We start from the raw sequence: 72089 nt of genomic DNA on the forward strand, positions 1-72089 counted from the left end.
CCACTTGTTACTCACTGACACAAGCTGAAGAGAACTATCTCCTGCCTTGTGATGTATGCTATCTGTTACACCCGTGATTCACTGACCCACCCTGAAGAGGGCTATCTCCTGCGTATGATGTATGCCATCTGTTCCACTTGTGACTCACTGACCCACTCTGAAGAGAGCTATCTCCGACCTTATGATGTATGCCATCTGTCCCTCTTGTGACTCACTGACCCACCCTGAAGAGAGCTATCTCGTGCCTTATGATGTATGCCATCTGTCCCTCTTGTGACTCACTGACCCACCCTGAAGAAAGCTATCTCGTGCCTTATGATGTGTGCCCTCTGTTACACTTGTGACTCACTGACCCACCCTGAAGAGAGCTATCTCGTGCCTTATGATGTGTGCCCTCTGTTACACTTGTGACTCACTGGCCCACCCTGAAGAGAGCTATCTCCTACCTTATGACGTATGCCATCTGTCCCTCTTGTGACTCACTGACCCACCCTAAAGAGGGCTATCTCCTGTGTATGATGTATGCCATCTGTCCCTCTTGTGACTCACTGACCCACCCTGAACAGAGCTATCTCGTGCCTTATGATGTATGCCATCTGTTCCACTTGTGACTCACTGACCCATGCTGAAGACAGCTATCTCCTGCCTTAAGATGTTCCTCCCACAGTCCTTCCTATAGGGGCAAGGAGTCATGTTTGGCCCTGTGACACTCAACCCAGTTAGAGAAGTTAGTAGTAACATTATGCCATACTGTCTGTCCTAAAGAACCATGCTGCCACTCAGAAACACTACAGTCACTGCTGATTGTGTCACGCGGATGGACACGCAATATGCCCAGCCAAATAGGGCGAGTGTATGTATATGGCCCTGACTGAACCAAGAGAAAAAGTGAGCCCTACACATGTGTTAACAGAAGCAAGACCAAGGTGGGATTCTGAAGGCACATGTTCTGTTTAGTGCCAGGAAGAAGCCAGGAAGAAGCAAGCGCTAGCCCATGATTGCTGACATCATACTCTCGCAGGCACTAGCCTCAAGTCCTGGCTAGGCTGGGCACTGTGCTGGTCACTCCACATGCTGCTGTAGAACACAGCCCTGATGAGAACCTGGACACTCACCAGCCCCCCTCCTCGCCCCTCTCACCACCCTGCAGGATCTAAAAGAACTGTTCTTGGGGGTAGCTCTGTTCTCTCCCATGCTTTGCTTCGAAGGTGAGACATAGTTCAATAGATGGCTCGGCTCTGAAAGTTTACATTTTTGTTTTAGTTTCAAGACTGAATTTGTACTTTCCCAAAGTTTCTGTTTCTTCAGATATATAACCCCTTTGCTTAGGCTTTGTCAGATGACTTCTATAAGAGCCCTTTGTATGAACACATACATTTGTGTTCACTGCCCATGTGTTTTAGGCTCATGCTCACAGGGTCAGCGCGTCCTCTTCTTGCTTGGTTCTGTGATTCACAGACCATTTTTCTTTTTGTTTATAAACATTGTCAGACTTCACTTAGGAATACAAATCTAAGACCTCTAGGGGAATATTTAAGAGCCCCTAGCGCCTCCTTGCGCCACATTAACATCATTTGTTTTTACGCTAATGTGGCCCAACGAGGCCAAAATCACTGCACCACATTTACAAAGTGGTGCAATGCACACATTGTGCCACTTTATAACCCCTTGCGCCACATTATGCCTGCGCTAGCCATAATGTATGCAAGGGGGTGTTCCCCCGTTAGGGGGGGCTGAAAAAATGGTGCAAAGAAATCTAAAAGTTTTCTTTGCATCGTTTATTTTGGCATTTTTAACACCTGTCCAGAGCAGGCGTTAAAAGGGGGCACACCATTGTTTTCAATGGGCCCCTATGTACTGTTCAGGTTTGGCACCAACATTTTGGCGCTCACCCTGAACAGTACATCAATAGTGCACACATGGTGGTGGTAGGGCTGCGCAAGGGACTGCAAGAAAACTGGTGCTACATGTAATGTAGCACCACCTTTCTTAAAACTGGCCCCTAGATGCCAAAAACCCTCTTGTGCCTGATGTAAACATGGCGGCAAACCCACACTTTCTGCTTCCTCAGAAGCATTTGGAGGGCTTGTCTAGATGTGATTGTTAGTGGCCTCCCCTGTAACAGGTCATCAATTTTTTGGTTTGATGTACTTAGGTACCACTGATGAAAGCAGAAAGCAAGAGGTGCGGCCCCGGGCTGGTGCCTCGCCTCACCATATGACAGCACAGCATTGAAAGACAGCAAGCACCAGCTGCAGAGCGCAGTGTTCAGGCACAGCGCTGGCAAAAAAACAAAACTCCTGGGCTCTGTGCAAGATCCTAAAGTACCAAAATATTCAGAAATGACTGGAGAACCTGTGGATCTTTGCCAATAACTATATGTATGTGGTATTTGAACAACATGAACAGAGCTGAAAAGGCAGCAGTGCGCTGTTCAGGGTCAAAGGCAAAGACAGGGTCAGTGAGTGACAGGACAGGAAGCTGGTTTGTGGAAGGTTAATGCAGTGTGATGTAGTGTTTTTAAAGGCCTTCAACTCTCCAAAATTGTAGAACTGTAATGTTTGTCCCTCTTTGATAACAAATATTGAAGTTGATATTAATACACCTCATGCCTGCTGGGTGTAATATGGGCTTTATTACATTGTTGACTAGTTTTAGCTCTCAATCCAGTTCTGCACTTACAATTCGGCAGATAATGACGCTGCGGCTCCCTGGTGCGCCGTCAAAACTAGCCGGGGGCGCCGCACACAGTTTGGGAACCACTTAGCTATTTCCAGTTCGGACACAATAAAACTACAGCCAGTGGTTCCCAAGCTATTTCCAGTTCGGACACAATAAAAGTACAGCCAGTGGTTCCCAAACTGTGTGCGGCGCCAGTGGCTAGTTTTGATGGCGCACCAGGGAGCCAGTTTGGGAACCAATGGAGGAGCCATCCTGGCGGGAAGCAGACAGAAGCTTGTCTGGTATAGATCGGTGTCTGCTGCTGCGTAAATCTGGCTTTTTATCTTTGGGGTTTTCAATAGGATCAGGACATGGCTTCACCTTAATCTTCATTAACCCTTTCATTGCATGTGGACACGTGTGAGGACACCTACCTTCCAGGGATGGAAGTTCCCCAGGCTGGAGACAGAGGTGAACTCTCCCATCTGATACATGTTGTGCAGTGCGTGTGCTACCGCGTACACTGCTTTGAATACTTTGTACGTCACCCGGAAATTGTTCACATCGTAAAGTGAAACTCCCACTGTTTCCAGATACTTATTTTGACTGCAGTTTTTGGAAGTGCAATTAAATCTATTACTCCAGATATCTTCCAGAAATGGGTTTGAGGGGTATAGGGCAGGGGTAGCTGTGTAAAGAAACTCCTTCAGTCCTGGTATCTCCCCTCTAGGCATGGAGATCATCAAGGAGCCATTGAACACTGCCCAGTAAGGTTTAGTATCAGAGAAAATGTCCATGGATAGTGAGACAATCCAGACTTTGTTAGCCAGAGAGCTCCAGCCCTCGCTGTACATTAGTGATGCGAAGTACATCAGACTGCTGTAAACAATGACCACCGTTGAAGAGCTCCTCTGGATGGTCTTGGATATCTCTTCATAGCTCTCCCAGGGTATTCCAATGCATGTTAAAAGATATTCCAAGCAGATCCCCTCCTTGTTGAGCTTCTCTCTGAGAACTTTGCTGGCTCTCTGGCTGCTGTCTTCCACCGAGGCAATGAGTCCCACCCACCTCCATCCGAAGTGCAGCAGTAACTGGACGATGGCATCCTGCTCGTAGCGTTCATCTGGGACCACCCGGTAAAATGATGGAAACTGAAGCTGGTCGCTGAGCACTGGGTCCATTGCACCATAGCTTATCTATAGAGGAGAGAGCACACGTAGGTTTTCATTCAGTTAGAACACAGTACGCTAGAGGCAGAAAAGGGAGCCATGTGTTATACCTCACCTCTTAATTCTGCATTCAAACTCTCCTCACACACTGTGACTCTTACCTGAACTATCGTTGTCTTGGAATCACAAAAGTATTCTCTTTGTAAGAACTTATAGTCACATTGCAACCCTGAGCAAATGTTGATAAAATGTCCATCCTTCCAAGACTTTTCCTAATCTTTTAATATTGATTCCTTTATGCTGTCCCTATGAACTGGAAGAGTACTTATCTATTGTTTTCACTCTCTGGACCAGATCACATAAAATATATCTAACTCATCCTGGACCAGCTGCTGCACACCCTTAGGTGAAAAGGTAGGTGCTGACACCAATTAGTGTATTCAGGCATTTTACATCAAATGATAACACTGGCTATTTAACAAGCAAATCATGAATAATTGTCCTATACCAATGCTTGGAACTGGAACTCTTGGCATAATGTAACTACATTTACTACTGATTAGTGGTTTTGTGTAGGAGGGGCTGGGTGAAGGTCCTGGGCCTTGTGGTCCTGACTCACTGTCCAGGGAAGAGAGGAGCTCTCTCTTACTCCAGGAATCTTGGAATAGGTGAGTCTCCAGGAAGAGGAGATGGTGAGTTTGGTTCTGATTTTAGTTGGTGGTGACCTCTGTCCTGATATTGCACATCCAGAAAAACAGCATTTTTGATTCAAGGACATTTTGGAATTTGCAGTTTGCAAACACAGATATTTGCAGGGTGTTACGGGAACAAGAAATTTTGCATGATCCATGTAAGTGTTGCTTCCTTAAATTTCCCTCAATATCTAGTTTTGAAAAATGTCCAGTTTCTGCAGGTTTTTCTGGGTTCTCATGAATGACAGTAAGTGAAAAATATTAATCACCCAAAGCACTGTATTGCACAGCAAATGAGAAAACAAACAAAGAAAGGTTATCAAGTGAAACAAGACTGTTCTGGTGGTGGATTTTTAAGAATAGATTAATAACCAAAAATCATCAAGGTAAAGAAGAATTTATCTGATTTTCATCAGTAAATGTTCTCAGAGACCCCAAAAGAGTGTGCAAATTCACAGCAACCCTCCTAGCAGCCAATGGCTACTCAGCAGAGCAGCAGTAAAGAGGATTTCAATCCTAGCAGTCAGGAGACAGCCAGGACCCCAGGCAGATCCATCTTACACGCCAAGTGCCAGAAGTAGGACTCCTCACTTCTAGAACCCTCTTATGGTATAGGCAGGAGATGGACAGAATTCAAGCATGGGAGGAAGGGCCCTCCAGTAAACACACAGCTGCGGGATGAGGGCTTTTGGGTCTTACTTAAGAGAGCATGGCCCATTTACCACCAGAAAATAATTTACAGGACTAGAGACTACAAAGGTACACCTAATCAACACGCTGCAGAACATCTGTTCATTACTGATGCTTACACTTCTGGACTACGCAGTCATCAGGTTGAGTATCTGAAGCCTCCTAGAAGGTAATTCTTAAAGATTGAGGCCCAAATTTAAGAAAAGTTAGAGCCGCCTTTGTGCCATTTATTTAATGCAAAAGCAGCGTTAGGCCAGCACCATATTTATAAAGTGCTAGTGCCTCTTTCCTGTATCTAGCATCATTTTTCAGGAGCACCACTACACCTTGCGTTGTTTATCGACAATGATTTTCAAAGTAAGCGTTCCTTCTTAAAAAAATGATGCTAGCGCCATATTTACAAACCAACGGAAAAAAGACGCATGCCTAGGATCACCCTGAAAAAATGGCGCTAACTCCCATTAGCTTCAAAATTTTAATACCTGGTCAGATGTTAAAATTACGCTCAACAACAACTACATAAGGAAAACACACAGAAGGAACTCTGGCAAACAGCTGGACAACATGGACCTGTTACTGCTACAGCTCTGCACCGGGAGACGACAACAGCGACAAAGCCAAGTGGTACCAGGTCCACCGCAGCACCCTCAACCACCACCACTGCAGCCACAAAGGCAGCGCAGAAGGAGGGAGAGAATATTTCACCAATGCACATCAATCCTTGGCCTCTGGGAAAAAGAGGCCATCCGACTCTAAAGTCACAAGTGGGAGTCCATTGTTCGGCTGGTCCACCACATTGCCCACAACATCACGGCAAGAGTGGAAAGTCCTACAACCATACCACCCATGACCAAGCTCCAGATGCTGGCCTCTGGATCATTTCAGACCACAACCATCCTTTTCTGCCTTCCTCCCTACAGTCCTAGAAGCCATCATCCTCCTTACACCCTACCACATCCTGTTCCCCAACACCCAGCAACTGCAGCAGGAGACCAAGCAACGATTTTATCAAATTGCTGGTTTCCCACATGTGCTGGGTGCAAAGGACTTGCCCCCCTGCTGCTAGGGAACACCTTTATAGGAACAGGAAGCAAACACACTGAATGAATGTGCAGGCCATAGCAGATATTCACCTACATCTTTGCTAAATATCCAGGCAGCGTCCATGATGCCTACATCTTCCGACACTCAATAATAAATCAACATCTCCAGGATGGACGATATGGCAATGGCCTACTCATAGGTAAGCCAGCATACACTGCATAACACAGAGAACACACTAAACATGTGGGGCAAGCAATACATACACCACACAACACACACATGGACAGGAAAGCACAGTTGTTTGGATAACAACACATATGCCACATGCATCACTCCACTGCATTCAATGCACATAACCCTCACAGATGGCCACATGTAATAGTCCCTAGCACCACCAGACTGTCGCTTTTAATGAGGCTCTGGTGGAGCAATGCCCTCTCTCCATTCAAAAGGTGGAGTGAAGCCACTACATGTTTTCCATGTAGTATGGAAAATGCGGATCCTTCACACATATCATTTTGCGTGGAATTCGTCAACAATGGGTTTTGCATTGGCCATGCCACCATCAAACAACTTGCATATTGGCACTGCCCCACTTTTACCACAATGTAGAAACCTGAGGCTGCAGCTATAAATAATGGCACCCTAGTGAAGGCATAACCATTTACCTATCAAGGTAAATACCTGATGCTCTCATTCTGTAGACTTTTCCCATGTGTCATGCAGACTGCACTGCGCTATATTTACCAACGTCCTCGCAAAAAATCCAGGCAGCGTCCATGATGCCTACCTCTTCAGAAACTCAATAATAAATCAACGTCTCCAGGATAGACAATATGGCAATGGCCTACTCACAGGTTGAAATAGGACATCGCCACCATTGATAGATAATGTGTAGGAATAGACACCTCACAGCACAGCAACAATCAAACCCGCACATCCGTCATCTCTCTAACTTGCTATAAGGGTGCCTTCACTGAAATGTGGCAGCTGAACTACGGCTAGCGCACTGGTAGAGATCAGAAACACACAATATCAAGGAGACATGGCACTATTTTGGCCTATACTGCGCAGAAATGCTCCTCATGCCCTGTCCTGTCTCACAGGAGTCTGTAAACTTGTCACATACAAGGCAATACATATCTAACAACTATGCCACGCTGGGCATATTCACTACATATACATATGCATGCTAACCAGGAAATTGTTACAACTCTTTGTGCAAGGGAGGGCTTACATGTCCAAGGGGGTGGGATTCACATGTAACACACAGGGCGTGTCAAATTGCGCACAACATACAAAATGTACACTACAAACTTAGCCAACATGATTCGTCTGCAGGTCTAAAGTAATGGGACTAAGTGGATAACATAGACATTCTACATGGGTGAACTGTCATGCCAGAAAATATCCTATATTCACCATGCACCTGAGGCACAACCCACAACTGGAAAGTGCACCAGCACACACAATTACAACCATGCATGCAAACAGGAACATACACAATGCCAGATGCAAGTCAGAGTCACAAACTCCATTAAACAAAACAGTGCTTGTCCATTTAGCAATAAACACAAATGCACGTCTGACATTGTTTCTCCCATTCCATTGCAGCAGACCAAGGTTACGACATCCAGCCATGGGTCATGACCCCATATTCAAACCCACATACAGATGCTGGGTGCTCTTACAATGAAGCACAAAAGAGGACCAGGAATGTGGTAGAGAGGACATTTGGTATGTTGAAATCGAGGTTCAGGCATGTAGGTCTAACGGGAGGAAGTTTATTATATACACCATCCCTTGTGTGCAAAATAATACTAGTATGAGCAATTTTGCACAACATCTGTGTACGCACCAATGTCCCTTGGGATGAGCAGGTAGCGGTCCCCAGGGAGGCAGATGAGGACAATGATGCACAACAGGAGCAACAAAACTCTACTGCTGGAGCATGCAGAAGGGACAATATTGTGCACAACGTCTTCACATATAGACTGTACTACAATTATCAATGAGCAAAGTTTTATCAATAAACAACTTGAACCCAGATTTATCATGGAGTACTTCTTTTCACCTTCACAAAGAACTGGGGAAGGACAGCTGAGACACTTCTATACTTAAATTTGACATCCAATATGTGTAGTTGACTCAGACACTACACAAGTTCTGTGGCAGTGTTCAGTGATGTGTGGGGGTCAGTCAACTCATCTTGCAGACACAGGAAATATAATTACATATATTGCTTAGCCTGTAGAAGAAACAATGTTCATTATCAAAGTGACAAGTATGACTGAGTATGATGTGCATGAATGAAGGGACAGTGAGGATCAGGAAGATGTGTACCAAGGGAGATCTGCAGAAAATGTGCCAGCAACGTTGACCTGGAAGCATACATCACACAATCTGCCTTCAATGTGTGTGAACGATCACACATTGTCAAATACTGAACGTACTAAACAACAATGTTGCTGTGTAACACCGGACACATATTCACACACATTGTGTAGGACAGTACATATCCCGTCACATTGCCAACAACTATAACTGTGTACTAGGCCAGCACAAACGAGTGTGACAGAAGCAAGTGGCAAATGACATTATCTGTACCCTGGGTCTACAGATATGACCCGGTTTGACTATCTACCAACGACATAACAATGCATCAGTGGAACAAATCTCACATCAGTAGACGTAGTCATGCCAATCCCTAGTAAATGATGAGACAAGTCCAACACAAACAACCTGTAAGTTTCTAGTACATAATACGGCAATGCTAACATCAATAACCTAAAAATCACCTAAAAAATAGTTGGCCATGGGACTACAATTGTGAAGTTGGATTTCTGCAGTTGACTGTGCACGGCAGTGATAAATTTTAACTTGAGGAAGTCACCCCTCCCCCACTTACCCATAGGGGGCTATATACACTCTCTACACATTCAGGGACCTGCCGTATGTGCACAGTGAACTGTGCTAAGGGGACCACAGTCAACTTGTGCGCACACTAGAAACAATCGGGTTGTGTGGGCTTACAAAGTGCCACTGGAGCACTGATGATTAGCCTGCCATCACTTTCTGAGAACAGCCCTGCTATACAGATTGTATGCAAAAAGGGAAATCTGGCAAACCAAAACGGTGATTAATTGTTCAGTCAAAGAGTACGTGGTAACCAAATTCTCACGAAAATGTATCCCACATGTCCCACCTAGGTGGTCCAGGCTTGGTGTAGCCTGGACAAATGAGAACATTCACCATATACATGGTAATGGAGAGTTGATAAACCCACATTATATCCAAATGTAAGATTCCAAGCTTGTGACTTGTAATGATTTGTCATGTAGAATTAGCACATTGGATCGAGATGGTGAATCCAAAGATATTTATTAATGCCCATTTGGCCAGAAGGTAGAAAGCATTTGAGCAGAAAGCCGAGTCCAAAGTAATTTATTGATGCCCATTTGGACAGAAGGTTGTAAACATTGGAACAGAGAGCCGAAACGTGTTTCGTCCCTATGGTAGGTCCACCTGGGACTTTTTCAAGGCTGCAAAATATATATAATGATGAGATCAGAATTAAAAGAGGCTATTTAAAGAGCAGGCAGGTTTAATTGTGCATGCTCTGAGGTGTAATGTGGATAGCAAAAGTACCATGATGTACCCAGTGAATCCAGTGCAATTGTAAGAGAGGAAGGAAATAATAAAGAGCACCACCTGTGGAAGAAAGTAAAGGAGAAATCCTAGGAGAGCAGTTGTGACCGGATTTCCAATCAATATTATCGGTGAGTCACACACGTTGAGATATACAATCGATTAGTAATTCTCTTTGTTGGTTGTAGGTGAGTCATGCACGTATGAATGTGCAGCTAGTTAGTAGGACAGATGCTGGCAAAGAGTAGTTAGTAACATTGTTTCTGATAGGCGCCGGCTAATATATTATTGTTATGGCACCAGGAGGTGAAGGAGAAAAAGACAACTCGTACCTAGTAATCGTCATCAGAGTGAGTCCATTATTTGGAACACGTATTAGCCGGTCAGTATATTTAGTCTGTATGAAAATTATTGTATATGATGTAATATAAGTAATGGTTCTCTCAGACTCATCATTATACAAAGAAATATGTCATTCTAAGGTAATGAACATAGTCATATACTTGTTTATTCATGGAAACAAAATATTACAGATCTTGTAATATAACGTGAATAGCAAACAAAGCTGTTGTATAGATGAATCGTGTTTACGTATTGTATGGGGATTTCAGAAGTATCAAGTTGTAATCTGCTCATGCAAGGTAATTTAAAGCAAGTCAAGTTGTCCCAAGAGAGAATACTCGTGAATAATAAATCCTTCACAGCAAATCCATTAATCCATTGTTGGAAAATAGGTTATTGGTAAGGGCAGGTAAGTACCTATACTTAGCAATAGGCCACTAACCTCCACTTAGGTCCAGTTAGGTCTCAGTAAATCATACCCAGCTCAACCCTTGGCAGCTTGGCAACGAGAGTCAAGACTTAACTTAGGAAACAAATCGTAAAGTATTCACATATCACAAAACAGTAATTAAATAAAACACATGAAACAGTTTAAAAATCCAAAACCAATTTATGGAAATAGGGAATATTTGTAGCTTTACAATGACACCAAAATGAATATAATCGGACAAGGGGAACCGGAGATATGAGTTTTTAAAGAATTAATGCTTTCTACCGCTTAGAAACAAATAGCGCCAATCTGGTCGCACCTCGACCGGGGCAAAGTCAAAGTTTAAGGCCGACCGCAATGGAGCCCGGCTCAGCTACAGCCCGCGGGAGGCCTCGGTCAAAAGTTTACCTTAGGACTTAGTCGTTTTTCTGAAGATTTTCTTCACCAGGAGCAAGGCACCAGTCCAATCTGAACTCCTGGAACACTTCCTCGGATCCGTGTCGCGTCAGCCCTCGGTGGAGATTTTTATCTGTGAACGTAGTCGTTTTTTCGAGGTGAAAATCCTTTGACCAGGGGCAAACCTGAACCTTGATCCGACGTCCTTGGAGCCCTCTACAGATACACTGCCTGGGAGGTCCCGGTCAAAATCTTAAGTTTGGACTTCATCACTTTTTTGGAGATTTTCTTCAACGGGACGAACCTGCAAGTCAGGCCGGGTGGCAGTTGAGGCAAGCCGGCTAGAGATGCCGCTGCGGGTCGGTCCCTTTACGGAGCTTTTTTCAAAAAGTTCTCCAAACTTCTCCAAACTTCTGGATCTTCTTCCAGATGTACCTTTAAAGTTCTTTTGAGGTCCACAGCTCACCCCAAGGTTCCAGAAGCTCAGAGATGCTCCTTGAGGGTACAGACTACAACTCCCAGAATGCACCTGGCACAAACTACTTTTTGGCCACTGGACAGTGGTCAGCTGGTTGGTTTCTTCAGGAGTTGGTGCAGGAGACTCTGGTTAGCAAGTTTTCACCTGTAGCAAACAGGGAATCCCTCTTTGAACCAGTTGAAGCCAGGCAAAGTCCTTCTTGTGGTGAAGCCCAAGTATGCAGCTGGTGCAGTCCTCCAAAGAGCAGTGTCCTGGTGCAGCCCAGGGGTCCAGCAGGGCAGTCCTTTTTCTTCATAGTTCTTCCTGGTAGGGATCTGAGGTGTGGGTGCAGGTCTGCCAGTTGTATCCTTGCTCCTGGGTGAAAAACAGGGGGGTCTTGGTTCTCCAATCAGGGGCAGGGTCCTTCCCCCTGTGATGACCACTTCCTGGGAAGTGTGGCAAAAATCAATCCCAGGGAGCAACATTCCTCAAAAATCCATCATGGCTGAAAGTGATTTTTGGAGGTTACATCTGGCTGAGCCCACCCACTGGTATGGCTAAAAATCATAAACACACCCCTATCCTGCCCTCTCCTAATCTAATCAAGGGGGCACCTAATTGTCTGGGTTTGCAGGATGTGAGGGTGTTGCTGGGTTGCTCCAAATGTCCTTACCTGCCTTTGAAGATCAGTTTGGCAGCCCTCCCCCTTCCTACTTCCCCATCTGCTGAGGGGAGATCTTCTCCCCCAGCCACATCTCTTTGTGTTGAGCCAGGCCACTTCACACCTCACCCAGGCAGCTTGGCCAGGCTGCCAGAGGCTGGCCAATCAGAGCAAAATAGCAAAAACACTGCAGGGCTGAAGTTGGCAACTTTTCAGGCAAAGTTTAAAACTTCTTACCTGAACAAGTTATATTAATTCCAACAATTTGAAGTTGTAGGATTTATTATAACAATCAATTTGATACCAAACTTGTGGTATCTGTGAGAAGCTGGCGTGGCTTGTAGTGGGTACCAGAGGTACTTACACCTTGCACCAGGTCCAGTTATCCCCTTATTAGTGTATGTAGTAGTGTTCTAGCAGCTTAGGCTGATAGCGGTAGCTACAGCAGATTAGCTTAGGCTGAACTAGAAGACATATAAAGCTCCTACTATACCACTTATCACATGTACTATATCATAAGAAAAGACAATACTCAGTGTTACTAATAATAAAGGTACTTTATTTTTATGACAATATGCCAAAAGTTATCTTAGAAGATATCCTCCAACAGGAGGTAAGTAATGTAGGAAAGTACCATCTTGCCTGGCATGTTACCCCCATTTCACTGTATATATGTTGTTTTAGTTGTATGTGTCACTGGGACCCTGCCAGCCAGGGCCCCAGTGCTCATAAGTGTGCCCTGTATGTGTTACCTGTGTTATGACTAACTGTCTCACTGAGGCTCTGCTATCCAGAACCTCAGTGGTTATGCTCTCTCATTTCTTTACAAATTGTCACTAACAGGCTAGTGACCAATTTCACCAATTTACATTGGCATACTGGAACACCCTTATAATTCCCTAGTATATGGTACTGAGGTACCCAGGGTATTGGGGTTCCAGGAGATACCTATGGGCTGCAGCATTTATTTTGCCACCCATAGGGAGCTTCTGACAATTCTTACACAGGCCTGCCCTTGCAGCCTGAGTGAAATAACGCCCATGTTATTTCACAGCCATTTACCACTGCACTTAAGTAACTTATAACTCACCTATATGTCTAACCTTTACCTGGTAAAGGTTGGGTGCTAAGTTACTTAGTGTGTGGGCACCCTGGCACTAGCCAAGGTTCTCCCACATTGTTCAGGGCAAATTCCACGGACTTTGTGAGTGCGGGGACACCATTGCACGCGTGCACTATACATATGTCACGACATATGAATAGCGTCACAATGGTAACTCCGAACATGGCCATGTAACATGTCTAAGATAATGGAATTGTCACCCCAATGCCAATCTGGCATTGGGGAGACAATTCCATGATCCCCCGAGTCTCTAGCTCAGACCCGGGTGCTGCCAAACTACCTTTCCCAGGGTTTCACTGCAGCTGCTGCTGCTGCCAACCCCTCAGACAGGTTTCTGCCCTTCTGGGGTCCGGCCAGGCTTGGCCCAGGAAGGCAAAACAAAGGACTTCCTCAGAGAGAGGATGTTACACCCTCTCCCTTTGGAAAAAGGTGTCAGGGCTGGGGAGGATCAGCCTCCCCCAGCCTCTGGAAATGCTTTGATGGGCACAGATGGTGCCCATCTCTGCATAAGCCAGTCTACACCGGTTCAGGGATCCCCCAGCCCTGCTCTGACGTGAAACTGGACAAAGGAAAGGGGAGTGACCACTCATCTGACCTGTACCTCCTCTGGGAGGTGCCCAGAGCTCCTCCAGTGTGCTCCAGACCTCTGCCATCTTGGAAACAGAGGTGCTGCTGGCACACTGGACTGCTCTGAGTGGCCAGTGCCAGCAGGTGACGTCAGAGACTCCTTCTGATAGGCTCCTTCAGGTGTTGCTAGCCTATCCTCTTTCCTAAGTAGCCAAACCTCCTTTTCTGGCTATTTAGGGTCTCTGCTTTGGGGAATTCTTTAGATAATGAATGCAAGAGCTCATCAGAGTTCCTCTGCATCTCTCTCTTCACCTTCTGCCAAGGAATCGACTGCTGACCGCGCTGGAAGCCTGCAAAACTGCAACAAAGTAGCAAAGACGACTACTGCGACCTTATAACGCTGATCCTGCCGCCTTCTTGACTGTTTTCCTGGTGGTGCATGCTGTGGGGGTAGTCTGCCTCCTCTCTGCACTAGAAGCTCCGAAGAAATCTCCCTTTGGTCGACGGCATCTTCCCCCTGCAACCGTAGGCACCAAAGGACTACATCACCGGTCCTCTGGGTCTCCTCTCAGCACAACAAGCTGTTTTGCAGCTACTCCGGCTCCTGTGCACTCTTCCAGGATTTCCTTTGTGCACAGCCAAGCCTGGGTCCCCGGCACTCTAACCTGCAGTGCACGACCTCTTGAGTTGTCCTCCGGCGTCGTGGGACCCTCTTTCGTGACTTTGGGTGAGCTCCGGTTCACTCCACTTCGTAGTGCCTGTTCCGGCACTTCTGCGGGTGCTGCTTGCTTCTGAGTGGGCTCTTTGTCTTGCTTGATGCCCCCTCGGTCTCCTCACGCATTTGGCAACATTCTGGTCCGTCCTGCGCCACAGCACCATCCAAATACCCTAACCGCGACCCTTGCAGCTAGCAAGGCTTTTTTGCGGTCTTTCTGCACAGAAACACCTCTGCAAGCTTCTTCACGACGTGGGACATCTATCCTCCAAAGGGGAAGTTTCTAGCCCTCTTCGTTCTTGCAGAATCCACAGCTTCTACCATCCGGTGGTAGCTTCTTTGCACCAACAGCTGGCATTTCCTGGGCATCTGCCACTCCCGACTTGATCGTGACTCTTGGACTTGGTCCCCTTGTTCCACAGGTACTCTCATCTGGAAATCCATCGTTGTTGCATTGCTGGTGTTTGTCTTTCTGGCAGAATTCCCCTATCACAACTTCTGTGCTCTCTGGGAAACTTAGGTGCACTTTGCACCCACTTTTCAGGGTCTTGGGGTGGGCTATTTTCCTAACCCTCACTGTTTTCTTACAGTCCCAGCGACCCTCTACAAGGTCACATAGGTTTGGGGTCCATTCGTGGTTCGCATTCCACTTCTAGAGTATATGGTTTATGTTGCCCCTATCCCTATGTGCCCCCATTGCATTCTTTTGTGACTATACATTGTTTGCACTGTTTTCTATTGCTATTACTGCATATTTTGGTATTGTGTACATATATCTTGTGTATATTTGCTATTCTCATACTAAGGGTACTCACTTAGATACTTTGGCATATTGTCATAAAAATAAAGTACCTTTATTTATAGTATATCTGTGTATTGTGTTTTCTTATGATATTGTGCATATGACACTAGTGGTACTGTAGGAGCTTCACTCGTCTCCTAGTTCAGCCTAAGCTGCTCTGCTAAGATACCTTTTCTATCAGCCTAAGCTGCTAGACACCCCTCTACACTAATAAGGGATACCTGGGCCTGGTGCAAGGTGTAAGTACCCCTTGGTACTCACTACAAGCCTGTCCAGCCTCCGACAAGTAACAAGCATAAAATATACACAAATAGTGAAATCAGGTAAGTAAAACACTCAGAAAACAGTGCAATTACTATAGAATGCCATAGACTGTAATGGACATGAGGCAAACCAAACCATATACTCCAAAATGTGGAATGTGAATTAGGATTGTCCCAAAGGAAGGACTACTGTGTAGAGAATCCCTGGGAGCATAAGAAAACACCAATGGTGAAACAAATACCCCACCCCAGGACCCTGAAAAGTAGTGGTAAAGTAACACTACTTCCACAGGAGATACACAGAAGTCGAAGTAAAGGATATTGAAAGAACCACACCAAGCTGCCAGACACAGAAGATGGATTATGGAAACTGAAGACCTGCAAAAGAAGGGGCCAAGTCCAAAAGTCACTGAAGAGTCCAGGGGGGGGGGCAGGAGCCCACTAAACCCCGGATGAAGGTGCAAAATGGCTGCCTCCGGTTGGGACCAGATGAAGGTTTTGCACCAAGGAAGTGACCTAGGAGGCCCAAATTCATGCAGGGGTTGTCCCACGTCGTGCTGGAAGATGCAGTGAAGAAACTTTGCAAAATCACCGCAAACAAGCCTTGCTACATGCAAGAGTCGCGGTTAGAGAAAAAGGGTGCTGCCAAGGCCTAGGAAGGACCAGGATGTCGAAACTTGAGGTGAGTGGACAGAGGGGGACCTCAGCAAGGATGAAGGCCCAAAACGAACAAGGGAGCACCCACAGGAGCCTCTGAACACAGGTTCAAAGGAGCTGAACTCGACGGTCATCTCTGCACTGCTGTGAGAAGTCCCACGCCGCCAGAGATGAACTCACGAAGCTGTGTGTCGCAGAATGGAGTGCTGGGGACCTGAGCTCGGTTGTGCACAAAGGACTTTTGGAGGGGACTCACAGAAGTCCTGGAAGCTGCTGGACACTGGACACACGGTGGCACTGACTGGTGAGGGGAGGCAAAGCTGGACCTCTGGACAGTCGGGGTCACTTGGGTCCACCACTCGTGTTCCAGGGATGACACTCGTTGAAAGGAGAGAAGTCCCAGAGGGTCGGTGGTGCTGCTTTTGGTTGCCCAGGGTTTATGGAATTGGCCCCCCAGTACCAGATTCAGAATGGGTGCCAAATTACACAATCCCAGACACCTCAGACGACCATATTCGGTTCACCCATTGTGCAGCTACCTATAGGAGGTGACCTATGTGTCGTGCATTCGTTTAATGGCGCCCCCGCACTCACAAAGTCTGGGGAAAAGGCCCTGGACAATGTGGAGGCACCTATACTCTTGTATGGGTGCCCTCACACTTGGTAACTTTGCACCCAGCAAGAGTTGGACATATAGGTGGCTTATAAGCTACGTACGTGCAGTGAAAAATGGCTGTAAAATAGTGTAGACACTATTTTACCCAGGCTGCTGTGGCCGTTCTGTGAAAGGTTTGTCTGAGCTCCTTATGGGTGGCAAAAGCAATGCTGCAGCCCATAAGGTTCTCTTGGAACCCCATTACCCTGGGTACCTTAGTACCATATACAAGGGAATTATAAGGGAGTTCCAAAGTGCCAATTGGAATTGGTAAAGTTAGTCACTAGCCTGCAGTGACAATTTTAAAATTAAAGAGAGAGCATAAACACTGAGGTTCTGATTAGCAGAGCCTCAGTGACACAGTAAACACTACAGAATACACACACATAGGCCACAAACTATGAGCACTGGGGTCCTGGCTAGCAGGATCCCAGTGACACAGGAAAAACACACTGACACACACTCACAAACAGGCCAAAAGTGGGGGAAACAATGCTAGAACGAGGCTACCTTCTCACAGTATCTGTTACGTAAGGGGACTTTAAAAATTAAAATAAAGTCTCCCCATTCTAGCCTATGAAGGTCATTCGCTACAATGAGGGAAAAACGAATTTGGCTGTTTTTACATCACCAGGGCTTATAAAACTATTTTTATAAGGTCCCTGCTTATAGTTACATGGCACCCAGCCCTAGGGGCACATAGGGCACACCTTAGGGGTGACTTATATGTAAAAATAAGGTAGTTTAAGACTTTGGAACTACTTTTAATTCCAAAGTCGAATTTGCATGTAACTTTAATTTAAAAGCAGCCAACAAGGCATGCCTGCCTTTAAAATGACACTGGGCACCTCAGCAGTGCACCTATGGGGGCACCACCTATGCTGGGATCCCTAAACCTCCATGCCCTACCATATACTAGGGGCTTGTAGGTATGTTTACTGAGCCAATTATAATTAGCCTAATTTGAATACTGGTTTTACACAGAGCACAGGCCCTGGGACTGGTTAGCAGTACCCAGGGCACCATCAGAGTCAGGAAAACACCAGCAAAAAGTGAAAAATGGGGGCAAAAAGTCAGGGGGCCTCTGCGATCAGCCCTGTTTTCTCACATATTTATGTAGCCAGGGAAAGAGTTTGCAAGTTACTATACGATAGGTTGTATAATGGGCTAAATCCCACGCTGCAGTACGGCCCAGAGAAACAACAGTTTTTACAGAGCCGTTTCAGCGGCAGCCATATTGGAAGGCTGTTATGTATAAGGGATTGAGAGTTCGGGTCGTGATACAGCCAGTATAAGTGGCAATATGTTGCTCTTGATTAGAACAAATGCCCCAGTATTATAATCGGAGACTTTTGGAGTCCGATTTGCAAGACCAGGGGGCTTAGCATTGTGAATCCCTATTTCTAGGGGCCTTTTAAGAGATAGATGGTAATAATATAAGAAGTCTAAGGGCATCATTCCGACCCCAGCCGGCGGCGGTATCCGCCGGCCTGGCTGGGGCCGCCAGAATACCGCTGCGCGGTCAAAAGACCGCCGCGGGTATTCTGGGTTTCCTGCTGGGCTGGCGGGCGACCGCCAAAAGGCCGCCCGCCAGCCCAGCGGGAAACACCCTTCCATGATGATGCCGGCTCCGAATGGAGCCCGCGGAGTGGAAGGGGTGCGACGGGTGCAGTTGCACCCGTCGCGAATTTCAGTGTCTGCTATGCAGACACTGAAATTCAAAGTGGGGCCCTCTTACGGGGGCCCCTGCAGTGCCCATGCCATTGGCATGGGCACTGCAGGGGCCCCCAGGGGCCCCACGACACCCCATACCGCCATCCTCTTCCTGGCGGCCGAAACCACCAGGAACAGGATGGCGGTATGGGGGTCGGAATCCCCCCCAGGGCAGCGGAAAGTCGGCGGTACACCGCCGACTTTCCGTTTCTGGACGCGGCTGAACCGCCGCGGTCAGAATGCCCCAGGGAGCACCGCCAGCCTGTTGGCCGTGCTCCCGCGGTCGGAATGACCACCTAAGTGTTGAGGGCCCTGAGGTAAAGATTATAATTTTGATGTGAAAGTCAGAAGACACCATTCTTCGCACTGTAAAATGTAGGTATCGGTAGGTATGGGAGTCTGCCCATATTTAGATGATTATACCCCTGAAAGTTGGACCAGGTGTGATTTAAGCTACAGACGTTAATTGTGAATGAAAATATCTTGTAGTGGTAACTTTCCCTCCTGGGTTGTCCCAATTCAGTTATTTTAGATGCTGTGGATACCGACATGTCCCAGTGTGGGTTAGGGTAGTAATTCTAACATCCAGTGTAAACGTTGGGTTAGCAATACTGCGCACAAGTCTTATTAAAATGTCGATACCAACCTTTGTAAAATAAACAAACAAAAATGACGGTAAGATGTACATTAGAAGAGCCAATGTTAACAGGTCCATGTCTTTCAGTTCGTTAGTGGAGCCAGTAATGCCACTCTGCATCTTTATTGAGGCCATGTCGAACTGTGTCAAAGCGAATAATGAAAGTACTTTCACATTGTCGTAGTTTCAGTTCGAGGTCCTCCCCCGAGAGTGCTGTTGTAACCACAGAATTTAAAGGTTCTTGTAAGTGTTCAACCAATGGAAGTCTTGAGTCATCCTTTTGTATATTTCGATAGTGTTCCTGTATTCTCTGTTTTAATGCTGTAGTTGTGCTTCCTATATACGCCTTATTGCAAGGACAGGTGATAAGATAAATTATGTTAGTGCTCTCACAGTTGATGAAGTCACATATTGTAAAGTGTTGGTCATTAATTGTAATCTCTTTTGATTTTGATAGTCCCAATTTACAAATAGAGCCATTGTAATCTGGTGAATCTGGCTAGGGCGGAAAATCAGTTTTTAAAAATGATGCTAAAGGTTCCATTGAGTACCCCATCCTTGCCCATTCACTTGGACCTGAATCTTTTCTCAATCTCACAGATTGCTGCCCTAAGGCCCCTGCTGTTTTGGATTCGGCTGTGGACAACTGATGCCCTAACCCCTTTTCGGTGTGGCCTCCTAAATGTGGTGGGCCGTGATTCTAGTATTAAATCTAAATGGTGTGTTTTTGTTGAACAATCTTTTTCCCGTCTGGGGTTAGGTTCCTATTGGCATGATCCTATTTCTATTCCTAAAAATGCTGCACAGCTGTTAAAGGATGCTTATTGGCATAATGTTCAGGTTGGACAATTTGCTGGTTTTATTCCATTGTCTATGTCTGACAATTTTTTACTTGTTAAATGTCATTACGAATTTGAGCCCTTTTTGGATGCAAAGTTATCTCCATTTGCTCGTGCCCTCTTTATTAGGTTTATGATCGGGTCTCTCCCTCTGTGCTGCCTTACGTACAAATGGTCCAGTTCAACTAATAGATCTAAAGGTTGCCCGATGGGTTGTAAAAGTGATGAAACTGTTTCACACGTTTTCTTCCACTGTCAAGCATATCACAAACAAAGAGCACTTTGGCTCATCCCGCTCTTCAAACAATTAGGGGTTAGATCCTGTCTCCATGCTGAGAGAATTTTAAAATGCGACCCGTCCATCCAGATAGCTCTACCAGTGGCAAGTTTTCTCGAGTCTATCTGGCGGTTGAGATTAGCAAGTTTAAGGGACAAAATTGTGTAGTTATTGTTTAGTTTTATCTATGTATATTTATTTAACTTGGATGTATGATTGTAGTTTTTTTTGTATAGGACATAGACGTTGGTTTGGTTCCTTATGGATTGTTTATAGACCTATGGAACTGATCCCTTACTTTATGTCGTGAGAATTCTAAAACGAAAATCATCCACCCAGACAGTTTTTTTAATGGGGGGAAAAAGGGGAAAATGTTTGTATTATTACGACATCCGAGATCTGTAATTCTAAGGAGCAAGAGTGGGGAATTAATTTTCAGACTTATCTATCTATATTTATCAAATTGGATGTGTGATTGCTCCACAGTGTTCAGATATTGGTGTATTACATTTTTAACCAGCACTGACTCATGGAATTATTTCCATTATTGTGTATTGCCTTTCATTATAATAAGCGATGTTTATCTGACTGCTTATTTCTTGTTTGTTTTTAAAACTTGTCTTGTCCCTTTTAACCGTGCTTTTACCTCATTTTTTTAGTACCTCCCTGTTTTTAGAAGTCCTCTCTCTTTTTGTTGTGTACTGTACTTTGATGGTTTGTTTTTACTTACCGAAATAAAGTTAAATGATGATGATGACAAATAGAGCAGTTTGTACAAGTGTAGAATCCTGTGGTTTGTTTCAAGAAGGTGTTCTTTTGAAGCCCATCTGTGGAACTGGTTGGATGTTCTGTGTGATTGAAGGGTTTTTGGTAAGTAAGTACCAATGTTTGTGAAACAATTTGCGGATATGTTGCTGACTGTTGTGGAATCGAGTAATGAAGTGGAGAGGTGTCAGGTTAGTAGGAGGTTTACCCATGTCCAGAATGTCGTTGCGGTCTATTTTGGGAAAGTTCTCTTTGGTGTGATTCAATCTAGAAGTGTTGTACTCTCTTCTGGAAAGACGTTCCGAGATTTCTGAGGCCTCTATCTCATAGTCTTCCAAATTGCTGCAGTTATGTCTGGCCCATCCATATTCACCTGCTGATATATTTCGTTCTTTGTGGATGACAGCTCTGAAGAAACCACACGTCATGGTGCAAAGGTGCATGTTTACCAGGCACTACTGTCCATGTCCATCAGGGCTTTGATGCAGGAAGGTGGCTTTCTTCTAGCATGGTTACCCCCATTGTTGGCCTGTTTGTCAGTGTATGTCAGTGTGTTTTTACTGTCTCACTGGGATCCTGCTAGTCAGTGGCCTACATGTCAGTATGTTGTACTGTTTTGTCAGTATGCTTGACTGTGTCATTGGAGTTCTGCTAACCAGAACTCCAGTGCTTATGCTTTCTCTGATTCCAAATTTGTACTTACATAATGGTAACCCAGTATTTCACTCCGAATTGGTATACTGGACCCCCCTTATAAGTCTCTAGTATTTGGTACATAGGTACCCAGGGCATTGGGGTTCCAGGAGATCCTTATGGGCTGCAACAACTCTTTTGCCACCCATAAGGAGCCCATACAAAGGCTCCTTCAGGACTGCCATTGCAGCCTGTGTGAAATAGTGTAAGCACTATTTCACAGCCATTTTCACTGCACCAGGTCACTTATAAATCAACTATATGTCTAACCTTCACACCCTGAAGGCTAGGTGAAAGTACCTGTGTGTGAGGGCACCCCTGCACTAGCAGAGATGCCCCCACGTCATCCAGGCCCATTTTCCCGGACTTTGTGAGTGCGGGACGACATTTTAAGTGTGCACTACATATAGGTCAATACATATATGTAGCTTCAAAATGGCAACTCCAAATATGGCCATGTAAGGTGTCTAAGAAACAGAAATGTAACCCCAATACTGGTTCCAGTATTGGTTTTACAATTCCATGCACTCTGGGGGCCCCACAGTGCCCACCCAGTACTGCCATACCAGCCTTCTGAGGTTTTCACTACAGCTCCAGCTGCTGGCACCTCACACACAGGCTTCTGCCCTCCTGGGGCTTGTGCAGCCCAATCCCAGGAAGGTAGAATAATGCATTTCCTTTGGGACAGGGGTGTTACACCCTCTCCCTTTGGAAATAGATGTCACAGGCATGGGAGGGGTATCCTCCCAGAGCCTCTGGAAATGCGTTGAATGGCACAGATGGTGCCCATTTCTGCATAAGCCAGTCTACACCGGTTCAGGGACCCCCAGTCCCTGCTCTGGCGCGAAACTGGACAAAGGAAAGGGGAGTGGCCCCATGGGTGGTGCCCAGTGCTCCTCCAGAGTGTCCCAGGGGTTAGCCATCTTGAATCCCAAGGTGTCAGGACACTCTGGAAGCATCTGAGTGGCCAGTGCCAGCAGGTGATGTCAGAGACCCCTCCTGCTCGGTCTATACCTGGTTAGGTGACCAATCCCCCTCTGAGGGCTATTTAGGGTCTCTCCTGTGGGTGTTTCCTCAGATTCGGATTGCAAGACTCCAGCAGGAATCCTCTGCATCCTCCACTTCATCTTCTGGCACGGATCGACAGCTGACTGCTCCAGGATCTCTGCAAAACTGCAACAAAGAAGCAACAACGACTTCTGCGACCTTGTAACTCCAGCTCCTGCCAGAAATTGCAACAGTTTCCAGGTGGTACATGCTCTGAGGATGGCCTGTCTTCATTCTGCATCCAGAAGAACAGAAGGACTCTTCAGCAGGCACTTCTCTGCAGTGATGACCTGTACTCAGGGTCCCCTCTCCTGACAATGAGTGTGGATCCTAGAACACAGGTTGTGAACTAAAATGACCAAGACTTTCCAAAGGTCCAGCTTTCCAAATTTGGCAAAGGTAAGAGCTTGGCTGCCCGAGCTAGACAGTACCCCTGTGCACTGCGTATTTTGCAGCTCCTAGCGCTTCTCTGCGATTTTCCAAGAATTCCTTTGTGCACAGCCTACCCCAGGTCCCCAGCACTCTATCCTATGATGCTTGAGCTGTTCTACAGCGGAGTGGGAATCCTTTGTGTAGTGCTGCAATGACCGTCATTTGCAACTGAATTGTTCCCGTGCTGTGGGACTCCTGTGCATGCTGCCTGGTCTTCTGAGGGCTTTCTGGACGGCTGAAGGCCCTCTCTGACTCTTCCACCTGGGTGAAGTTGATCTGGTCCTTCTTGGGCCCGGGCAGCGCCATTTTCTGCTAACTGAGGGTTTTGCGTGTGCCAAGGCTTGTTGGCGAAATCCAGTGATGCAAATCAGACTGCAATCTTTCACCCGGCGTAGAAAGGGAGATTCCTTCGCTTCTTCTGGTGCAGGCGGAAGACAGGCAGTCCTCGGAGGATGCACGACTGGGAAATAGTTGCAGTTACTGGCAGAAGCTGAAGATACAATGTTGCAGAAGTTGTCTTTGCTTCTTTGTTGCAGTTTGTAGAGTTCCTGGAGGGTCCAAATGCAGTTTTGTCGGTAGAAGATGAAGTCAAGGATGCAGAGGATTCCTGCTGGAGTCTGAATCTGAGGAAACACCCAGAGGAGAGACCCTAAATAGCCGTGAAAGGGGGATTGGCTAGCTACACAGGTAAGCACCTATCAGGGGAGGGCTCTGAGGTCACCTGCTGGCACTGGCCTCTCAGATGCTCCCAGAGTGGCCCACCACCTTGGAATCCAAGATGAGAAAACCCAGGGACGCTCTGGAGGAGTTCTGGGCATCACCCGTGGGGTGGTGATGTACAGGAGAGTGGTCACTCCCCTTTCCTTTGTCCTTTTTGGGAGTACCTGAACCGGTGTAGACTGGATTATGCAAGGAGGGCACCATCTGTGCCCTTCAAAGCATTTCCAAAGGCTCTGTGAGGCTACCCCTCCCATGCCTGTAACACCTGTTTCCAAAGGCAGAGGGTGTAACACTCCTCTCCCAAAGGAAATGGTTCGTTATGCCTACCTGGGCTCGAGCTGCTTGAGAAACAGGAGGGCAGAAACCTGTCTGTGAGGTGGCAGCAACTGGGGCTGCCTGGAAATCCTCAGAAGGCTGGAATGGCAGTACTGGTGGTCCACTGTGAAGCCCCCAGAGTGCATGGAATTGTAAAACCAATACTGCAATCAGTATTGGGATACAGTTCCCAGGTGTTAGACACCTTACAGGCCATATTCGGAGTTACCATTGTGAAGCTGGACATAGGTATTGACCTATGTCCAGTGCACATGTAAAATGGCATCCCCATGCTCATGAAGTCCAGGAAAATGGTCCTGGGTAATGTGGCAGCACCTCTGCTAGTGCAGGGGTGCCCTCACACACAGGTACTTTACACCCAGTCTTCAGGATTGGAAGGCCTGACATACAGGTGACTTGTAAGTGACTTGGTGCAGTGAGAATGGCTGTGAAAGGGTGCATGCACCATTTCATGCAGGCTGCAATGGCAGTTGTGCAGAAGTCTTTGCATGGGCTCCCTATGGGTTGCAAAAGTAATGCTGCAGCCCATAGGGATCCCCTGAAACCCAGTGCCCTGTGTGCCTAGTTAACATATACTAGGGACTTATAAGGGGACAAGGAGTAACTCATTGAAATCACTATGAAATGACACAATACAGGTTTAGAAAAATAGATATTATTTATCTAAACAAAACAAGACCAAAACGACAAAAATCCGACATACACAAGTCAAGTTGTGAATTTATAAAGCAAAAAGAGTCTTAAATCATTAGAAAACAATGAGAACGCTGTTAGTATACAAAAGTACCTGGGTAGCGTCAAAATAAAGCCACACGTGTGAGTGTGGGTCAGAAAAGGCCAGTGATGCGAGGATTTCTTACCCGCAAGCGAGAAGGTGCATCGTTTCTTCTCTCCCGCAAGAGAGCGATGCATCGATCCGGACGAGCACCTCGGGTCCGGGCAGGCTTTGTGTTGATTTTCCACACCCAGCAATGTTGCGTCTAAATCCGGTCACACGGTTTCAAGAAACCATGCTGCGAGGGGGCTTGCGCCATTAATGGCAGCATGTCCTTTCTCCATCCTTGTTGTGTCGACCTTCCAACCGCGATGCCGGTGGAGAGTCGGTGTTAGCCGCGAGGCTGGCGGCGCATCCCTTTCAGCTGTGAGGCGGGTGGTGCGTCAAACGTTTCCCCGCATGTCGGTCTTTGCGTGGATTTCTGTCCTTTTCCACCAGCTGCACCTTTCCAGGGCACAGAGACAGATTAGGGCACCACTTGGCAGGCAGGACTCTCAACAGAAAGCCCAAGTGCTGGCAGAGAGAAGTCTTTGATGTCCCTGAGACTTCAACAACAGGAGGCAAGCTCAGTTCAAGCCCTTGGAGATTCTTCACCAGTGGGAAGTCACACAAAAGTCAGTCTTTGTCCTCTCTCAGGCAGATGCAGCTACTGCAGGCCAACCCAGCAAAGCACAGTCACAGGAAAAGGGGCAGTACTCCTCCTCCAGCTTCTAGCTCTTCTCCATTGCAGAGGTTCCTCTTGGTTCCAGAAGTAAGCAGATTTTTAGGGGTTTTGGGTGCTCTTCGTATACTCCTTTCTGTCTTTGAAGTAAGCCTACTTCAAAGAGAAGTCTCTGTTGTTTTCAAGGTCCTACCTTGCCCAGGCCAGGCCCCAGACACACACCAGGGGGTTGGATACTGCATTGTGTGAGGGCAGGCACAGCCCTTTCAGGTGTGAGTCCTCCCCTCAGCCCAGATGGCCCATCAGGATATGCAGGCTACACCCCAGCTTCCTTTGTGTCATTGTCTATAGAGCGGTGCAAACGGCCCAACTGTCAAACTGACCCAGACAGGGAATACACAAACAGGCAGAGTCACAGAATAGTTTAAGGAAGAAAAAGCCTACTTTCTAAAAGTGGCATTTTCAAACACACAATCTAAAAAACAACTTCACTAAAAGATGTATTTTTAAATTGTGAGTTCAGAGACCCCAAATTCCACATGTCTATCTACTCCCAAAGGGAGTCTGTGCTTTAATCATATTTAAAGGCTTCCCCGTATGTTAACCTATGAGAGAGATAGGCCTTGCAACAGTGAAAAACGAATTTGGCAGTTTTTCAGTGTCAGGACATGTAAAACAAATAAGTACATGTCCCACCTTAACATACACTGCACCCTGCCCATGGGGCTACCTACGGCCTACCTTAGGGGTGCCTTACATGTATAATAAGGGAAGGTTTAGGCCTGGCAAGTGGGTACACTTACCAAGTCGAATTGGCAGTTTAAAACTGCACTCACAGGCACTGCAGTGGGTGGTCTGAGCCATGTTTACAGGACTACTAATGCAGGTGGCACAACCAGTGCTGCAGGCCCACTAGTAGCATTTGATTTACAGGCCCTGGGCACCTTTACTGCACTTTACTAGGGAATTTCTAGTAAATCAAATATGCCAATCATGTATAGACCAATGTACACATATAATTTAATCAGGGAACACTTACTGGTTAGCAGTGGTAAAGTGTCCAGAGCAAACAAAACAGAAAAAACAGAGTCCAGCACACAGAAACAACCTGGGAAGTAGAGGCAAAAGTTTAGGGGAGACCATGCCAATGATGCCAAGTCTAGCACGTGTCTCCCCCATTTGAAAGTGAGGAGCAACTACCCAACCTCATGGGAGTTCTCATCACTAAGGTGGAAGAATCTGGACAGACTATCAGCATTGGCGTGGTCGGTGACAGGACGGTGTTCCACCATAAAGTCTATACCCTGTAGGGAGATGGACCACCTCAACAATTTGGGATTCTCACCCCTCATCTGCATTACCCATCTGAGGGGCCTGTGATCTGTCTGAACCTGGAAGTGAGTCCCAAACAAGTAGGGTCTTAGCTTCTTCAGTTCCCAGACCACAGCAAAAGCTTCACGCTCAATTGAACTCCACCTAAGTTTCCTGGGAAGTAACCTCCTGCTAATAAAGGCTACAAGTTGATCTAGGCCCTCTTTCTTAAGCTGTGAGAGTACTGTTCCAATACCATACTCTGAGGAGTCTGTCGGCACAACAAATTCCTTGGAATAGTCAGGTTCCTTCTGCACAGGTGCTGGGAACATGGAAGCCTTCAGGGCATCAAAATCCGTCTGGCAAGACTCAGTCCCGATCACATTTCTGGGCTGCTTTTTAGAAGTTAACTCAGTCAAGGAAGCAACAATTGTGTCATACCCTTGACAAACCTCCTATAGTATCCAGTGAGACCTAAAAAGGCTCTCACCTCAGTCTGGGTCTTGGGGGGCTCCCAAGCCAGAATGGTTTCAATTTTTGGCTGTAGGGGTGCCACCTGGCCACTCCCCACCTGGTGTCCCAAGTACACCACAGATCCCTGCCCGATTTGGCACTTGATTGCCTTAATAGTGAGGCCTGCCTTCTGCAGGGCCTGCAACACTTTACAGAGGTGTTGCAGGTGTTCCTCCCATGTACAACTAAAGACAGCAATGTTATCCAGGTAGGCGTCACTGAAATCATCCAGCCAGCCAACACCTGGTTGACCAACCTCTGAAAGGTGGCAGGGTCATTCTTGATCTCCTGATCACCCTGACGGGCTGCCATAGACCAGGTAGACACACAGGACCACCCAGGCAGACCCAACATTTCCAAGTGTGACCTGTGTTCCACCTGCTGCCAAGGGGAATCCTCCAGGTCATTGCTAAGCAAGCAATCTACAGGCATGTTTGGACTCACAGCTACCTTCAAGGAACCTGAGACCCCCCGCCCATTGAAAGGGAACCTGCACCACTCTGCACAGGCGCTCTGAGTTGTCCACTGCAACTACTTGGTGAAGCACACGGGGATCGATCTGCTCTTCAGACACCAGGTAACTCCTCACTGTAGTCACACTGGTTCCTGTGTCTCTACTTCTTAGTGTTATCAGGCACGAGTGTCCTCTGTACCATCTCACTATACCCTAGTGAGACAAGAGTCATCTCAGCTGGCTCCCACCCACCTGAAACCAACTCCTCCCCAAGCGCTACACTGGCCAAACCCTCTTACTGAGCACCAGTGGGTGCTGGTGTCCATTTGGGACATTTGACGTTCCCCCTCATGTGACCCTCCTGATCACATGCAATGCACTTGCGAGACCCCTTCTCTGCAGGTTTCCCTGTAGAGACCCATGGTTTCATTTCTACTGGGGGTTGGGATTCTTTACCCTGGGAACTAGGTTGTGGCCCTTTAGAGAACTCCCCCTGTCTACCCTTACCCACTACTTCTTCTGATGGGGACCCTGCCCACCCTTGGCCTGGTCTCCCCCATACCTCTTTTGGACCCTGGTACTCTCCCAACAGTCTGCCTCCTGCGCAAGCTTCCTGGGGTCAGTCAGCTTGCAGTCAATTAGGTGCTGGCGCTGCTCTGGAAAACATAAACTGTACAAGCGCTCCCAAGCAATCAGATTGTAAATCCCCCCATACGTTGTTACCTTACTGCCCTTCACCCAACCATCCAGTGACCTACAAAAAGAATCAAAACATTCCAACTATGTTTGGGATTCCTTCTTCTTATAGGACCTAAACTTGTCCTTATACTGATAGCGGTGAGACCAAACCTAGTGATCAGGGCGTCCTTTATGATAGTGTCGCTTAGGTTCTCATTATTCTAATGAGACTACTGGATATTGAGCAGCAGAATCACCCACGGTGTGGGACGACTAAGTCCAACCCACTGCTGGTGACACCTGACGCTCCAATCCAGGTTTTGCTCCGGCTAACTAGCAGTGCCTCTTCAATAAGATTTTCATGCATCTCAGATAATAAAGCATGTACTGCAATAGCCAAGGCGATAAAGCATAATAGGATTAAAATTGTGACCAAGAGATTAAAGCATAGAAATAATGCTACCATATTGTCACTAGAATGTAAGGTGCTTATTCCTACCTAGGCTATGTTAGAGCACAGCATGTTAAGCTCTAGTTCTGCCCTTCAGGTTCCCCAGGGAAGACATCATCCCCCAAACCTGAGCAAAGGCCTGAAGTCTGCATAAGCAGCTGTAGCAAAGCATTCAGCAATCAGCATACAGTTGTGGTCATCTGGCTGGAATCTCCCTCTAATGTGTATGCAAAGGGAAGTGTTTTTATAATAAAACAGCTGATGTTCTAAGAACATGTCCCTACGTAAGAATGTGTATGTTTCTATGAACACCAGAGCCAAAGCATTACCACGTTTTACCAGCAACCTATCTATACTGCAGCCTTGAGAAAAGCACAGAGTGAAAGAAATGTCTTGTTTAAGAACGCAGTGCTGGCCTACGCAAAGAACAGCTTGATAGAAAAAATAAAACAAGACCGCAAATGTGGCTATTGTTAAAATAATAAACAAAGCTGAATAAAATATATCTAGGGTAAAGTGCACAGCTGTAGTCCCAGTATATTAAAATAACGTGCATGGAGCTATAACTAAAATGGCTACACAACACCCTCCCCTTGTTGGTTCAAAAGGTGGTTCAAAGCCTAATTGCATAAAACGCTATTAAAATTGAATCTAAGATATATACAAAACGTCAAAGATGACAAGTTAAAAAAGACGCTTGAGTATACATAACGGACAATTTAGAAAATGTTAACGTGTGGTGGAAAAGGGAGCCGAATTTCAAGAGTCAGGAGTCATTTTGAGAGTTGACAATCGAATCCGGGATAATTGAAGATAGGAGATCCTCCACTTCGACAAGTAATAAAGTAGGAACTCATCGTCAGGAAAAACCAAGGAGCATTCGTGTTCCAAAGCCTGAGCATCAGCCAAGGCAGCAGCTTTCCGTGATGTTAGAGACGCATCCACCATGAAGGGCAACTCATAAGCAACTTCCCGTAGCAAACGCACCCTCAATGTGCATGTCTGGTAATGAACCCTCAGTGAGAACATCAGCAGATCAGCCTCCAATGAAAGCAAGTGCTGCGTAGAAAGACAAACTTCCAGTGCCTGTTCGAATGAGCACCAGAGGCACCGAAACACGGGCTGCACACAATGCAAAACCAGTCTGATTGACAAGGACCAGTCACACTCCAATTGCTCCAGGAGTGTTGCTCCGAAATACTGCATCATGCGTTCACGACACAGCTGCGCTGGTGGGAGCGCTTTTGTTCCTCCGTATTGCGGCGGGGCAGCCATTGCGTAGAAAAAGAAGCAATAGCAAGATGCAACCTATTATAGCCAAAGTTATTGGAAATCCCCCCAAAATACTGGAAAATATTGAGTGAATGGCTGAGGGTATCAAACTGAATATTGAAGAGAAGATGTGAACGAAACCAGAACGAACAGCCTTAAAAAGTTTTGCGATTCCAGTAGTACTGGACGCATTATATATTCGTCCCAGGAGTTCACCAAAGTGCCTCGGAAAGTTAGTACTTAGAAGGGACTGTATCTCTGCTGACGGCCTTGCCATCTGAAGTGCGTAAGTCTCGCTCGCAGATGTGAGCACCACATGTTTATGAAACAATAAAGCCTTGAGTCTGCTCAACTTGTCAAATTCACATTAGAGGTAGCAATATGGGGCCAAATCTCAGCTACTTCCCATTGTCTTGTGGGAGGAAAAAGTAAATTCCCGCAGCATGTAACTAACTCACAGACCGAAACAAAATAAACTAGTCCAGCTCGCATCCCACAACAGTCTTTACTATTGAGGAGAACATAGCTGCCATTTGAAAGCACCTGGAACACAGGTCTAATCAAGGGGACTGGAACTCCCTTCAGATAACAAGCCAAGTTTGCTGCTGAAGGGTTACACGCCCTGTGCAAGGACAGCTGTTTACAAACCATCGAATAGCTGACAGAAGTCTTGTACTCACTACCGCTAAGAAAGATCTCTTTCATGCCACTGAGACATTTGTATGAGAAGGGCAGCTCCCACACCTCATGGATATAACTATCTCCCAGCCTTTCATATCTGCCTAACGGAATGTGTTTTAAACAGGTCGTGAATTGGAGTGTTGAAATAGGCAGATTAATGACCTTGTGTATTAACCACTCAGCAGGTGGTATTTCAGACACAGTAAAAGGCAACTTTTCTTACTTTTTCGATATTTAGCACATAAGTCGCTTTTTTCTTTGCCATTAGTTGTTGTTGTCGCGTTAAATTAAATGTAGAAAATATTTTCCTTGCACGAACATGTTGCCAGGGAACGCGACCTGCCTTCAATGTTTGAAGTGTTCAACCCAACTGCATAATGGACCTTAGTCGATTCTGTCCAAGGTATAATGAGGACATATCACTTTGTGTTATGTCTATTGCAGAAGAAACTATGTTGTTTAGTGTGTATATTCGATCAGACAGTGTATTAATTCTATTATCTACAACAGCTAATGCTTTCTGTAAATTATCCTGGTCTATTTGCCTTAACCGGGCAGCAGCTTCTTGTTGGGAAAGCTTCATAATTTCATTGTAAACTTCATATAAGAAACGCTTTCTACATTGTCTTCTGGGGCCCAACATGAAATCCCGTAAGTCAGTATTATTGGACAGGAGACTGAGGTGTTCATTTACAACATCTAGTGAGGCACTCTGCAACCATTGTTGGCATAGTTTCCAGACACTGTGGCCCATATTTATACTTTTTGACGCTAAACTGCGCTAACGCAGTTTAGCGTCAAAAAGTTTTGCGCCGTCTAACGCCATTCTGAAGCGCCATGCGGGCGCCGTATTTATGGAATGGCGTTAGACGGCGCAATCAGACCGGCGCTGCCTGGTTTGCGTGGGAAAAAACCACGTAGACCAGACAGCGCCGGCGTAGGGGGAAAATGGCGCATGGGCGTCTTAAAATGGGGCAAGTCAGGTTACGTCGAAAAAATCGTCTTAACCCGACTTGCGCCATTTTTTAACGACGCCCATCCCCCATCAACATGACTCCTATCATTGTAAAGATAGGAGTCATGCCCCCTTGCCCAATGGCCATGCCCAGGGGACTTCTGTCCCCTGGGCATGGTCATTGGGCATAGTGGCATGTAGGGGGGCACAAATAAGGCCCCCCTATGCCACCAAAAAAAAATATAAAAAATAAAAAATTATACTTACCTGAACTTACCTGAATGTCCCTGGGGTGGGTCCCTCCATCCTTGGGGGTCCTCCTGGGGTGGGCAAGGGTGGCAGGGGGGGTCCCTGGGGGCATGGGAGGGCACCTGTGGGCTCATTTTGAGCCCACAGGCCCCTTAACGCCTGCCCTGAGCAGGCGTTAAAAAGTGGCGCAAATGCGCCGTTTTTAGCCACGCCAACTCCCGGGCGTCTCTTTTGCCCGGGAGTATAAATACCACGTAAAGGCCTGGGAGTCATTTTTTAGACGGGAACGCCTCCCTTGCATATCATTAACGCAAGGAAGGGGTTCACGCTAAAAAATGACGCACATTCCGGGAACTTTGGCGCTATTCGCCTCTAACGCCATAGTATAAATATGGCGTTAGTTGGCGTTAGTTTTGCGTCGAAATTGCGTCAAAAAAAACGACGCAATTTCGGCGCAAACGGAGTATAAATATGGCCCTGTATGTTGTTATTATACCCGCATGTTCGGATGACACATAGCAAGGGTCAGGCCTACTCATTCTAAAACCTCAAGTAGAGTTTAAAAAACATTGATGATACCCATTGGTATTTGTTGGCCACAATAACCACCCGCCAGGACGTGACGGTGAAGCATTAAAGGTACCATTCTGGACCCATTCATCGAGCTGGTCTTCAGTTGCATTTATATATTTTTGCCATTCATAAAATTTTGCAGGGGCAGGGATACTGGGTGCATTCAATTCCTTAATTTTTGCTAAGCCTAAACAACTTGTTTGTTGTACAGTTTCATTTAAAAATATAATTTGAGCAGGTATCAGGAATGCTCGAAACAAAGCTTCCTTCCCCCGTATTTGACAATCTTGTGATCCCCACACACGTTTTAAGTCAATCGACTTCAACCAATATTCATAGCCTCCTATAGCCAACTGGGAAACAGAGGAATCCGAATAAATATATTTTGGGGCATATTTATACTCCGTTTGCGCCGAATTTGCGTCGTTTTTTTAGACGCAAATTCGACGCAAAACTAACTCCATATTTATACTTTGGCGTTAGACGCGTCTAGCGCCAAAGTTCATGGAGTTAGCGTCATTTTTTAGCGTGAACACCTTCCTTGCGTTAATGATATGCAAGGTAGGCGTTCCCGTCTAAAAAAATGACTCCCAGGCATGTGCGTGGTATTTATACTCCCGGGCAAAAATGACGCCCGGGAGTGGGCGGGGCAAAAAAACCCGCATTTGCGCCTGATTTTAACGCCTGGGTCAGGGCAGGCGTTAAGGGACCTGTGGGCTCAGAATGAGCACAGAGGTGCTATCCCCTGCCCCCAGGGACACCCCCTGCCACCCTTGCCCACCCCAGGGGGACACCCAAGGATGGAGGGACCCATCCCAGGGAAGAAAAGGTAAGTTGTGGTAAGTATTTTTTTATTTTTTATTTTGTGGCATAGGGGGGCCTGATTTGTGCCCCCCTACATTCCACTATGCCCAATGACCATGCCGAGGGGACATAAGTCCCCTGGGCATGGCCATTGGGCAAGGGGGCATGACTCCTGTCTTTGCTAAGACAGGAGTCATGTTAATGGGGGATGGGCGTCGTAAAAAAATGGAGCAAATCGGGTTAAGGCGATTTCTTTGCCTCAGCCTGACTTGCCCCATTTTTGGATGCCCAAACGGCATTTTCCCCTACGCCGGCGCTGCCTGGTGTACGTAGTTTTTTTTCACGCACACCAGGCAGCGCCGGTCGGCTAACGCCGGCTAACGCCATTCAATAAATACGGCGCCCGCATGGCGCTTCAGAATGGCGTTAGCCGGCGCTAATTTTTTTGGCGCAAAACTGCGTTAGCGCAGTTTTGCGTCAAAAAGTATAAATATGGCCCTTTGTATCAGTCAATATTACATGTACATCTTCCATTGATGGCAATTTAAAATAATACGACTCAGCATTTTTAACATTGTCCCCAGAAAAATATGCACATTTTTCAGAATATGTTTTAAAAATCCCATGTGGTGGAGTTGGGCAATGTTCCCATTGTGTATAATTAAAATAGTCTTTACTTGCTCTGTGAATGAAGTGGTGTCCATAATAATTATAGCAAAACATATCACCATAATTCTCTTTACATTGATAAACATTTTCACTTTCAAATACAGTAAAATACTGCAATTCAGTCATCATAGAATCAACTGTTTTCACATCCCAGTCATCAGAAACAACTCCGGGTATTATTACATCGTTCATTGAAAGTTTAAACACATATGGTATTTGAATGACCTCAGTAGGGCCGTATATGTCGAATGTTATTTTATCCCAAGCAATTCCATCAGGAATTGCTATAGCGGAAATGTTCATGAAAGACAAGTCTCTAGGGACTCTGTGTGAAGAAAAATGTGATTTTAGGACCTCATTCACCAGTTCAACTGTTGATCTTTCAGGAAGAAAATTACCATTTATTAATAGAAAGAATGTTACAGACACTTAAACAGTCATACACGTACATACCCTATACAAAATTCACATAGCACAGCACTAATTAACAATATAGTGTGCAAAAAATACAAAACAACTTTGGATATTTCCAACTGGTTTTTCTGCCAGAATTTAGCACACGAAAGTCGGGACCTGAGTGCATTCTCCTTTGGCTAACAGAAACATTTCTGCCGTTTTCCCCAATGCTACAAGAACAGTCTAGGGCTGTTCTCGGCTCGTGTAACATCAATATTACATGATATTGATCCCGAGGCGTTGTCCTACGTGGATGACATCTACCTCACAGACGACGACCTCACCATTCATCTTGTCAGGGTTGATCGGATCATTTTAGGATTTGCAAACCTCAGTTACAAATTTAACTTTAAGAAAAGTAAGATAGCCTTTCTCAGAGTATTGTTCCTGGGATACGAGCTATCAGACGAGGGCAAGAGCCTGGCCCGCACTTTCTAGAGAAATGTGCACTACTTCACACACCGAACACTCTCAAGAAACGACAGTCTTTACTTGGTTTCTTCAATTTTGGCAGAACATACATTCCTGACTATGCACAATGTATCAAGACACTTTGGGGGTCATTCTGACCACGGCGGGAACCGCCGAATGACCGCACCGCGGTCAAAAGACCGCAGCGGCCATTCTGGCTTTCCCGCTGGGCCGGCGGGCGACCGCCAGAAGGCCGCCCGCCGGCCCAGTGGAAAACCCCCTGCAACAATGAAGCCGGCTCCGAATGGAGGCGGCGGAGTTGTACGGGTGCGACGGGTGCAGTGGCACCCGTCGCGATTTTCAGTGTCTGCAAAGTCTGTCAATGCCAGTGGCATGGGCAGTGCAGGGGCCCCCAGGGGCCCCACGACACCCGTTCCCGCCATCCTGTTCCTGGCGGTAAAAAACGCCAGGAACAGGATGGCGGGAAGGGGGTCGGAAACCCCCATGGCATGCATGCAGCGCCGCCATGGAGGATTCCCGGGGCCAGGGGTAAACCGCCGGGAAACTGCCGGTTGCCCTTTTCTGACCGCGGCTTTACCGCCGCGGTCAGAATGGCCCAGGAAGCACCGCCAGCCTGTTGGCGGTGCTTCCGCGGTCCCCGGCCCTGGCGGTCATGGACCGCCAGGGTCGGAATGATCCCCCTTATGCCTTATACGTTCTGATTTTTCGAGCAGACACTGGACAGTTGAACACACAGGCATCCTTAGGGAATTACAACAGGACATGCTAGAAGCTAAACACTTGCACACACGTGACAACAAAACAAATTTGGTCATCAGAATAATTGCTGGTGATATTGCGTTCACTTATGCCACCTTTAACAAAGCCAAAACAGTGCCCATAGCATATAAATCACATTTATATTCAAATGCAAAACAATTTTTTGCACCCACAGAAAAAATTCGAACTGCAGTTCAGATGGCTGACATTAAGGAGAGGCCACTTGCCCATGGGGAATGCTTTATTGTCGTTACCCCCGGTGCCAGCCTTAGAGGCTGTCACCAAAGCAAGCGTACCTAACGTTAAAGCATTACACCCACGCTGGATTCAGTGGACAACATCCCTGACTGCCACCGATGTATGTTACACCTTTGATCCAAAACTTCACACACAAGAATTTCTCCAATACGAACTGCAGGACCCCGCTCCTCTAGATATTTTGCCACTTGACAGATACCATACTGTCATTTATACTGATGGTGCACCACAACCAGCTGTACGTACTAAACATCAATATTCAGCCACTTGCACAGCCGTGAGTGGAATGATGAAGGATGGACTCTTCCACCCTCACAATACCTACACACAGACTCTAGGGCACGGCTCAGTTGGCTGAATTCAAAGCCCTTATTTTGGCACTAGAACATACAGAGCCAGGATAACTGACTTTCATTGTCTGTGACTCATACTACTGCGTCCAGTCCTATAATGATTACCTCAATCACTGGAAACTGAACGGGTATATAGATTCCAAGGAATGGAATGGGACTGTTGAGCAGCTCAACACTTACCATGCCTACCTTAATGACAACCCATACAATGTAAAACTAAGCTTACAACATAGCAAAGACACTATTGATTTCTTGGACATTAGATTCTTTGTGACAAATAATCGCATACAGAGTACCTTATACAGAAAACCAATTGCCTGCAACAGCATTCTACATGCGAAAAGTGCCCACCCTACATCAGTCATTCAGAATATTCCTTTTGGCGAGATGATACGTGTACGACGCAACTGTAGTACTGATGATACTTTCCTCACACAAATTGAAAATGCTAAACAGAGATTTATGAAGAGAGGATATGACAATAAGACTCTATCAGACGCAGAAAAACTGATTAGACAGACACCGAGAAAAGACACCTTGATTGTGAGACCACAAAAGAATAATAAAAAACAACGCCTTGAACAGGTGTCCTTTGTAACTCAGTACTCACTCCACAGCCAAGGCATTTTTAAGGCCTTAAAACGCCATTGGCACTTTCTTGTTGACATACCAGGACTGAAAAGGGTACATATCCAAAACTCCAAGAATCACTTACCGCAGGGGCAGGACACTAAGGGATCAGTTATGCCCTAGCTACACCACCACTCCATGCAATATCACATGGCTCCCGACCAAACCAAAGGGTTTTATGTATGCCATGAATGCAATATCTGCACTTTTGGGTTGGATAATTCTAAGGACTTTTGCTACAACACTGCTAAAAAGTATACCAATAATCATTTCATCAACTGCAAGACGAAATATGTTCTGGTCTGCACATGTAATAAAGTATTTGTGGAAAGTACTGTAAGGCCCCTCAAATCCAGAATTCAGGAACACATGCGTGCTATTAAAAACAAGGATACTAGGTATCCATTAACATCGCACATGTTGATTTATCACCCAAATGATATACCTGTCTGTTTTCAAGGGGTAGACCACATACCACCCCAACCTAGAGGAGGGAACAGAGAACTCATTCTACACTAAAAGGAGGCAGCATGGATTTACCGCCTGCGAGCGGTTGAGTTAGGTCATAATACAGACAATGAATTACATTACTTTTTGTAACAAAATTGTTTACCTGCAACATATATGATCTTTGATATATTTGCCCTACTATCAACCTGCATGACACAATATTAGGGCCAGGGCAAGGGTCACCATGCCATTGATAATCCTTATATTGACATGTCAGAAGACTGTTAAATACTCTGCTATGTTGTGTACTTTGCTCGTTCGTCTATTATAGACAATGTTGCTTCCCTTTGTACTGTATGACATCGAGATATTACTTAAATCATCAGAAAATTGTTACTGTTTCTTTCCGACCATAATCAGAAATAATTTCTAATTTGTAGTGTTTACTAGCCATATAAACCTCTTTGTCTGTACAATTTCCACTATTGTCACCAATATCTTGAAACTAAATATATACTGTGCATAGCATTAACTTTCTTTTTCGGCACTGGGTGTGTAAGGCATTATTCACACACATTTTTTTACGGTTGACTATCTTTAGAACAATGGGAAATTTAAGTAACCCCAACTAAAATGGCCGCCGTTTTTTCCATCTGGTCCATTTTCTATTTTTTTGCTTACGGGCATTTATCTCCGGCTCCAGACGGGCGGTATAATACACGCTTATTCTGGTTGATTACCTTTAGAATGACGGAGAATTTCATTTAACCCCAACCAAGATGGCCACCTTTTTTCCATCTAGTCCATCCTCTATTTTTCCTTCCTCGTGCATTTATCTCCGGCTCCAGATGGGCCGCCCAGTATACGCTCATACTGGCGTAGGACGCTTCACTTGGCGGCAGATTACAAACCGCCTCATCAACAGTGGACTGAATTTCCGTCCCGCACAACTCTTCAACTATGAGACTAGACAGATGAAACTCCTCAGCTTATATTCCGGCCACAATCTTTTGGATACTCGGGTAGGACGCCCTCTGTTTTTATTTACCTATATGTTTGTGACTGACTCCGTACCATCGTCACGGGTCATCCCACACTATTTTTGTCTTGATCTGGACTAGTAAATTGTTTCTGTATCACTGTTTTGTTATTGAGAAGCTTTTATTTCTTTCCCCTGTGCATTTATGGCCAATTCCGTGCCAACGTCACGGGTTAGCCGAGGTCAACTGGGTCACATAGAAAGTGAATAACCTCGTTGTAATGCGGCATCCTCTTTCTTTTAATGAAATTTATGAATATGAGCGCAGCATTCTTATTGTAGGACTCGGGATCAGACCCGACTTCTAATTTGATATTTTCTGACTTTACTCTTTGGCAATTTCTCACTGTGATCCTGTAGAAATTGTACTAACATGGGCTTCCTAAATGGAGAACGTGGAACCAGACCTGTTCTCTATAATTGAAACACCTTTTACTACCCCTATTGACATTACTATCTTGTGATTCTTTTTAGACTTTTAAATATGGTCTGGTCTTTTCTTTTCGTTACATCTCTCTCTAATAGATGTACTATTTCTACCTGCACGAGGATACTTATAACTCAAAAACAGCTAGAACTGGACTAGGTAGGTTCATTTTATACACCTACGGACTGCCACACAATTATGCATGTATAATTATCACTCCTTGCACTTATGGGTTTGTAATATAGTTGACCACATCGGGTACCTTTCCAAATTATGGGGGTCATTCCTACCCTGGTGGTCATGGACCGCCAGGGCAGGGGACGGAGGAAGCACCGCCAACAGGCTGGCGGTGCTTCAGGGGCCATTCTGACCGCCGCGGTCAGAAAAGGGAAACCAGCGGTTTCCCGCTGCCCCAGGGAATCCTCCACGGCGGCGCTGCAAGCAGCGCCGCCATGGGGATTCAGACCCCCTTCCCGCCATCCTGTTTCTGGCGGTTTTCACCGCCAGAAACAGGATGGCGGGAACGGGTGTCATGGGGCCCCTGGGGGCCCCAGCAGTGCCCATGCCACTGGCATGGGCACTGCAGGGCCCCCCTAACAGGGCCCCATTAAGATTTTCAGTGTCTGCAAAGCAGACACTGAAAATCGCGACGGGTGCAATCGTTCATCGTTGCTGGGTCTTTCCCGCTGGGCGGGCGGGCGGGCGGCCTTTTGGCGGTCGCCCGCCAGCCCAGCGGGAAAGTCAAAATGACCGCCTCGGTCTTTTGACCGCGGTACAGTCTTTTGGCGGTCACCGCCTGGCGGGCGGCGCCCGCAGCCCGCCGGGGTAGGAATGACCCCCTATGTGTATATATTTCCTTTTTATTATTTTTCACACTTCTGGGATTCCCAACTTTACCACTGTCACGCTCCCTTGCCACTTTCTACTTTTTCTTTTTCTTTCTTGTAAGTTTTGTATCAATCTTATGTAATTATGTGTCGTCATATCCTTATCTATATGTAGTCATTCTCGTTTTCAGTTTTTATTCTCGGTTGTTGTTACCACTAACGTTATATGTTTCCAAGTGGAAGAAAATATATGATTGAAAGAAAATAAAGAAAAGAGCTGTCACTCCCTACCACAAAAGAACTGTATTTTTTATATGTGAATTGATAGACTTTGACGAGTGGTGCACCACCACTATGTTTTTCATTTCTGGTTTTTAGCCTTTTTTCTTTCACAAAAAGGTTAGCACCCTCGCAGCAGGGGTACTGGTGGATGCACACCAGAGGCATCAGAACGCTCCTTCGAATACACAGCTGGGAACATATAGGGATCTGTGCGCGTACTATAAGCCTACTGCGCCCTGCCTTCCCTTAGTTTCAGTTAAAACAATACGTCCTTTGTTGAGACATTTGCCAGCAAACAAAGGGCTAAAACATCAAACGCCCACCACAGACATCTCTCTTAGTGTCCAGTAGGCCACTACAATGTGTGCACCTGAACCATTGCGGTCCACTTCAACCTGATGGTGCATACAAATACATCTTAGTCGCTGAAGATTCTTGTTCTAGATTCCTGTGGGTATGGCCACAGCGGTCGGCTGACGCTCGAACTGTTATAAAAGACTTGCTGATCTTTATCGGTACATATGCAGTTGCAGCATATCATTCGGACCAGGGCCCTGCCTTTGCCTCTAAGGCATGCAGGGATCCCATGGGGACGATGGGTGTTGAACTCCATTAATCCTCACCATACCATTCCGAGGGAAATTTGGTTGTGGAGAGGTGTAACCGTGATCTAAAGCAGTCTTTAACAACTAGTGTATTCGGTTCAGGCCGCAGTTGGCTTCATCACCTATATGGGGTCTAGAGAGCACTGAATAATCTGCCAAGACGGTCCTTGGGGGGACACACTCCTTATGAGGTTCTCTTTAGGATACCTATGTATGTCCCAGATCTTGATGGCCCTGGTTTGGTGGCAGCAGACACACCTTTTCACATAAATGAACGTCTCACTGTCTTATAGGAGCTTCAGCAATTTTGTGATGAGAAATCATCCGCCAGTGCTGCCACCTTAGGAATAAGGGATTTACCAAAAACTTCGACTGGCTGGATTCCTAAAGTTGGGGATCTGGTTTGTGAGAAGATTGCTGTGAAGAAGGAATTTTGTCCATCCTACAGTGCACCTGTCCCAGTCTAGGGAGTACAAGGTACCAGAACTGTCATCCTACCACCACTAACTGGTTCCAGAGCAAACAGATTCATCTCCATTGATGATGTCAAAGTTCACCTTGTGGCCGATCCTGCACAGTAGATCCAGAGGTCCCTTGGGTAGTTCCCGGTCCGCTCTCACTACCCAACAGGACATACCTCTTCAAAGCAGAAATAACAACTCTACTTCGGACTACACAAGCATGTTCAACAATGATACAAATACCTCCTCGAGCATGGGAAGGGCGGAAAATTAGCTCTTGCTGATTCCAGTTACCACTTTAACGACAGCACCTGTCCAAGATTTGGCTGTTTTTCACACCAACACTACACAGACTGATGACATTGTCATGAGCCTCCATGCGAAGTGGATCAATGCACCAGTGACGCACCTGCTTGCATATTTGCAGAGACTGCCTCTGGTTACTTTATCGACATTGATGATTTTTCTTCAGACTCATCCACCCCTGTGATTGATAATGTTTCAAAGACACGTAAGCTGTATCTATGGCTTAAAAATAACTATTTAAAACAACCATGGAACTATTTATGGTTCTGTTTGAACTTTTTTGCATTGTTTCTATGGATTGGTTTTGTGACTGTTTTCTTTTTACTTATAAATGGTCATTACCTTCCTGAACGCTCCTTTGTTGAGCCTGTGGATGAAGTCTTAAATCCATATCATTCCTCACATAAGGTCTGAAGAAATGTGTCCCTTGTGAACATTTCAGCTGTACCGATTCCTGATGGGATTGTGGGGACGAAGTTCCATTTGATATATACGGGCCTACTGAGGTCATTCAAATTCCATATGTATTAAAAATTTCTATGACAGATGTTATTACACCTGGTGTTGTATCTGATGATTGGGATGTCCAGACAGTTGATTCTATGTTAACTGAAATGAAGGACTATTCAGTATTTGAAAGTGATGATGTATACAGACATACAATGCATTATGGGGAAATGCTCTGTTACAATAATTGGGGACATTACTACCTACATTGTGCCACTAGACACAGGCCAGTACTTAACTACACACAGTGGGAACACCGTTCAACACCACCAGTGGGGAGCACAAAACGCTATTCAGATACGGTTATTTATTTTTCTGGGCATGACACAAAAAATACGGAGTCATATTATTTCAAGTTACCTCCTTCACTAGTTAGGAAGATTTTGCTAACTGATACAAAGCTGATTTATTCAGACTCCTTTGTTTCCCATCTTGCAGTTGAAGGTTATGAATACTGGAAGAACACTTTTGACTTAAAAAGTGTATGGGGAACACAAGATTGGCAAATACAGGGTAGGGAAGCTTTATTTAGAGCATGCCTGATTCCTGTGCAAATGATCTTTTTAAATGACACCATTCGACAGACATCCTGTCTGGGGTTAGCAAAAATAAAAGATATGAACACGCCCAGTATCCCCACACCGGCGAAGTTTAATGATTTGCAATGCTTCCTTAATGTCACTGAGGAAGAGCTAGATGTAATGGTTCAGGCTGGTACCTATAATTCTTCACTTTCCAGTCCCGGCGGGTGGTTAATTTGTCCAATAGACACCAATGGATGTCAGGCAAGTTTTTTTAATTCCTCAGGGGGTTTCAAGATTAGCCGGCCGATCCCGCGCTTTGTCTCGGGTCAACACATGGGTATAGTTACAACATATAGTGTGGGTAATCTGTGCCAACAATGGGTACAGTCTAACACGTTAGCCGCAGTTAAAGAACATCTTAACACTCTTTCTGAAGATGTAGACTTGCAGGACCTTTTACTAGGTCCTAGAAAGCCGCGCTCTAAAAGATTCATATATGTTTGTATAATGAGATCTGGAAGCTTTCTCAGATAGAAGCTGCTGCGCGTTGAAGGCAAGTAGATAATGAAAACTTAGAGAAGGCTTTAGCTGTTGTTGATAACGGCATGAATACTCTGTCCAACAGAATTTATTCACTGACAAACATTGTGTCGTCTGTGATAGATATTGTTCAGACAGACATGTCCCGTTTATACCATGGACAAAGTCAGCTGCGTTCCACAATGCAGCTAGGTTGGACGTTACAAACATTGAAAAATTACTGAATTCCATGGAAAATTGTTCACTGCTTTTAATCTATCCAGGGAACAGCAGACAATGGCTAAAAGGGAAGCTAGTTTCACCATGCTTCATATAGAAACATTTGAAAAGTTGCCTTTCATGGTTGCAGAGAGTCCTTCAACTGTATGGCTCTTACATGGCATAATTAATCTGCCCATTTCCACTTTTCGTTTCTCGAAATGCTTGAAACATCTTGCTGTGGGCAGGTACAAGCGACTAAGCGATAGCTATATTAAAGAATAGTGGGAGTTGCCCTTTGATTATAAATGTCTGAACGGCGAAACAGAGGTCTTTCCTAGCGGAAGCAAATGTGAGACTACTGTTAGTCATGCAATGATTTGCAAGCAGGTGTCCCTTCACGGCCTTTGCAATGTGGGGGTCACGAACTTGGCCTGTTTTCTGAAGGGTAGTCCCGTCCCTTTGATTTGACCAACGTTTCATATACTTTCAAATAGAAGTTATGAGGTGCTGAGCGTCCAAAGCTGTTGGGGTATGCAACCAGGAATTGCCTACGCAATTTTGGTCTCTAAGGTTGTTACGTGTTGCGGACAAGTTTTATTCCCCCCACACGAAAGATAAAAGTATCGGACACGTGGCCTCACATTGATACTATTAATGTAAATTATGACAAGCTGAGCAGACTAAAGGCGCTACTGTTTCAAGAACAGGTCGTGTTGACATCAGCTAGAGAGAAGTATGCTCTCCAGATAGAGAGATCATCAGTCGAGATACAATCCCTATTAAATACCAACTTCCACAAGCACTTTGGAGAGCTGGTATCCAGAATATTCAACGCCTCGTGCACTACTAGGATTGTCCATTTCTTTAAGGCTGTGGGGTCTGGATTTGTGTCCATCATCCAGACTGTTTTCGGAGTCATCCCATCAGCCATTCACTCTTTTCAAGTGTGTTTGGCGGCTTTCCTATAATTTTGGCATTCATTGGCGGAATACTACTGCTGTTTCTTCTGATCCACAGTGGTTGTTTCTTTCCAACTACGCAAAGCAATGGAGCCGCTGCCACCAGCTCAATTGTGCAGTGAACGCATGGTTCAGATCTTCGATGCTTCCCTGCTGGAGGAATTGGAGCGTGACTGGTCATTGTCACTCCGGCCACTTCTCTGGTGCATACAACCAGTTTTTCGCTGCGTGTGGTGCCTCTTCGAACAGCTGCCTACAGTGTGTCTTGCTGTTACACCAGTGTCTGCGTGGACCAAGAACTGCTGATGTCCCCGATGAGGGTTCATTCACGGTCGTGCCCCTTGAGACTAAGGCTGATCCGCGAGGCCACTTATGAGCCCTCTTTACTGAACGAGTTGGCTCTCTTTGCTATGTAGGTTTGCACTACTGCAGGTGGAACTTCACAAGATACTACTACTCACTACTGCTCCGTGGATCCGTCTGCCCATCATGTGAACGATCTAACATCCGACGATATGGACTCTTTCTTGAGGTCCTTTTCATTCGATGACTTCGAAGATGTTCTTCAAGATCATGACTATTGCAAATAATTTGATAATTGGCTTATTGTTCCAAACTCAAAGTATGCATTTATTGCTCTTACTTTGGCCTGCTGTACTTGTCATGATCGACATTATGGCCCTCATTACAGCCCTGGCGGTCTGTGATAAGGTGGTGGTAATACCGCCAACACACACACAAGCAGATGCAGCAACATAACATATTAACCTGGTACCCCTCAAGAATAAAGCAAGGACAACTCCAATAGATAAAAGTGAGTGTAATAAGAAAAACAGTAGCAATATGTGCATCCAAAGTCCATAATATATTTACATATTCACAAATGAAGGTACACTGCCCAGTCCTAATTGTTTGTGGGCCACAGGGCCACATTAAAAAAAGTCTAAGGGTCACACTTTACCCCTGCAACAACACAGAGAAAACTCTGCAGGGGAATCAGATCGAAAATAGGCAGGCACCTCAGGGGGACGGGGAATGGGGGGGCACCTCAGCTGGCAGATGGTACAACGCCACTGGTCCTGGAGGGGGCTCCATGCCCTCTGCTTGGTCCTGGGGAGTGATAGACCACAGTCTCTCAAGTGGGTGACTTTCCCACTTTCTCTGGAGGGGGCAACATGCCCTGTGCTTGGTCCTGGGGAGTGATAGGCCGCAGTCTCTCAAGTGGGTGACTTTCCCACTTGCTCTAGAGGGGGCAACATGCTCTGTGCTTGCTCCTGGGGGGTGATATGCCACAGTCTCTCAAGTGGGTGACTTTCCCACTTGCTCTAGAGGGGGCAACATGGTCTGTGCTTGCTCCTGGGAGGTGATATGCCACAGTCTCTCAAGTGGGTGACTTACCGACTTGCTCTGGAAGGGGCAACATGCTCTGTGCTTGCTCCTGGGGAGGATGGGGTGAGTGGATGACATCTCCACTGGTTCTGGAGGGGGCATCGTGCCCTGTGATCTTCATCCTGGGGAGGATGGGGTGAGCGGATGACATCTCCACTGGTTCTGGAGGGGGCATCGTGCCCTGTGATCTTCATCCTGGGGAGGATGGGGTGAGCTGATGACATATCCACTGGTTCTGGAGGGGGCATCGTGGCCTGTGATGCAAATATTGGGGAGTGCAAGGTCACAGTCTCTCAGCTGGGTGTCATACCCACAGGAGTTGCAGGGGTCAGGCCACACAACAGCCCATGTAGACAGCCCTACAGAATGTCCGCCAATGGTGACGGCTATTCAGTGGTGGCAGTGGTGCTGCTGATGGTGGTGGTGGCGGCGGGAGGCTCCAGCCCATCCCCAGCAGCCACGGACGGCTGCCCACTGGTACCGCTGCTGCTGGTGGTGGTGGTGGGGGGGGCTCCAGCCAATCCCCAGCAGCCTCGAACGGCTGCAGCACCATGGTTGATGGTGTGTCCGTACTGCCTGTTGGTGTAGGCTCCTTGTCCGTACTGCCTGCAGTTGGGGCTGGCTCCTTGCCCTTCCTCCCTGCAGTTGGGGCTGGCTCCTTGCCCTTCCTCCCTGCAGTTGGGGCTGGCTCCTTGCCCTTTGCAACTGGCTGGTGGCTGGGATACTTTCCCACCTGGTGTTGCTGGTGACACTACTGTGCCCGTGGACTGGGTGGCTGAGGTGCTTGCCTGAGTTTTGTCCACCCTGGCCTGACGTGAAGGACGGGGGGAGGGCTAGGGAAGAGGTCAAAGGAGTAAAAACTTCTTAGGGAAATTGGGACGGGGAGAGGAAGAAGGTGTGCGAGGCAAGGAAAAGAGATTGGTTGTAGGAGGTGTCAGTCTGGTGTGTTTGGGAGCAGGTGCATGGGCTGGATGCTGTTGTGAGGTGGATGGCTGTTGGGTGTCTGAGTGCTTGAGTTTGTGTTCTTTCGGAGGAGGGGGCACAGACACAGTGGGAGAGGACGCAGAGGAAGTGTGCATGGATGTGGGGGTGGTGACGGCCAGTGAGGTGTGTGTACTGATTGGTGTGCTGATGATGGTGGTAGTGGATGAGGATATAGTGCATGCAGGTGTGAGTGTAGACGCAACTGGGAGGGAGGTGGACGACGAGGAGGGGGACACAGTGGAGGCAATGGATGTTGGTATGTTGGTATGTCTTCATCTGGATGGTGTATGTGTCAGTGACTGTGGGATGTAGTGTGGTGCTTGTGTTTGTCATGTCCACTCTTGTGTGTTGGCCTGCGTGCATGCTTGTCTGCCTGTGTGCTTGGGATAGGTTGAGGTTCAGGGATATGGGACTGGGAAGAGGAAGTTTTGGGGGGGGTTGGTTGAAACAGGGACAATGGCTTCCATAAGAGAGGAGGCCAGAGCCTGGATTGATCTCTGTTGTGCCGCCAAGCCAGTGTGAGTGCCCTCCAGGAATGCATTGGTCTGTTGCATTTGAGCTGTCAGCCCTGGATGGCATTCACAATGGTTGACTGCCCAACAGAGATGGATCTCAGGAGGTCAACAGCCTCCTCACTCAGGGCAGCAGGGCTAACTTGGGCAGGGCCTGAGGTGCCTGGGGCGAAGGAGATGCCCACCCTCCTGGGTGAGCGGGCACACGAAACTCAATGAGGGGCTGCTGGGAGGGCGGTGCTGGTACGGGGGTGGCGGCTGTACCTGGAGCTGAGGTGGACACAGAGGTGGCTGCCACCACCTGGGAGCTTCCATCGGAGGAAGAATCAGAGTCAGTGTTCTCACCTCCTGTCTCCACCGTGGTGCTCCCCTTGCCCTCAGTCCCACTGGTGCCCTCAGCGTCGGTGGACTCTGCCTCCTGGGTCCTGTGGAATGCAGCTCCCTCCGTCGCTGGTGCCTCTGCTCCTCCGCCAGATGATGCTGATGCACATAAGGACAGGGTGACAAAGCATAATGTGGGGGAGACAAAGGATACACTTGGTCAATGGCGGAACCACCACCACCGTTGGCGTACACAACATATTCTCACACAGGGAACAGGCTAACGCACTAGGCAATGCACTACCAGTTACAATGCTAGTCACCAGGCCATGGGTAGGGACAGATCCCGCCAAATTCAGCCTACCTGGGACCCACACACCCCTGCCCAGTAGTGGATGACTACTAGCTACGTTGGAGGAATGTCACCGCCGAACCCTGCCCAACATAGGACCTACTCTGCAATGACTGGAATGGCCTAGAGGGCAGCCACAGGCCCACATCCCCCATCCGGATACCACCCCGCTGGGCGTAAGTAGGAATAAAGGGCAATGTACTTACCCCCTTGTTGCTGCTGTGATGCCCCCAAGTGCCCATCCAGCTCCAGATATGCAGGTCATCAGGGGGGTCAGGGTTCGTCGGGCACCCCTTCCTCGTTGGGAGGCCATCCCCAGCTGGGCCTCATTGGTCTTCCATGCCCAGTGTCTCAGGTCCTCCCACCGTTTGCGACAGTGGGTACTCCGCCTGCCATAGACCCCCAGGGTCTGCACGTCCTTGGCAATGGCACACCATATACCCTTCTTTTGATGGGTGCTGACCTGCAGAGGTAAGAGACACAGGCAAAGCTATTTTTCAGACCGTCCTGCCCTGTACATTCATGGCCCACCATGCCCCTTCCCATCCCCATGAGCACAGACATGCCTCAGCATACATGCCGCACGCTGTCGAGGGACCATCCACCAACCCTCATCCTACACGAGGCATTCACAGACAGCACTCCATGCAAACATGCCCCATGCATTGTACTCACAGTGTACTCACCTGTTGGTCTGGAGGCCCATACAGCAGTCGGTACTGGGGTAGGATCCCATTACCAGTCTCTCCAACTCCGTCGAGGTGAACGCAGATGCCCTTTCCCCAGTCACACGAGCCATGGTAGCTGCCAGACACAGGTCACAGCAGCACATGCAGTGTAGGTCCTCTCCTGTTGAAGGTAAGGTAGCAAGTGAGTGAACAGATAGAAAATGGCGGTGACGTCCACGGCGGTGCAAGCGGTAACCGCTGGCATACATCACCATTGGCCACTGTACCCCATAGGGCCCAATGATAACCAATGAGGAGTTGCACGGCGGTTCCCGACCACCTCCCACAACGGCGCACAACATCAGCGGAATTACCTCACTTCCACCTGTCCCTCCATACTGGACAGGCAGACGCCATTTCGGGGTGGGGGGCAGGCCATGGTTCCTAACTGAGTCACAGTTCACAATTACATATCCTGGACATTTGCCACCAAAATATTGTAACTTTCACAATAGGCTTGCACTGTAGTAGTTACATTGTACAGACGATGACCAGCTGCTCACTCTTTTGCCCCATAGATTGCAACCCCTGCAGATGAATAGGAGATGGAGACATCCCCTGTGTACAGACCCCTTGTGGACTTGGCAATTATGGCGGCCCGGCACATTATCCTGACCTACAGACTTGACAATGAGGCACATGGGCGAACCAGAAGGATCATAGAGAGAACCTTTGGCCTCCTGAAGGCCAGGTTCAGGTTCATCCATCATACAGGTGGATCCCTGTGCTACTCGCCCGGGAAGGTGTGCCAGATAGTAGTGGCATGCTGCATGTTGCACAACCTGGCCCTCAGACGGCATGTCCCTTTTCTGCAGGAGGAGGAGATTGGAGATGCCCCTGTGGCAGCAATGGACCCTGAGGACAGTGAGGATGAGGAAACAGAGGATGAGGATGTGGACAACAGAACATTGATCATCCGCCAGCACTTCCAATGACACACAGATGAGACATTGCAACTTCACAATTCTATGAATAGTTTTGTATTGTATGTAGCATTGGCATTCTAGCATTACCCACTTCCTTCCCCTACTTACTGTTACCTATGGATGCTCATATTACAGGAGTTAGTGTTTTGCAATGTTTCCCTGAAGTGCACACAACAGCCAGCTACAGGTCATGTATTCTATGCTCATGCAACTTACAGTTCCTTTTCAACGACTATAGCTATTCCAATTAGTACTGAATTGAAACTGTTAAGAATACTATGAGACACATTTTTTCCCAGGGTGTTTATTTTTGTGCTAAAATATAGAGGGGACAGTGCAAAGGAATGGGGTAATGATGGAGGAAAGTCCAGGGTATAGTTCCAGTCTGTTTGTAGCACAGGGGCAATGGCCATGGGGCCATAGGAAGGGGAGCAATTGCAGTTCAAAGTGGACAAGGTGAGAGGGTGGGACACAAGGGTGACAATCAGGAGAGTCTCATTTCCTGGCGGTGGTCTTGGTCTTGGCAGGTGTCTCTGTCTTCTGTCTGGGTGGCAGGGAACGTTTGCAGGGTGGTTCACCTTCTGCAGGGGGAGGGGTGCTGGTGGCCTGTTGGTCCTGTGGCAGGGTCACCTGGCAACCAGTGGCAGCGGAAGTGGAGGGCTGTTCCAATGAGTGGCCAGTGGCAGGGGCCCACTGTAGTGCTGTGGCCTCCCTCATTATGTTGGCCATGTCCCCCAGCACCCCTGCTATGGAGATCAGGGTGTTGTTGATGGCCTGCAAGTCCTCCCTGATCCCCTCATTCTGTCCCTCTTGCAGCCACCTGTTCTCCTGCACATTGTCCAATATCTGGCCCATCGTGTCCTGAGAATGCTGGTATGATCCCAGGATCTCCGAGAGTGCCTCCTGGAGAGTCAAGTCCATGCTCCTGTCCTCCCCTTGGCACACAGCAGTCCTCCCGGTTTCCCTGTTGGCCTGTGCCCCTGTCCCCTGAACGGTGTGCCCACTACTCTGATTTTCTTGGGGGCGAGGGGTGGACTGGTGTCCCTGTGCAGGTGGGCACACACCTGATTGACGTGTCCTAGGGACAGAGGTGTGGGGACAGAGGTGTGGGGACGCCGGGTGGGTGCTGTTGTGTTGGATCCTGATGGGGGAGGCTCTGTGGTGGACTGAGTGTGGGCTGGGGTATCCGACTGTCTAGTGGTCCCTGATGGGCCAGGTAGGTCATCCAGATCTTGAAGTCCAGAGTTACTGTCATCACTGGGGACATCTTCCGGTGGGGGACTGGATGTTGGTGGCACCTCCTCTCCGCTGACATTGGCGGGGGACCTGCCGGAATGTAATAGATGTGTTAGGCTTCATGTCTGTGCCATTTTGTACATCCCTGGCTTCCCCGCTATCATTGGTGTTGCCCTGCCACTTTGTTTGTGCATGGTGATGTATTGTGGGATTGTTAGTTCCCCTATGCTGTGCATGCCTTTGTGATGGGTGTCCATGCATTGGTATGGCATGCAGGCGTTGGCATTGTGGTTTGTGAGATGTGCAGGTGCAATGTGTGGGATGGAGTGGAGTGATGGGAGTAAGGGTGAAGGGGTGTGGTGGCATGCAGGCATGGGGAGTGATTAATAGCATGAATTGACTTACCGCTGTCCATTCCTCCGGCTACTCCAGTGAGTACCTCAGGATGCAGTAGAGCCAAGACTTGCTCCTCCATGCTGTGAGTTGTGGGGGAGGAGGAGGGGGTCCAACCCCAGTCCTCTATATGGCGAGCTTTGCCTTGATGCTACGGAACGCACCTTATCCCGTAGGTCGTTCCACCTCTTCCTGATGTCATCCCTTGTTCTTCAGTGCTGTCCCACGGCTTTGACCCTGTCCACGATTCTCCGCCATAGCTCCATCTTCCTGGCAATTGAATATTGCTGGACCTGTGCTCCAAACAGCTGTGGCTCTACCCGGACAATTTCCTCCACCATGACCCTTAATTCCTCGACAGTGAAACGGGGGTGTCTTTTTGGTGCCATGGATGTGATGGTGAGGGTGTGTTGGGTAATGTGTTGGGGTGTGTGATGTGGAGTGCATGAGAGGCGTCTAGATGTGAGTGGTGTGTGTGTCTGGTTCTCTCTATGCTGTAGTTCTCAGTGTTGTTGTGGCAATTGTTGTTTGTAAGGGGTTGTGGGTAATGTGGGTGCGTGTTTATAATGGTGTGGGTGTGTGGGTGTGGTGTGTGTATGGATGTCAGGTGTGTGGATTTTCAATTGGCCAATGTGGTGTTGTTTTGTATGTGGGTGTGTATTTTGAGCGTGGCGGTAAGTACCGCCAATGGTATAGTGCCATTGTATGACTGCCGTGGTGATTCGAGGGTCAGGTCATAATATGGTGGGCGTTGTTGAGTTGGCGTAATGGTATGGGTTTTGGTACCAACACTTTAGCACTGACCTTTGAGCTGGCAGATTTGTGTGTGTGGCGCTATTCTGTCGGATTGGTGTGTGTGTGTCATCATATGGTCAGCGGATTACCGCCGCCCCCGCAGTATGTTGGCAGCAGTCATCATGGCGGTAAGTGGCATTTACCGCCAAAGTTGTAATGAGGGCCTATGTCTCTTATTATGTTTTTTTAACTATTAATTTTTTACATGTTTTTAAAGAGGATTTTTTTTAGCTAGTTTTTATGCTTCCAGCTTTTAGTCCAGAGCATTTTTAGCATTTGGATTCATTCACCTTCGGTGGTGTCAAAGATATGGCATCATACTTGTTACAGCAATGGAGAGGGTGTAGTGAATCCTAGTTTGTTTTACTGGGATACAGGAGTTAGCTCAGCCTTTGGCTTGCAGACTCTTGCCCCCGTCACCTAGTGACTTTTAACCTACTTAGCTTGCTCTGTCTTAGCCCATTTATTTAATTAATTCTTTTAAGATGGCTGCCTTGTTTACATTTAGGCCATTTGTTATGGTTTGCATTATCAGTGCCACCGCACTAAGGCGTCAAGATCAAGCGAAAAAGACAAACAAACTGCAGGTGTTCACATTAGGCACTTTCCCTCTTCACGCTTTTGAGGGAATTGTTTATATTAATTACCGTCCCAAGCATGCCTTGTTATCTATTGTTTGGGAACAAACCTATGTTAGGGTTCCAAGTAGATCTGTATAAATACTCCACACTTTAACAGATAGTCAGAGGGATTCCGACCAGATGCCATCGCTGCCATCGCTGCTATTGATGCTTCACGTCGCCTTGACGCTGACCCAGTCTTCGTGTCCCTGTGGAGTCTGAGCTAGAGACCTCATTCCAAGGTAACAAGGGTTGGGAGCTCTTCTCATGGACATGGCATTGGCAGATTAGGTCTAACACACCTAGCTCTCTTCTAGGTTAGAGATCAGGTACATGACATTAGGGTATTGAGACATATTTCATTTATCATGTCTGTACATGATATTGCAAGATGGTGGGAGTCTTCATATTAATGACTTTCGTCTTTACCATTCTATTTCTTGCACTGTTCATTATCCTAATCATTGCAGCCCATGCAACTTACTGCAGATTGCAGTTGTGTTAAATAAAACGTATTGAAACTTTACTGCATCTCCTTTATTGCTTGTGTGTGATTGAGACATGTTGTTAATGTGAGAAAGGAGTAATCTCCCTTTAACCACAACACTCCCTGAGACGGCACACTCTTGTGTTCATGTGTAAAGGCTGACACAAATCACCTTTTACTGTTTGGGTTCTTGGTGAGGTGCTGCTTGTGAGCCGGAAGGGTTGGGACAACAGTTACAACTTGTTGTAGTATAGGCATAGTCGCCTACAAACATAAGTACTGTCATCCTTAAACCAGCAGTCTTGCCGAGAGCAAGAGTCCAACTCTGACAATAGCAGGTTGTGCTGAGCCATCGGTATACATGACTCTTTGATATTGATCAATAGGCAGTGTATTTGCCGGAACCAGGTATTCAAGTTTGTATTGCAAAAACTCTTGAGTTTGTAATTTTGGGTCAAAAATATAGTCTACATCAGTGGCTGTCAAAGACGTTGCCCATTGAATCCAGCGTGGATGTAGTGCTTTAGCGTTTGGAACACAGGCTTTAGTACCAGCCTCAAGGGCTGGGATCGGAGAGACGACAATAATGCATTTGCCTTGGGCTAAAGGTCTTTCCTTAATGACGGCCATCTGAACAGCAGTGAGAATGTTCTCAGTGGGAGCAAAACGTTGTTCTGCTACAGAGTACAAATGTGATTTGTATGCTATCGGGACTGTCTCACCATCATTGAAAGTTACATAGGTGAAACCAATGGCAGCAGCAATTACTCTGATGACCAGGGGCCAGATGTAGCAAATTCCGGATTTGCGACTCGCAAATTGCGAGTCTGAGCGACTCGCAATTTGAGAGTTGCAAACCCAGATGGTGGATGGTGTCCCTGACACCATCTGCGAATCGGAAGGGGGTCGCAAAGACCCACCTCATTAATATTAATGAGGTGGGTCACAATTTGTGACCCCCATCCGATTCGCAGCATTCACAGGGATGGTGGCCTGCTGGAGACAGAAGACCACCATGTCTGTGACTGCTTTTTTTATAAAGCAGTTTTTTTTTTTTGTATTGCAGCCTGTTTTCCTTAAAGGAAAACGAGCTGTAATACACACGAAAAAATGAAACATTTTTGTTTCATTTTTTCAGAGCAGGCAGTGGTCCATGGTCCATAGGACCATGGACCACTGCCTGCTCTGAAAAAATGTTTTCAGAGATATTCACAAATTCATTTGAAATGGGTGCTAACTTCTAATTGCTTTGCGAACGTGTTCGCGGTCACAAAGCAATTCTACATCGGGATGCAAATCGCAAATAGGAAGGGGAACACCTCTTCCTATTTGCAAGTTGCATTCCCATTTTGCAAGTCGGTAACCAGGTTACCGACTCGCAAAATGAGAATGAGCATCGCGATGTGCGTTTTGCATGGCGCAAACAGCAAACTTCGCTGTTTGCACCATGCAAAACGCTTGCTACATCTGGCCCCAGATGTGTTTTGTTGTCCCTTGTGTGTAAATGTTGTGCTGCAAGCATGTCTGTTTGCAAAGCTCTAAGAATACGTGTGTGTTCGACTGCCTAAAATTTACTGGAAAAGTCGGGACGTATTAAGTCATATAATGGTTTTATGCGTGATGCATAATCAGGTATGTAGGTTCTGCCAAAATTTAGAAAACCCAACGGAGATTGGAGTTTCTTGATTGTATTTGATGGTTGTAACTGTGTTCATGTTTCCAAGAATTGTGGCGCTAGGCTCTTTCCTTCACTTGATAGCTCATATCCCATAAACAGGACGCTAAGGAAGGCTATTTTTGTTTTTTTTAAATTAAATTTGTAGCCAAATTTGGCAAATCCCACAACAATGCAAGCTACTCGTCTTAAATGTTGCAGCAATTCATCATCCATGAGACAGATATCATCTACATAGGACAATGCTTCAGGGTCTATGTCGTGCAATATTGAAGTCACACGAGACGCAAACAGTCCTGGACTGTTCTTGTACCCCTGAGGTAAATGACAGAATTTTTTCTGGGACTCTAGTGCGCTGAAACTTGTTAAGTCTCTACTCTTAAGTGCTATATTTTGGCAGAAGAAACCATTGGAAATATCCGGTGTTGTTTTGTATTTTCTACGCACTATGTTGCCCATAAGTGATGTGCTATGTGAGTTTTGTATAGCATATGTGCGTGTATGACTATTTAAGTGTCTGTAGTCTAAAACTATTCTATATGAATGGTCCGGTTTAGCTACTGGAAATAATGGATTGTTCATTGGTGAGACACAGGGTTCAATTATGCCCTGGTACTCTAGTTGTGTGAGGATTTCCCTCACGGGTGCTTTAGCTTCGTGCTTTATTGGTTATTGGGGTTGTGGTTCATTTTTTATAGGGATTACATGATAGGTGGAATCTTTATCCCATCCTACATGGTTGCAACATAACGCGGGTGCCTGCGCCAATGCCCAATCGATGGCGTAGGATTCTGAGAGCTCATCGGGAACAAGGGGCGAGAAAGAAGGTTTAATAACATCTTCCCCATATGGGCAGGCACAGACAAATTCAGATGGCCAATCCCTTTCAGCAAGTAGAATATCACAAATGTTAACGACGCGGTCCCAAAAGATTGCGTCTATTGTGCGCTCGATGTCTCCTATCTGTAGCGTTACTTTGTACACCCTATTGGGCGTGGAGACACGCATGTCCTCAGTCTCTACTTGTAAGAAGTCATCAGTTGCTTTTACCTCCAGATGCTCTAGAAGATTCAGGCAAACTATTGTGACCTCTGCCGTGCTGTCTAATAGCGCTAGTGCCCACGTCTTGTTCTTCAATAGAGCCCTCTTCCTGAATGGCATGTTGATTTGCAACCACTGCCACCTTTTTCTTCTTGAATTGTGGTTTTTGTTGGGGAAGTTTCTCTTCTTTTTTAACAGAAACCTCTGATGAGTGTTGTGATTCCTGTCTTGGTTTCACGTACTCAGTTCTCCACTCTGACGGCCCACCTCTCTCACTGCGTTTGTCCGGTGAGTCCTGAAGGGAACGAGATTGGCGTGTATCAGTATATTGATATCTGTCAGGTGTTTTTATATTATCTCTTTTTCTGAGGTTATACCTATTCTGTGGGGTGTCCGTACAAGGAGATTCTCCCCTTTCTTTTTTGGGTGTTTGTTGATTTTTATCCTAGCGTTTCTTATTACCCTCAGGTGCTTGCTTGGTAGGATCTTTATTAGATTTACCCTGAAGTTGTGGTTTCGTGGGTCTGGCCCCCAGACTATCTCAACCAATACTAGAGTAGGGCTCTGCGATAATCTTTGACAGCTCACATTCTTGTCCTGATGAGGAACATCCTGGAGCCGCATGCACACTGCTAGTGCAACTGCTTCCCCTTTAAGGTTACTTAATATAATTGAAGATACTGTGGCAAAATTGCCCATTAATTGCATCCCCAAATCCAAGGCTGGGGCAGCCCCGTATTCATCTTGAATTTGTTTGAACATTTCCAGTAAATTGGCAAGTGTCAGTGTACCGTGTGCGGTAGTATAGAGCGTGGCAAATACCATGCCTCAAGAAATGCAGTTATCTATTGTGGGAACCATCCCAAATGGCAAGCACATAGTTAATATTCTGTGTTTATCCTGAGGTCCCGTATGGGGAAATACTGCTTCCAGTGCATTTATTTTTTGAGCTAACCAAAACGGAATTTCTTCTCTTTTGGCAGGTACATTACCCATGATCGAATGTACAGTAGCAGGATTAATGCCTGGTGTAACTGCATGTGGTTGCGCTGGTGCAGCAGGGCTGGGTTTGTGTTTAATGTTTGCATTGCAAACTGTACAAATAATCTGTATATCCCTGTCAGCTCAGCGTATAAGCGGCAGACTTCAGCTACCGTTTGGTTCGCTACTGCAGGGTGAGGTGTATAAGTGGCCAATAAAGGCCAGGTAGGTCCACCATTTCTTAGCGGACCTAACCTAACTTGTAAAATTGTGTGGGGTAGGGCACCATCAAGCCAATTATTATGTTCTTGATAAGATAATGGTATCTCTAAATATGCATATGCTCTGTATTGTGCAGGTACGTTTCCAACTGTATAGTGATGAATGTTATGAGTATTCCCATCAGCTGCTGGAAATGTGACCCAAGAATAAAAAAGTTCTGTCCTATAGGCTTCGTGAGCCTCAACAACAAATGTAACTGGACCCCCCTGGGCTGTTAGGCCATGTGCTAATAAATGTACAGCAAGGGGTGGTCGCACATTAACTGCAATTGCTACCCATTGTGGGTTTGCCATAATGAATGGTACTTTTGTTCAGAGATAAGCACACCAAGTGGGTATTATCCTTTTATTGGTTCAAGCTTGAACAACCTACAGCATCAGTTAGGCACTCCCTACGTAGCTGAGGAGGAAAATCTTCAATACCACGGACGTCTCCGTATATAGTACTAAGGTGTCTTTGTATGAAGTGACACAGAGATATTCAGGAGGACCCGAAAAATAGAGCCTGACCAAACGTTGGCGGCGCCACGTCGCGTAGGCTCTCATTATTCTAATGAGACTACAGGATTTTGAGCAGCAGAATTGCCTGCGGTGTGGGACGACTAAGTCCAACCCACTGCTGCTGACACCTGTCGCTCCAAATCTGGGTTTTGCTCCGGCTAACTAGCAGTGCCTCATCTGTACTCACGAGCAGGGATGATTGGGCAGCCGTGCGCATGACAAAATTGACTCCTCAGGGAAATCGTGGTCACTCAGGTCTCATCCGTTTCTCTAGGTTACATTAGTCTCACATATACAAGAAAAAACAGAGGCAGTATACGGTTCAATAAGATTTTAATGAAGCAACTGCATCTTAGATAATAAAGCATGTACTGCAATAGCCAGGATGATAAAGCATAAGAGGATTAAAATTGTGACCAAGAGAGTAAAGCATAGAAATAATGCTACCATATTATCACTAGAATGTAAGGTGCTAATTCCTACCTAGGCTATGTTAGAGCACAGCATGTTAAGCTCTAGTTCTGCCCTTCAGGTTCCCCAGGGAAGGCATCATCCCCCAAACCTGAGCAAAGGCCTGAAGTCTGCATAAGCAGCTGTAGCGAAGCATTCAGCAATCAGCATACAGTCGTGGTCATCTGGCTGGAATCTCCCTCTAATGTGTTTGGGACAGGGAATTGTTTTTATAATAAAGCAGCTGATGTGCTGAGAACATGTCCCTACGTAAGAATGTGTATGTTTCTATGGACACCAGAGCCAAAGCATTACCACGTTTTACTTGGAACCTATCTATACTGCTGCCTTGAGAAAAGCACAGAGTGAAAGAAATGTATTGTTTAAGAACGCAGTTCTGGCCTAAGCAAAGAACAGCTTGGTAGAGAAAATAAAACAAGACCACAAATGTGGCTATTGTTAAAATAATAAACAAAGCTAAATAAAATATATCTAGGGTAAAGTGCACAGCTGTAGGCCTAGTATGTTAAAATAACGTGCATGGAGCTATAACTAAAATGACTACACAACAATAGGGTAAGAAAAGCCCCTGCGGATCCCCTAAAGATATCAGAGTATACCTTCCCTCTACCTCAAAGTGCTTCCACAGACCCGCTTCAGGGACCAGATTCATATGGAGAGCAGACTCATACCCCTTACACCACAACAGTATGTCATCCTCCCTCTTGTAATCCTTCACAAGGTCCTCAGGAATGTGCACCCTCCTCTCAGCTTGCACTGGGGGATTGCTGTCACCATCCCTACTAGACTTGCTCCTCTGATCCAGCTCCCTCAAGCTGAGCTCATGAGCCAACAATAACTTTTTCTCTTCTATGGCCATCTTCATTTTCTCCAACTCCAACTGGTGAGCCCTCTCTGCCTGTCTGTCCTGCAGCTCTTCAGGAGTCAGACCCTTGGATGACGCACTGCTAACCACCCTGGAGACCCTCTCCCTGGATATAACAGGCCCACCCACTCCACCATTGTGGATGGATTGCTCTTCCTCCTCTTCATCCTCCTCCTCCTCCTTTGTGTGCCCCTCAGCCTCCTTGGCTGTTACCCAGGCCCTCAGTGCCTTTTGCAGCTCCTCCTTCCTGGTGGAGCCCTTAATGGGACAAGCAAGGTTTGCCTCAATTGGGCAACTGCCTCAACTGGGCAACTGTATAGCTCTCCAGTTTCCCTAAATCAAAAGCAGCTCCAGCTGATGCTTCTCCAGATTGAGATGTGTAAAGTTTCAAAGGCAGGAAAACAAGTTCCCAAATGGAGTTCAAAAGTCAATCAAGGATTACCACAAACTAGAAGTAGGGAAAAATCCAAAAAAGAGAAAAAAGCTAAAATCACAAGGACAAGTAGTATGTGGTCACGTAATGGTCTGCACTGAAAACAGTAGTGTACACTTAATCACTGTATGTCAAGTACAAATACAAGTCCAATCCCAACCACTGATCACTAATGTTCGAAATGGGGTCTTTGGTTGGCAATCAGATTACCCCCCCTCCAAGCAAGGGCACCTTGGGTCCAGGCAGGCTTTGTGTTGATTTTCCGTGCCCAGCGATGTTGCGTCAAAATCCGGTTGCACAGTGTCAACAAACCGTGCTGCGTCGGGGCTTGCGTCATTAACAGCAGCCGCTGCGGGTGTTGCGTGTCGTTTCTCCAGCCAGGTTGCGTCGATCTTCCAGGCGTGATGCCGGTGGAGCATCGATGTTACCCACGAGGCAGGCAGCACGGCGTTTTTCAGCTGTGAGGCAGGTAGTGCGTCGTAAGTTTCCCTGCACGGCGGTCTTTGCGTGGATTTCTGTCCTTTTCCACCAGCTGCACCTTTCAAGGGCCCAGAGATAGGTGAGGGCACCACTTGGCAGGCAGGACTCTCAGCAGAAAGTCCAAGTGCTGGCAGAGAGAAGTCTTTGATGTCCTTGAGACTTCAACAACAGGAGGCAAGTTCAGTTCAAGCCCTTGGAGATTCTTCACCAGTGGGAAGTCACACAAAAGTCAGTCTTTGTCCTCTCTCAGGCAGAAGCAGCTACTGCAGGCTAACCCAGCACAGTCACAGGCAAAGGGTCAGTACTCCTCCTCCAGCTTCCAGTTCTTCTCCGTTGCAGAGGTTCCTCTTGGTTCCAGAAGTAATCTGATTTTCAGGGGGTTTGGGTGCTCTTCTTATACCCCTTTCTGTCTTTGAAGTAAGCCTACTTCAAAGAGAAGCCTCTATTGTTTTCAAGATCCTGCCTTGCCCAGGCCAGGCCACAGACACACACCAGCGGGTCGGAGACTGCATTTTCAGGTGTAAGTGACCACTCCTCCCCTCCCCTCAGCCCAGATGGCCCATCAGGATATACAGGCTACACCCCTGCTCCCTTTGTGTCACTGTCTAGAGGAGAGGTGCAAACAGCCCAACTGTCAAACTGACCCAGACAGGGACTCCATAAACATGCAGTCACAGAATGGTTTAAGCAAGAAAATGTCTACTTTCTAAAAGTGGCATGTTCAAACACACAAACTAAAAAACAACTTCACTAAAAGATGTATTATTAAATTGTGAGTTCAGAGACCCCAAACTCCATATGTCTATCTGCTCCCAAAGCGAATCTGCACTTTAATCATATTTAAAGGCAGCCCCCATGTTAACCTTTGAGAGAGACAGGCCTTGCAACAGTGAAAAACGAATTTGGCAGTATTTCACTCAGGACATGTAAAACACATAAATACATGTCCCACCTTAACATACACTGCACCGTGCCCATGGGGCTACCTAGGGCCTACCATAGGGGTGCGTTACATGTATAAAAATGGAAGGATTAGGCCTGGCAAGTGGGTACACTTGCCAAGTCGAATTGGCAGCTTAAAACTGCACTCACAGACACTGCAGTGGCAGGTCTGAGACATTTTTACAGGGCTACTAATGTGGGTGGCACAACCAGTGCTGCAGGCCCGCTAGTAGCATTTGATTTACAGGCCCTGGGCACTTTACTAGGGAATTACTAGTAAATCAAATATGCCAATCATGGATAAGCCAATGTACACATATAATTTATAGAGGGAACACTTACACTTTAGCACTGGTCAGCAGTGGTAAAGTGTCCAGAGCAAACACAACAGCAAAAACAGAGTCCAGCACACAGAAACAACCTGGGAAGTAGAGGCAAAAGGTTAGGGGAGACTATGCCAAATATGCCAAGTCTAACAACCTTAAGCACAGAACTAAATAGATATTATCCATGGGCCACAGACAGTAGCTACCGGTTGGTTTTTCTGCTGAATGATATTCCTTCCACATGGTCATCCCCTGATGTGTATGGTGCCTCCTGTGCCATGTGTATAGAGATGTGGAATCAAAGGTCCTGGCAGCTGTCATCTGTGAGAAAATAAAAGGCATCACTGCAGCAAGGCAGAACTGCTGGTTTAGCAGCTAGATCACAGTGGTAGGCAGCCAAGTTGTCACTGCGGAGGCCAGCATCCACTACATGGACCCCAGGACATTTTGGATCACCCCCACCTATTGTCAATCATGCTGGTGCCAGTTTGGGAGTGTAATTGATTGAGCCTCTGCCTCAGGACACCATCAATGTTGACCAGGGACTGCTGCAGTGGGTCACTTCGTTGGCAGCAGAGTTGTCTTTATTCAGACTGAGGAACCTCTAGACTCCCTCTAAGCTGCCTGCCATGGTCTCCAGCCCCACCCACACCTGCTGTGCCGGCTCCCGCTGGACCCCTACTGCTGTTTTCTGAAAGATAATGCCCGGGTACTCAGAGTCCAGGGCTGTGGCTGTACTGGTCGGTGATGAGTATTGGTTGTTGGGAGGTTCATGTGGATACCCCGCAACGCTGTGTGTCCTCCCTGCGACTGGAGATGGTGTCTGGATGGCACCCAGGATATCCTGGAGAGTGTCGGCATTGATGGTCTGCAGCTGATCATCCAAATCATCAGAGAAATACATGACAGGCAGCTCTGCAGGAGGTAAGGCATCATCCTCTGCAATGGTATAGTGGAATTTCAATCTTGGACTATAGTGGTTGTTGAGTCATCGTGTTCTCTATACTGGTGCCTCAGTGCCATCGTCCAGACCCACACACGAAGGCACTCATTGATGGGCCTCTACTGGCACACTGTGCCACCTGAGCATAATTTTATTCAGTCACCACCTGCACAATCTGCCAGTTCACATTTCCCAGTTTGTTATACCCACCTTGCATTCCTTACATTGGCCTAGTATTTATGTGCCCCTGTAACACCTGTCACTGCATGTAGTTGACATTCCATGTGTATTGTAGGGGAGTGCGGGGAGCTCCTCTCAGCTGGCGGAGCTAATAGAGTTCGTCCAAAAACTCTGCTAGCCCCGCCAGTGGAGCGGAGCTCACCCGGTGTGCCCTGCAGCCCAGTTATGGGCTACACAGTGCAAGCGCAGACAGTCTGTGCTGTGTAGCCCCGAACTGGGCTGCATTGCGCACCTGAACCCGAAAGCAGGGAGCAGAGGCCAGAGGGAGGCAGCCAGACCATTGCGGACTCGTCAGAGGATGACGAGGAGGACCCCCTGGAAGAACCCGGTAAATCCTTGTCTCTTCTTTTTTTGTTGTATGTACACACCAACGCACAAACAAGGACTGAAACAGCAGCTTTCACTGCCCACAGCCCTGGCCTAAATTCAGGGCAGTAGGCAGTGAAAGATGCCGTATCAGGCCTCTTGTGCACCGGCTTGTCCTGTGTGCAGTGCACACGGGGCAGGCCAGTGCACAACAGGCCTGGCAGCTTTTGCTGCACTATGTGAAATGGTGTGTCAAAACACTGTGTTGAAGGAAGGGACTCCCTTTCTGTTGTCTGTGTTCACAGGTAACTCCCATGGTGGTGAGTCATGTGATGTATCCCAGACTTGAAAAATTGAGAAATATAGTCAAATTCATACCTTTCAAGATCATTTGTATCAAGCAAAATTATATTTCGTCATCATATACATACATCCCATCCAATGTGCCCACCTCTTTGTGGCACACAAACCACCCTATCAGTCCTCCACAGCTTTAGGCTATGCAGCAAGGTTTAGCCTCAAGCACTCAGTACATCTCACTGGACAGGCCTCCACACAGTAACCTTGGGAATAATGTGTCTGTCTTGGAGCAATGCTGCACATTGTCTGACAGTGCAAGCAGAAAACCCGGGACATTGAATCATGTGGTAAGTATGTCCTACACTGTCCCCAAGCAGTGTGGCAGTGTAGTGTGGTTAGTGTACCAGTTGCACCGTACAGCACAAGACTCCCACATATCCCAAACCCTTTGTGTACTGGCAACATAGTGGACATAGTGCACTGCCATGTGTACACTATCATGCCCCACATTGTCATCCACTCACTACACTCCCCATGGCAGTAGCTATTGAACAACAGTGATTCCAACTCTCACTGCCAAATATGTGGGAATGGAGCACGCAACGTACCCAGCCCCAGCTACATGTAGGAACTTTTGACATGTATCAGTCAATAGCAGTCATAAACAGACAATAGATGAGCAGGAGAGTTTTGTCTCCTCAATGGCTTCTTGACTCTCCTTACTGGTGATAAATCACAATCTTCGTGGCATTGGCACTCACAAGTATGACTAATAGTAAGTCTATCACCTGTTTGTGTAGTATAGCGTCAGTCAAACCTAAATCCAACTTCCGTGTATATTGGCAAAGTGTATGAGTCAATCAAGACACATAGAACATATATAAGTGTGGGACCATCACCTGTCATGTCTATGTACTTATTGTACCCCTCCTTTCTTTGTAGCTGACCAAGGATATTGTCTGCACCCAGAGGCGATGACTCCTTATAAACACCCCCAAACGGAAGTCCGGCGGAACTTTAATCATGTTCTAAGCAGGATCCGGTCCATAGTAGAATAGACTTTTGGAGTCCTCAAGTCCCGCTTCAGTACTATGTTTGGGGCCATTTGCTGTACTCGAAACCAATGCTATGCGAAATCATACTTGTGTGCGGCATAGTGCACAATATTTGTGTGCGGACACATGTACCATGGGCCAATGCCAATGAGGAGCAGGAGGTGCCCGGCGAGGAAGATGAGGAGCAACAACAAAATGTCCCATCAGTAGTAGCAACACGGCAGAGGGACTATATAGTGCAAAATATTTTCACAAATGTGTGAATGACTTTCACAGTGTCACGAAAATGTGGCAAAATGAAATAGTGTACCAACATGAAAATACATATTTGAGCGCTACCAGTGTGCAAGCAATTTAACTTCATAGTCACAGTAGTCATCTGAAGACCCACATCACACCTGCTAGTAATGGCCACACAGAATATGTATGTAGCTATATGTGACAAACGGCGCGGAACAACATCTGGTACATCCAAAATAGTGTGCATGGGCACAACCTGTGCCATAGTCCTCCATTACCAAACACAGTGAACATGAGTGGTTAATGTAGATAGTGTGCTACTATTGTGTGTGTGCCTTGTAAAGCTAGCCATTTGTAAAGCCTCATACTTGTGTAGAATAGTAGAGTTTACTCATAGTATGATGACTGTGAACTGATCTACATAGTATGTGCATTGTGACACAGTCCAACTGTGAGAAGCTGGCCTGGTTTGTAGTGGGTACCAGAGGTACTTACACTTTATACCAGGTCCAGTGATCCACCTTAGTGAAATGTAGGCAGTGTCTAGCAGCTTAGGCTGTCTAGAGGTAGCTGTAGCAGAGCAGCCAAGGCGTAACTAGGAGACATGCAAAGCTCTTGCAATACCACTGTAGTCACACAGTACTTACACACAAGAAAGACAACACTCAGGCCCTGATTTATACTTTTTGGTGCAAAACTGCACTAACGCAGTTTTGCACCAAAAAGTTTAGCACCGGATTGCTCCATTTCTTTGCACCAGCCGGGCACCATATTTATGGAATGGTGCAAGCCGGTGCAAAGGATAGGCTAGAGTAAAAAAAAAATGACTTTAGTCGGGTGAGGCTGGCGGTATGGAAGAAGGGGGTTTAGCACCAAAAAATTACATTAGGCAGGTTAAAGTAAAAAAAAAAATGACTCTAACCAGATTAGCGTCATTTTATGGTGCTAAACCTACCATGACACATGACTCCTGCCTTGGAAAAGGCAGGAGTCATGCCCACCACGCCAATGACCAGCACAGGGGACAAGGGTCCCCTGGGCATGGCCATTGCACCCTGTGCCATGTATGGGGACCCATTTCAGGGCCCCCTATGGCACTTTAAAAAATAAAATGCAATACTTACCTGTACTTACCTGGGATGGGGTCCCCCATCCCCCACAGTTCCTCTGGTGTGGGTGGGGTGCCCCTGGGGCCTGGGGACGGCACCTGTGGGCTTATTCCATGGTGTTCCACCATGGAAATAGGCCCACAGGTCCCCTAATGCCTTCCCTGACCCAGGCGTTAAAAAATGGGGCAAAGCAAGCTTTGCACCATTTATTGACCCCTCCTCCCTCACGTGCACCATTTTTGCACGGGAGTATAAATATGGCGTTAAGGCCATAGAGTCATTTTTTGCACGGGAACGCCTACCTTGCATCTCATTAAGGCAAGGTAGGTTTCCACTTCCAAAAAATGATTTTAACTCCATAAATGTGGCGCTAGACGGGTCTAGCACCAAAGTATAAATATGGAGTTAGTTTTGCACCGAATTAGAGTAAAAAAATGACGCTAATTCGGTGCAAACAGAGTATAAATATCCCCCTCAGTGTTACCAAAAAGGTACTTTATTTTAGTGACACAAGGACAAAAACATCTTAGAGGCTATACTCCCTTAGGGGGTAAGTATTATACACAATATATACAATAGACACCAAAATCAGGTAAGTACACAGTCATAAAATAGTGCAAACAGTGATAAACACAATAGGTTGCAAAGGGCCTAGGGGAAACACAAACCATATACTAAGAAAGTGGAATGTGAAAGTTTCCCACCTAGGCAAGTGTAGTGTGTAGAGGGGCGCTGGGAGTGTAAGAAAACACCAAAGGTAAGTAATAGAACCCACCCCAGAGCCCAGGAAAGCAGGAGTAAAATACAGTACTTTCCTAAAACACAGAGAAAAACGAAACTGAAGATTATGCAAAGACCAGAAGAGACTGCAAAACAGTGGATTCCTGGACCTGAGGACCTGTGGAAGAAGGGGACGAAGTCCAACAAGCACAGAAGAGTCCAGGGAAAACAGGAGCCCCTGTTAACCCGGATGAAGGTGCAAAAGTGAAACCACCAGTGAGAAGACAAAGTCAGTATTGCACCAAAGAAAACAGATACGGGTTCCTGGTTGGTGCAGAAGATGTCCCATGATGGGTGGATGAAGGTGTCACGGGATTCTGCCAACAAGTCTTGGTAAATGCAACACTTGCATTTCATGAAAAATGGCACTGCCCGGGGCCCAGGAAGGACCAGGTCGACTCCACCCAGGAGTAAGAGACAGAGGGGACTCTCAGAAACTCAGAGAGCCCTCAGAAGACCAGGCAGCATGCACAGGAGTCCCACAGCACGGGGACAAAGGAGTTGCAAATGGTGGTCATCACAGCACTACACAAAGGGATCCCATGCTGCCAGGGAACAACTCATCACAAGATAGAGTGCTGGGGACCTGGGGTATGGTATGCAAGGATTTCTTTGAGAAGTGCACAGAAGCCCTAGGAGCTGCAAAACACTTGGTGCACAGGGGTACTGTCTGGCAGGGGAGGCAAGCTCTTACCTCCACCAAATTCGGACAGCTGGACCTTTGGACAGTCAGTATCACTTTAGTATACCACCTGTGTTCCAGGATCCATGCTTGTCATCGAGAGAGGGGACCCAGAGTACCTGTCACCACTGCAGAGAGGTGCCTGCTGAAGCAGGGAAGTGACTCGGTCACCCCACGGGAGATTCCTTTGCTTCTTTTGTTGAGGGTGAAGGCAGGTAGTGTTGGAGGCTGGCCCTCTATGTAGTGTACAAAACCAAGTACACTATGCAGAGGGTCCGGGCAACCACATGTTAGTTTTCAGGGGTAAAAATCAGACCACCTAATGGTCTAATTTTTAAGGTAGCTGGTCGAGCAGTTAGGCTACTCCAGGAGATGTGCTAAGTATTTGCTGTACTCACAAATCCAATCATGCACCACATACACTCAATGAATACCTCAAGACCAGAATTTATAAAAATACTTCAGACATTTATATAATTTTTAAGACCAAGATCTTTAGAATATGTTAAGTACTTTTAAAGTTACGAATTTTCAAAGTTTTAATAAAGTTTGCATTTCTGTGCATAATTCCGCACCATAGGAATCAATAGTCAGTCACTTTTAAAAATGCATTTAAAATTGTACAGTTAGTTTACCAGTCTCTTCTTTTGCAGGGTGGTTGCAGTAGTCGGTGGGCACCTCGTGCCAGCTGGAGAACCTCGGGCGGCTCCCGGTTTCGGCAGGAGCAGCATTGGAGAAGTTCTTGGCACAGGCAAAGGGCCACCTGAATGGGCCACTTGGAGAAAGAGCTGGTTTGCAAAATCAAAGTGGTGCCTGGGGGTCCCCTTGGGCGGTTGAGGTCACAAGGGGTTGGGGACCGGGGGCACACAGAAGATCCCATGATGCAAGGCCCAGGGCGGCCAGGTGCAGGGCGTCTTGGAGGTCTTGGAGGCTATGCGCAACGGACTCCGCTGGAGGTGAGTCTCTTGGAGGGTGGCTTACAGGACAACGGGGACACTCTGATCAGAGGTCCAGGGTGTTCCTGAAGTCCCTTGACTGGGGCTTCCTCCTTATCCTTCAGCTTGGGGGGAGCTGGTTTTCACCTAGTCCAAAGTCAGCTGACCAGGACCCACGGTATTGCTCTATCTCGGACACTGGGGGCCGCAGCACCACCAAACTCAGGTCAGTTGGGGGGAACTTCCGGGCAGTCATTGGTGTGTCGACGTGTTTGGCTGTGACAACCGGTCACGGAGATATCGGCAATTCATTGAAGTGACCCTCACTGGTTTCTTGCTTCTTTGCAGTTTCTTTGCGTTTCTTAAGGGGTGCCTCCACTAAGGAGGGGGATGTGGGTCATTCCTCGAAGCCTAGAGGTCCCCGGGGTTTCTTGGGGTCATTCCAGTGTTCAGCACCTCCGCTGTCACGATTGTCGGGACTCTGGTGCAGCAAGCAGGGGTCTTGGAGCCTCTTCTGGTGCAGCAGGTCCTCAGTTCTCATCCTGGCGGCTTCTTTTGGGCTGGTCTTCTTTCTTCTCGGAGTCCTTTTCAAATCTAAAATCTTGGTCTAGGGGAGCCCACTAAATACTGAATTTAGTGGGCGTTTTAGGAAGAACCTGGTAGTGTCCAATGGGACACTTACCCTTGGGTGGCTACACCCTCTACAGTGACCACTTCCTGTGGGAAGGGTCACCACCCTAAACCTCATTGGCTACTTTTCTCCATTCCAAGATGGAGAAAACTGAATTAGAGGGTCCACTTCGCATGCAAGCCCTTAGGGGTGGTGCATGGTCAGTGAGGCCACTCCTCCTACCCTTTGTCCGGTTTCCCGCCTTTGCTCCCACCAAAAGTGGTGGTTGGCAAAGGGGGAATCCCTCTGCTGCTAGCAGCAGGACTGGAGGCTCGAGTTTCAGGAGCAGTAGCCCTTTGAAGCTCACCGCCAGGGTGTTGCACATTCCTGAGTGAGGGGGTGTTAGCTCCCCCAGGAAGGGCATTGCCTTACAAAACCAGAGAGCCAAGGCTCTCCCCCGGGTTTTGTATATTGGCTGTCTGGAGTGGCAGCTGGATGGAACCAGCCAGCAACTCTGCCAGTTAAGGTTAGCTTTTGCAGGGGGCACCTCTAAGGTGACCCCTGGGTACATTTAGGATTAAATCCAATACTGGCATCAGCTTGGATTTAATATTCTGAGTTGTTTGATACCAAACAACCCAGGGTGCAGAGTGGCCATTATGTAGCTGGGGAACTCGTGTTTGACGAGTGGGGGCATATTGCTCATGCAATTATACCCTCACATATAGTATGGTGAACCCTGCCTTAGGGCTGAAAGGCCTGCTAGACGGGTGACTTATCCATAACATATGGAGTGTAAGGTGGACAGGGCACACAGAGAGTGTGCCAAGTTGAGTTTGTATTTTTAGGGTTGCCCCAGTACACTCAGCCTGCCATGGCAGTGCTGGGTGCATCTGGATGCAGGGCCCTTGGGGGTGGAACAATCAGTGCTGCTGCCCCCAGGGGCCTACTCTTAATATATCTTGCCGTGGGTACTGGGGAACCCATTTTCTAGGGACTTATAGGGGTATTTAAGAGCATAACCAATTGTGCCAAGCATCACAACAGTTTTAGGGAAAGAGCTCTGGCCCAGGGAACCTGTTTAGCAGGGGCCCTGGGCACTACCAATTTCTAGAACACATCAACATCAGGCAAAATGTGGGGGCTTACCATGCAAAAAGAGGCCTCCTCTCACACTACCCCCCCAAACGAAAGAGGATGAGACTACCCTTTCCCTAGTGAGTCTTCATCTTCTAAGTGGAAGAACCTGGAGAGGCCATCTGCATTTGCATGGGCAGTCCCAGGTCCGTGTTCCACGTTAAAGTCCATACCTTGTAGGTAGATGGACCACCTAAGCAGTTTGGGATTTTCACCTTTCATTTGTTGTAGCCATCTGAGAGGCCTGTGGTCAGTCTGAACAGTGAAGTGAGAGCCAAACAAGTATGGCCTCAACTTTTTCAGTGCCCAAACCACAGCAAAGGCTTCCCTCTCTATGGCACTCCATTTTTGTTCCCTAGGGAGTAGCTTTTTGCTAATAAAAGCAACTGGCTGGTCCTCATCATTCCTTTGGGAGAGGACTGCTCTTATTCCCAACTCTGAAGCAGATGTCTGGACTATGAATTCCCTTGAGTATTTTGGTGCTTGAAGTACTGGAGCAGAGCACATGACTTTCTTCAGAGTGTCAAAGGCCTCTTGACAACTCACTGTACAGTTAATCTTTCTGGGCATCTTTTTGGAGGTGAGTTCTGTGAGGTGGGCAACTATGGAGCCATAATCCTTCACAAACCTCCTGTAATATCCAGGCAAGCCAAGGAATGCCCTGACTTGGCTCTAGGTTGTAGGAGCTTCCCAAGCCAGAATAGTCTGAATCTTGGGTTGTAGAGGTTGTACTTGGCTTCCACCAACCAGGTGGCCCAGGTACACAACTTTTCCCTGCCCTATCTGGCACTTACTGGCCTTGATCGGGAGGCCTGCCTTTTGCAGGGCCTAGGACCTTTCCCAGGTGGACCAGGTGATCCTCTCAGGTGGAACTATAGACAGCTATATAATTTCAGTAAGTTGCACTAAAAGTTTCCAGCCCAACAAGGACTTGGTTCACTAACCTTTGGAAAGTGGCAGGTGCATTTTTGAGTCCAAAGGGCATAACAGTGAACTGATAATGCCCACTAGGAGTAGAAAATGCAGACCTCTCTTGTGCTCCTGGGGTCAGGCCAATCTGCCAGTACCCTGATGTTAAATCAAAAGTACTCAGATATTTGGCTGCCCCTGGTCTGTCTATGACCTCATCAGCTCTGTATCCAATTGTTTAATTGGTGGAAATTTGTTAATGCAAGTGGCTGATCTTTGTACTTATAAGCAAGATTGTTTTTGGATGGACTTTCGTTGGATTTAACTGTTCAATTGGGCTGAATCCTGCACTCACAAGCAAGTCTGCTCGACCAATTAGTTTGGTTTCTATACCAATTCATCTCATCATTGTGGAATGATAGTCAACATAGAATGCATTTTGTTATAAATATAATTTTGTTAATTAAATAAGTTCTACTTATATTTGCCACATATTAGTTTTATTATTTAGGTACTACGTTACCAATTACTCTCCAACTATTTTGTATATTTGAATACTTTATATGTTTTTGAATCCATCATAAATGACAGCCTAATTACTGCACATGTGTGTGCTCCACTAGTTGTTCTATGTACTCCTTCTGAGCTTTTCAGGGAGTCCTCCAATCATGCCTTTTAGGGTCTGGTTGAACCTTTCTACCAGCCCATTGGTCTGTGGATGGTATGGTATAGAGAACTTATAAGTCACTCTACATTCCTGCCACATATGTTTAAAGAATGCAGACATGAAGTTTGACTCTCTGTCTGATATTACCTCCTTAGGGAACCCCACCCTGGTAAAGATACCCAGGAGGGCTTTGGCCACTACAGGTGCAGTGATGGTCCTGAGGGGAATAGCTTCAGGATACCTAGTGGCATGATCCACTATCACTAGGATGTGTCTATGTCCTGATGCTGTTGGAGGGTCAAGGGGTCCAACAATGTCAACCCCTACCCTCTCAAAGGGAACCCCAACCACAGGCAGTGAAATTAAAGGGACCTTTACGTGCCCACCTGCTTTGCCACTGGCTTGGCAGGAGGGACAGGACTGGAAAAAGTCCTTCACTTTTTGGGACATACCTGGCCAGTAGAAGTGGTTAACCAGCCTACTCCATGTCTTGTTCTGACCCAGATGACCTGCTAGGGGGTTGTCATGGGCTAAAGGGAGAAGGAAGTCTCTGAACTTCTGGGGCACTCCCACCCTCCTGGTTGCACCAGGCTTGAGGTCTCTGGCCTCTGTGAACAGGTGCCCCTCCTCCCAGTAGACCATGTGGTTACCACTGACATTTCCTAGCTCCCCTTGAGCAGCTTGCTGTCTCAGGCCTTCAAGAGTGGGACACTTTCTTTGTACCTGGCACAGATCTTCCCTAGAGGATCCCCCTGGGCCCAAGAGCTCTGGTGGTAAGGCACAAGCTCCTCAGGCTCAGTTCCCTCTAAGGTGGGTGACTCCTTCCCCTCCTGAGGAGAGGGGTCCTGTCTTTGGATCTGTTGTGAAGCTGGTCCCCCAGTCTTCTTGCCTTTTCTCTTGGGAGGCTGGTCCACTATTTCAGGATCCAGCTCTCCTTTTTTTCT

This window comes from Pleurodeles waltl, chromosome 3_2 (assembly GCF_031143425.1).
Source record: "Pleurodeles waltl isolate 20211129_DDA chromosome 3_2, aPleWal1.hap1.20221129, whole genome shotgun sequence".
Classification (NCBI taxonomy): Eukaryota; Metazoa; Chordata; class Amphibia; order Caudata; family Salamandridae; genus Pleurodeles; species Pleurodeles waltl.